We start from the raw sequence: 72,089 nt of genomic DNA, 5'->3' as shown, positions 1-72,089 counted from the left end.
GGTGCACCATCTATTGACTGAGGTAGTACAACAGTTGAAGAAGGGAGGTGACATCGTCCCTACGGTTCTTGCAAAAAAGTTCAAGGGATTTGATGACATGAGCTATGGCCATAAATTTGGACTAGATCATTATCAGGGAAGTCCTGTTATTTTTCAGATTTGGCTCCTCGATAAACTGAAGCTCACCACACCGCTAAGGGGAAGCCCACTTGGAGTTTTTTATTACCGGGATAAGAGAGAAGTTCCGGAATTCAACCTTATCACCAATTGGAAGAAGTACTTGTAGGAAAGGACTATGCAGGATATTGCATGGAGGTGCATAGGGAGGCCAGAAGAAAATTTTCTGATGAAGACCCCTGGCCACAACTATGTCAAACTGATGGGATTGACACACACATCATTTTATTTTCCTATGCGCAATAGCCAACAATACGGACTCGAGGAGACGGACCCAGAAGAGTTAGTGAACTTTCACCTACCTCAAGAATTGTCTCCCCACCTTGTTATTCACCTATACCATCTATGGTAGGAAAGTGGCCCCCCTTTTTATGTAATTCACTCGGTAATGGAATGATGAAGTATTTGGATTTTCGTGTTATCCCGGTTATTATAATTCTGACTTGAGTTATGGAATTGATTGTGCCTAAGCATTGCAAGCAAACCAAAAAACAAAAAAAACAAAAAACAAAAAAAGAGAAGAAAGATTTTCTTTGTGCCAAAAGTAAATTTTTATAGAGATGCTGAAATAAAATAATGAACAAACAAGGGGAGGGAAAAAGAAAAAAGAAAGAAAATATCCATGTGTTTGTGTTTGCAGGAAATACAGGAACAAATCCCTATGGGTCAGAAGCCATCATCTGAACTATAGTCTGAACCATCCTTATGAAGCACCAAGGGGTCCACAGATGCTACTCCAACTTGCTCCAACCTCTGGGTCATGTCCTCAATCAGTGCACCCTACCGGGCAATCTCCCGATCCTTGTTAACTATCACCTCACATATATCAGCCAAAGGAAGTCAAGAGTTAATTAGAAAATGATCAGATACTCACATAATCATAAGGAGTAGGCAGCCTAATCTCATTGACCCGGTCTAAGTTAGCCCAACCCGATTCGAAAGAACCCGCCTAGAAGACCAGATAGCCTAACCCAATTCAAAAGAACCCACCTGGAAGACCAGATAGCCCAGTCTAGTTCAAAAGTACTTGCCTGGAAGACCAGATAGCTCAGCCCGATTTCAAAAGTACCTGCCTAGAAGACTAGACAGCCCAGCCTGGTTTCGAAAGAACCCGCCTGAAAGACTAGATAGCCCAACCTGGTTCGAAAGAACCTACTTGGGAGACCAGATAGCCCAGCCCGGTTTGAAAGAACCCGCCTGGGAGACCAGATAGCCCAACTCGGTTCGAAAGAACCCGCCTGGAAGACCAAATTCCCTAACATGGCACATGTGAAGCCCACCTAAGGAAAATTAAAAATCAAATGTTTTTTTTATTTATTGCAAGATTGGAAGAACAGTGGATTTCTTTCTTGTAACCATCGGTCCCAGATAGTCAAGATTGGGTCGAAAGACCCAACCTGGAGACCATATTTCTCTGAACTGGCACATGCGAAGCCTAGCTAAGGAGGAATCAAGATCAAAGTACTAACTTTTTTTACAGGATTGGAAGAGCAGCAAATTCCTTTCCACAATTGGCAGCGCCAGGTAAGTCCTCAACTTTAAAGTAGGTAGGAGATATTATCTATTGCATTTTTCAACTCCGTCATAACTGAGCAAGATGACTACAGTACATGCTCTGGGTGACAAAATGTAGTCGTTCTTTTCTTTACCCTTCGGCCATTGGAACAGGCCTCGGCCAAAGAGGGGCATTCTGTAGACACCCAATTTTTTCATCCTCCTCTGGCTATGATGAAATATGGACCTTGGATGCAACTTCCAACTTTTGACTGATAGAGATGCTAATGGAAACATTCCCCTACCCAAAACCCTGAAAATCCCTGCAAGGCAGAGAGGAAGATCTAATTTTGACTTTTCATATATGAAAGAATCTGATCAAGATGACCATACAGATGGATAGTTCTCAGAAATATGATTTTGACGATATATGGTATGCCAAAATCAAACAGATTGATCTCTGGCAATCATCCCTAGAATATCACGCGTTCCCGCACATATGCCGCGTGCACGGACAGTCCCACTGGAAACCTAGAAAAATCCCTCACCTGACCCAAACACCCTAAAATTCATCCCCTACCTACCCAGATAACCCCAAAACACTCTCGAGTCTGAAACCCTAGAAATCCCCGTACAGGAGGGAAGGGGTCCAATTTTGGCTTTTCATATATAAAGGAGTCCTGTCAACATGACCATACAAATAAATAGTGCTCGAAAATACGATTCCGATGATATATGGTACGTCAAAATCGAACAGACAAATCTCCACAATCATTCCAGAAAATTCATGTTTTTTTCATATGCATGTCGCGCACACCGACCACCCAGCCAAGCCCAACCTGACCACACACCTGTGAGCGGGCCTGCCGCACACTGTGCATGGCCCTACCGCACACTATACGCGGGCCTACCACAGGCTATGCATGGGCCTACCGTAAGCTGTGCATGGGTCCGTCGCACACTATGCGTGGCCCTGCCGCATAGTGTGCAGGCCCCATCCGCACACCATGCACACTGTGCCTGCACACCATGCACACATGGCCCGCACAATGTTCACATGGCCCACACACCGTGCACATTGCCCACACACCCATGCGTTCGTGCACCCATGACATCACCCACACCCCCAGCAAAACCTTCTCTCTCCTCTTGCATTTTCAAAAATTGCCTTTTTCAATAAAACCTTCTCTCTCCTCTCACTTTTTCAAAAACTGCCTTTTCAGGAAAAACCATCTCTCTCCTCTCGCTTTTCTGAAAACTACCATTTTTGGCAAAACTTTCTCTCTCCTCCTACTTTTCTGAAAACTACCTTTTCCAAACTTTCTCTCTCCTCTCGCTTTTTAAAAAAGTACCTTTTCAAAAAACTTTCTCTCTCCTCCCGCTTTTTTGAAAACTACTTTTTCAATAAAACTCTCTCTCCCCTCATTTTTCTTAAAACTACCTTTTTTGGCAAAACTTTCTCTCTCCTCTCGCTTTTCTAAAAACTACCTTTTCCAAACTTTCTCTCTCCTCTTGCTTTTCCGAAAATCACCCTTTTTTCAAGCTAAAATTTCTCTCCTCCCATTTTTTCTGAAACCCCCTTTTACCCACTGGACAAAAGCCATCCCCACCCATTTTTGCCTTCAACCCCCCTTTTACCCATTGGAAAAAAATCCTATCTCTTCACTTTAGGCAAGAGCCTCCCTTTCGTCCACTGGATAAAGGGATTCCCCCTCTCCTACTTGGTTGAAAAAAACTATAAATACCCCCCTCCCATAGTAAAAACACACCAACAGGCACCTAAATCCCTTTCAGAGTGAAGTTTTCCTCCCCTCCCTCCTCTTGATTTTCTTCTGATCTTTAGAGCGATATTTTGTCAAGATCCGAAAACTCACTCGGATCTTCGAAGTGTTCTTCGGGATCTTGAAGATCTTCAATTCAAATTCTTAGTTAGATCCAGTTTTTAGCCAAAAATAGTATGTTCTTGAGCCACCTCCATTGAGTGTTCTTGAGCGTTCTTGAGTGTTCTTGAGCATTCTTGAGCGTTCTTAAGATAGAAACCCTCCCCTTTTTGAGGTTCTCTGGGTCTACGAAGAGATCTTTGTTAAGATCTGAAACTCTATTGGGATCTTCAAAGTGTTCTTCGGGACTTTGGAGTTCTTCAATCCATTTTTAGGTCAGCCCGTTTCTTTTTCAAAAATAGCCTTTCCTAGCCAAACCTCTGTCCGAGTGTCCTTGGAATATTTTTAGAAATTGCCATTCCTAGCGGAAGCTCTATCGAAGTGCCACCTTAGCCTAGCATTCCCTTAATATATCCCTAGCGGAAGCTCTACAGGAGTGCCACCTCATCCCAAGCCTGAAAATAGCCTTTCCTAGTAGAACCTCTATCCGAGTGTCCCTAGAATCTTTCTAGAAATAGCCATTCCAAGCGGAAGCTCTACCGAAGTGCCACCTCAGCCTAGCCCTCCTTTAGCCTATCTCTAGTGGAAGCTCTGCCGGAGTGCCACCTCATCCCAAGCCCAAGCCCAAAAATAGCCTTCCTTAGCCGAAGCTCTGTCCGAATCCAAAGCCAAAAATAGCTTTCCCTAACTGAAGCTCTATCCAAATCCAAATCCGAAAGTGATCATTCCTAGTCAAAACTCTGTCCAGATACCATCACAATTAGCATCTTTCAAGAAAGAAAGTTGGAGGTCAAGACCATCTTCCCTTGAGCCAGAAGAATTTGAAAAACCATCCGAGCTAGTACCAATCAGGGGCCCACCCCTCTTGACCCGAAATAGGGGTCAAATTCAGGTATAATCTCTCTCCTTATTCAAGCATAATGTAGACATCTAATAAGTCTTGTTTTAGTGTATATAATAGTTTGAATTCAATTAATGTATATATGTGTGATAACTTAGCCATATATGTGGAATAGTAATAATTGTGGAAAATGTTCGTTCTTAAGCATCTAGTAAGAAGCCCAGTTGAACCGGGCAGATTGGGTGCTTAACACCTTCCCAACTCTGTAACCTGACACTTACCCTAAATCTCTGGACCAGACCAAATTTCAGGCCCTTTTCTTAGGAATCATGCTCACCCCCGGGTCCTAAGCCCATAACCCTAGGTGGTGACTCCAAACCCCATTTGCATGATCCTGATCCCCAAATTGGACCTTCATCAAAACCCCTGTCTCAAATAACGAATTTTACACCCTTGTGAAATAGGCCTCCACGTATCTCCAAGCGGCGATATGGCAGTGCAGGGCACTCAAGCGAAGCACACATGACTCAAGCCACCTCCCCCTCACATGAAGGTGAAGGGAGAGAGAGGAGAGAGGATGGGGATCCATCTCTGGCCGCTACCCTTACAGTTGTCAATTTCTTCCACCCTCTCCTACATTGTCAATGTTTTACACTTCACACATCTTTTCCTCCATTTCTAATGTGGATTCAGGTTCATCCAGATAAACTTGCATCGGCTCTCTAGATCCTTCATCACTTTTTGCGTCTGCTTCATCACTTTCTGAATCTAATGTAGAATCATCTCCTTCCATGTAAAGGGAAGGGTAAATGCCACCTATCGGATCAGCCATCAAATCATCAACACCAATGGCATAGACTGAGAAACGTGTATGGTCATATGGTGGATAGTATTCAAACTCATCCTCATTATCAATGTACCCAAGCCCTAGGTAGTCATCCTAGTCTGGACACTCATCATCTTCCTGAGAGTCAGAGTCATCTCCATCATTCTCATCCTCATCCTCATCGTCGTCGTCATCATCCTCTTCTTCACTGATTTCCCCCTCATTTGATTCTTCATTAGATTCTTCTGAACCATCAAATTCTCTGGAATATTTCCATAGGATTGGTCTTGTCATCACTGGCTCAAAGTTGGATCAATCTTGACTCATCATCTTCTAGATCACTCCCTATATGGATTAGGGAAGTGTATTCTTTGATTTGCTCACCTATGGCCAATGTGGCTATTGCTCTAAGAAGATCAACTGTAACTTCTTCAATTATTTTTGGATTGTCTTCCGAAGAAACAACGGGCTGAATTAGAGAAGTGGGATCACTTTCTTGGTCTTCCCCTAATGCATTCACCAACCCCGTTGATGAGGTCATTTTTGGGGAATCTGGTAGTGCAAGCATATCCTTCCAATCATAGCCGTCCGTCTATCCTTCCTTTGGGTTATACACCAAACCTTGAGAATGGGATTGGTATGAGGGTGATAAGGGATTGAAGCGGGATGGTATGAAGACGAAGTGATATGGGAGGTAGGATATGAAGATTGGGGGTGATAGGATGAAGAGGCTCCTCCACTTCGATGGTGCGGGAAAGGTTGATGATATGGCGGAGGCTGATAATATGATGAAGGTGGAAGGTATGGTGGGGGTTGGTAATATGGTGTTATGGACCCTTCTGTTGATGAGGAAGGATGAACGGCGGGTGTCTGATTTTCTGATTCTTCTTCTGATGATTCTCTTCTTTTGGGAGTCCTTATGATCTAGCCCTTTGACTCATGATTTTTCTATAAGCTCAGGCATTCATATGATTCTTCTGAGCTCTAGGGACAATGAGTTGAGTGGGATCACTCTCTGTAGTTTCTTCATCCAGATTGTTCACATGATTAGGGAGTGGATTGGTATTAACATTGACAGGCTGCTTGACCTTAACCTCAATGGTTCCATTGTCTACCAAGTCTTGAATTGCATGTTGTAAACCCAAACATCTTTCAATATTGTGCCCCTTTTGAGTGTGGTAGGCACAATATTCATGATCCATATACCAAGTGGAGGAGGGTTACTGATCACTCTTGGAGCCACTATCCCTAGCAATCCTTGCTTCTTTAACTTCTCATATGCTGCTGTTATAGGCATTCCCAAATCAGAAAACTGCCTTCTCATGTGAGGGGCCTTTTGGGTGGGTGCATCTGCTTGTATTATGAAGGGCTATGAAGAAGTGGCTGGTGAGACTGATTGCTAAACTATACTCACCATATTAGTTTCTGGACCCTTTCCCCATCTGACTCGAGTGTTCTTGCATGCATCTTGGGAGGATCCTTGATACTGGGCCTCTCTCAAAATTCTATTCTCCACACGTGTTCCAATGGCTATTAAGGCATCAAAAGTTTACAAATGCTGATAGTAAAAAACATCATAATATGGCTTTGACAGGTTTTCTATCAACATCTCCACTTGCTCTACTTCTAAAGGCCGATCTGCCATCTTGGCGGCCTTATCCCTGAACCTCATCAAGAAGGCAGTGAATCCTTCTTTAGGCTACTGTCTCAAGCTCCTGACGTTTCACCTATACCTCAATAGTATACGAATACTAGTTAGTGAAAGCTTTCACCACTATAGCCCAATTCAGAGTTTGGGATGACTCCAACTGTGTGAGCCACCTTAGTGCCTGCTCGGATAGGGTTAACATAAAGGCTTGCCCCATCTAGTTATCCGTAAGTTGCCATAACTTGGCGATGCTGAGGAAGACTTTGAGATGAGGTCTCTGGACCCATCAAACCTGTCAGTCTACCACTTGAATTTCTCAGGAATCCTTGCCTCTGAAAAGAAACTCATTTCATCTGGCACTACTGCTTGGCTTTCCGAACTCTTCCCTGCTCGGAACATATTTTCTAACTTTTTCAGTTGCTCCCTGACTTTCATTTCTTTGTCTGTTTCCAGAGGTTCCATCCGAATATGTGCTGCAAATTCCTCTTCTTCTTCTTCAAGCACTACCCAAGGAGGACGAACCCTGGAATAGGCCCCTTGCTGACCATTTGGACGGATAAGTGAAGATCCTCTTTGATCGGTTTGTCTGACATGCTTGGGTTCTCCTAAGTCAACTCGGGAAGAGTTTCCACGATGACCCGTAGCTCCATTCTGTTCCATATCTCCCATAGTCGGTGCCGGCTTAGTTCTAGGAGGATTCTGAAGTGCTTGCAAGATCTGAGCTATTCCTCTCTTAACCTCAGCCATTTCTGTCTGCAAGGTCTCAATGAGATGGACCTTGGCCTGTTCGGGTGATTCAGAGTAGTGTGGATCCATACTAACTGGGTTGTACTCACTTGGTAGTAGACAATCTTGGAGACATGACGGAAGTGATACTGGACTTAGGCGATTCAATCGATTACCTTGATGTGTCCAAAGGGACCGTGGAGAATACTTGAGGTGTGGAATTATGCTTGAATCAAAAGTGGCTTATTTTAGGATTCTTGAATTCCAAACCCCTTGTTTTCACATTCACTGAATTAACAACCAAGGTTCCATCCAAAGTTAGTCCGCTTAATGATAGGGGTGGATAGGGTTTAATCCCCCTGGTCCACCCAATATCATAAGCGGGAAATTCATATAAATGGCTTGTCCAGAATATTTCCTTAAAATATTCCATGCAATAAAGTCATGCTTTCCTTGCACTTTTCCCCTCTAAGTGTCCTTCCTCCTGATTTTTCTCTGGACTTGACGTGACTCTGATGGGATTGCCCCTGAGTCACGTATCTGGACATTCTTCTTAAGGAGGAGGAACACCTTTTATCCGAAACACACTTAGGAAAGCAATTCTTTACGCCGGGAATATAATATAGGAATATTCTTTTTCAAGACCTCAAACAAGTTCTACAATTAGCTTGTGGCGCTCCTAGCTTCTTTATTTATTTCTTACATGATGCGAGCATGCGGTGGATGCAATAGGACTGACAACGCTTCCTTGACAGGATCTTTATATGCAAGGTACGATATACTTGTAGGTACGAGATCAAGGGGGTGACTTCCTTGCCCATTACTCATGACTACACACGAGGTTAAGAAATTGGCCACGGGGTGGTGGAACCGTGAGTGATTGTGTGTAAAAGTGCAATGTACGGTAACCATCATTCAATCTCAGAATGCCATAAAGTGCACAGACCTCCCCGAGGGTGCTGGCACAATTACAGACATCCTCACCGTTTGATGACGCATTCGATCTTAGAATGTCATAAAGTACGCAGACCTCCTCGAGGGTGCTGCACAATTACAACATCCTCATCGTTTGATGATACCTTCCACTCTTGTATAGGAAGCGGCTATCATTTGCTCTTAGAGTACTTAGTATGTCATGCACTGACCTCCTCAAGGGTGCGGGCATGACAGAGAGTACTCTCTCCAAATGATTTCACTTCGAGCATGATGTATGATGCAGTTAGTGAATATAATTACAAGCATGAGGTTAGCCAAACATGTTTTCAAACAAATGTGGTGGAAAATGTTCTTGCATTTAATGGTAGCATCTAGTGTCGGAAACTTGACATTTATTCCCCAGCAGAGTCGCCACTGTGAGGGTAGCGGCTAGAAATGCCTCTGCCCTCTTTGTAAAAAGGGGCTTTGCATTGATTCCATCCTCTTTACTCTCTTACCCTTTTTAATGAGGGAGGGGTGTGTCGTGTGTGCTTTACTTGTGGGCCCCGCACCATCATATCACTACTCGGAGATACATGGAGGCCTATTTCGTAAGAGTATAAAGTTTGTCATTTGAGACGGGGGTTTGATGATGGTCCAATATGGGGATCGGGATCATACAAAAGGGTTTGGAGTCACCACCTAGGATTATGGGCCTAAGACCCGGGAGTGGGCCCAATTCCAGATAAAAGGGCCCGAAAGTTGGTCTGATCCAGAGATTTAGGGTAAGTGTCAGGTTCTAGATTTGGGAAGGTGTCAGGCACCCAATCAACCCGGTTCAACAGGTCTTCCTACTAGATGCTTAAGAACGAACATTTTCCACGATTATTCCTATTTCACATGTATGGCTAAGTTATCACACATATATACATTGACTGCATTTAAATAACTATGTACACTAAAACATGGTTAATATAAGGTCTACCTTATAATGATTTGGTTGAGAAAATATACCTGATCTTAACCCCTATTTTAGGTCAAGAGGGGTGGGCCCCTGACTAGTACCAGCTTGGACTATCTTTCGAGTTCTCCTAGCTCAGGGGAAGATGGTCTTGACCTCCAACTTCCTTTCTTGAGAGATATTGATTGTAATGGTGTGCGGATAGGGTTTTGGCTTGGAATGGTTACTTTCGGGATTGGGATTCGGACAGAGCTTCGACTAGGGAAGGTTGTTTCTGATTTGGGCTCAGACAGAGCTTCGGCTAGGGAAGGCTATTTTTGGGCTTAGGATAAGGTGGCATTCCGATAGACCTTCTGTTGGGGATAGGTTAGGGGAGGGCTAGGCTGAGGTGGCACTTCGGCAAAGCTTCCGCTGGGAATAGCTATTTCTGGAAAGATTCCAGGGGCACTCGGATAGGGCTTTTGCTGGGGATGGCTATTTTTGGAAATAGACGGACGGACCTATAAGTGGATTGAAGAGCTCCAAAGCCCCGAAGAACACTTTAAAGATCCGAACAGAGTTTCGGATCTTGACAAAGAGCTCTCCATAGACCCGAAGAACCTCAAAGTGGGGGTTTCTACTTTGGGTAAAACTTAAGAACACTCAAAGAGAGGGGTTGAAGAACACACTACTTTTGGCAAAAATTGGATTGAACTAAGAACTTGGATTGAAGATCTTCAAAGTCCTGAAGAACACTTTGAAGATCTGAACAAGATTTCGGATCTTGACGAAGATCGCTTGGAAGACCCAAAGAAAATCAAGAGGGGTAGGGGAGGAAAGTTTCACTAGAATGGAATGAGGTAGGATTTTGGTGTGTAAAATCCAAAGGAGGGGGTATTTATAGGTTTTTCTAGCCAATAGGAAAGAGGAAACCTCTTTATCCAACGGACGAAAGGGGAGGTTCTTGCCTAAAGTGGGGGGATAGGTCTTTTATACACTGGGTAAAAGAGGTCCTTGAACAAAAATGGGTGGGGAAGGCTTTTGTTCAATGGGTAAAAGAGAGGTTTTCTGGGAGAGAGAATTACTAGTAAAAAACAAAAAGTTTTTTGTTTTAAGTGGGTGAAGAGGGAAATTCTTCACCCACCGGGTCAGGGGAACACCAATCCCAACTGTTAACCGCAATGAGCAGGATTAGGCCAAAGTGCCCGAGGCATGGTCAATGTAGGAGAGTAGGCAATGTAGGTGATGTCATGGGTGTGCAGTGCATGGCGCGCGGGTAATGGCATGTCGGTGGGTGGCTCATAACACAGCACCATGGCATGCATGGGTAGCGAGCATAGGCATGCATGGGCAGCAGCCAGCGCACGCATGTGTGCTGGTTGGCCTGCTAGCCAGTGCGTGTGTGGCTTGGGTTGCTGGCTAGCACATAGGCAGCAGGGCATGGGCGTAGGCATGTGCCCGCCGGGGCTTAAGCCTACAGGAAGGGGCACATGGTTGGTCGGCAAGGACGTGGGCCTGTGCTTGCAGGGGTGCAGGTCTATGCCCGCCGAGGCGCAGGCCTGTGCCCCCGGGGGTGCAGGTCTACTGGGCGTGGTGCATGGTTGGTGCAGGCTTGGGTAGTGCATGGTTGGTGCAAGCTCGGGTAGTGTATGGTTGGTGCAGGCAGCAGCCATGCACCGCTGCCATGGGCTGCGACCATGGGCAATAGGCATTGGTTGCAGCCATGGGTAGCAAGCACGCATGCGGGCTGGCCTGCTGGCCAACACGTTCGCGATTATGGGGTTTTTCTGGTAACGATTATGGGAGATCCATTGGTCCAATTTTGGCGTGCCATATATCATCGAAATCATATTCTTGAGCAATCCATCCATACAGTCATCTTGACCGGATTCCTTTATATATAAAAGTCAAAATTAGACCCTCTTCTCTCCCACGCGAGGGTTTCTAAGGTTTCATGTCCGGGAGTGTTTTCGGGTTATCTAGGTAGATAAAGGAATGAATTTAGGGTGTTTGGTCTCCCACGCGAGGGTTTCTAGGGTTTCATGTCCGGGAGTGTTTTCGGGTTATCTGGGTAGATGAAGGAATGAATTTAGGGTGTTTGGGGTAGGTAGGGGATTTTTCAAGGTTTCCAATGAGACTGTCCATGTGCACGGCATACGTGAGGGAAAGTGTGGTTTTCCAGGGATGATCATGGGAGATCTGTCGGTCTGATTTTGACGTGTCATATACTGTCAGAATCTTATTTTCGAGCACTATCCATCCATACGGTCATCGTGACCAGATTCCTTCATATATAAAAAGTTAAAATTAGACCCTCTCCTCTCCTATGCAGGGGTTTCTAGGGTTTTGGGTAGGGGAAAGTTTCCATCATCATCTCCATTGATCGGAAGCCAGAAGTCAGGTCCAAAATCCATATTTCATCATAGCGAGAGGAGGGTGACAAAATTGGGTGTCTACAATACTGTAAATATCCATAACTAGGTTATCTGTTACAATTATCTAAGACTTATAATTATCAAGTTTAAAAGTATACCATCCACAAATTTGTATCAAAATAACAAAATACGCCCAACACCCCATAGTGCCACGTATACACAGATATCATAGGCACAATCCAGGTCATGCTCTCCAACTTTCAGCATCCACCAGTCGCTCACTTCGTACTCAGGTTCAGAGGAAAGAGAGTCACAAACCATCGGCCCAATTGTACCTGCATCATCATCTAAAAGAGGGAATATATATGGGGTGAGCTTTCCAACTTGCTTAGTGAGGAGTGGGGTTCATGAACAACCAAGCAAAGCAGTTGCATAAATAATTTATAATGCATGCTAACAAAAATTAAACACATATTCCATGATGCTCGTGATGCAATTCATTTATTTTATTATCCACCTAGCAATACAACTAAGTCTGGTAAATGCTACTACAGCACATTAGACTGTATCCCTCGTCTTGAAACTGCCATCGACTACGTAGTAATACAAGCCCTAGCTGTGATTAGGAGCTTATCGGTCCCAGTATGCGGCCATCAATCACCCAACAAACCCCTGATAACCCCCTCCTGGCAATCACAGCACCGATATGTCCATCGGCCAAGCCGGACAAGTTCTCGCCTCTGGTCACAATTACATCGTACTTCTAGTGTGGCACTCCGAGAAGATTCATCGAACATACCACAAATGGGTTATCCAACACCTTACCCCTATTGGCAAGGGGACATAGCATAGGGAATGATACCTAACCAAAAATATTCAATATGCCTTCATAATGATACAGTTAGTATGGATCACACGATACCGAAAACACATCGGCCACAAAATGTAATCCATCTCCAAGTACAGTCCCATGGTACACGATACCAGTAACACCTCAGCCATAAAGTGTAACTTGTGACCGTTTACCTAATCTAGCATGTATAATAACAGTTGAGTATGGACTACGCAACATTGGTATGTCCATCGGCCAGGCAGTGTATTCATTTCCAAATGCAATCCCGGAGTACACGATACCGGTAACACATCGGTCACAAAGTGTAATCCGTGACTACAACTAACTCTAATGCACATAATCAGTGCATGAATGCAATAAACATATCACAATCACGGTATTAGTACCACCTCGGCCACACCGGATTCCGTTTCATACATACAACAATCACACGGTGATCCCGCCATACATATCCACAAACATTTTATATCATTTCTATAAAAAAGTAATATGTAATAGAACATCATCATCATTTAAGCAATTTAAATAATCATGTATAATCATGCACATGTGAGTAGTTCTATAACAATTAAACATTCCCAAAAAAATAAAATCAATCATCCCTCACCTTGATTAGGCTCGTGCGGATTAGGATTCAAGTATGACCACTGGTCGTTTGATTCAATTTCGACCTTGGGGTACATGCGCATCACTGGCCTAGGCACAAAGGTAACAGAATGTCAATACATGTCGAGAACATTGGGAGTGCCCCACATGGGTCAACCGCAAAGGGTACAGACAAGGTCCCAAAGTGACTGTACTATCATTGAAAACAGGCACTGTCCATCGTAAATATCAATGCTATTTCTGGTGGGTGTAATAGAGAGGTCCTAAGACTTCTCATGTTCACCGAAATTAGTCACCGAAAACAAACCCAGTGTTTCCAGTGGCTTGTTTCCGCTGAACTACCCGTGAGATTTGGGGCTTTCCGACTTTGGACCAATCGCTGGGACTTGTGCCTTAGAGTTAGTAGGGGATGGTCCTAGCATCACTATAAACTATTAAAATACCAATTCCATCGAGCTGTTTGGGAGATACGTTGATCAAACGATCGAAAACCTAGGTGGTTATTTGGTCAATCTTGTTATCGGAGCTCACTGGACTCGATTTGAGTTCGACAATGGCACCGGGGAGATGAAAGACGCAATCCCCGAGCTCTAGAAGGTATATGGGTCAAGATTCTACCTATACCTAGCTTAACCTTGTTCAAAATGTAAAGAGAGATGGTATAAGAGGTTACACTTACCTCCAGCAAGAATTCCGGCAATGATGTGGTAGCCGGGAGCCAAGGTGAGTCCTTCCCTCTTCTTCTTCTTCTTCCTCTTCTTCTTCTTCCTTTCTCTCCTCCTTTCCCTCTCCCACATTTTTTGTACAAGTGGAAAATGAGGAAATGAATCCTCATTCCCACTTATATGGTAAAACAGGCCTTAGGGCCTGTTTGGTTTGGTCCTAGTCTGGTCCAAATGGATTAATCCGACTTCTAGGGCACGTGGACCCGACTTCTTTAGTCCGTAAGGTGCTCATGTCATGAGGAAGGTGTGGGGGAGAAGTTGAAATCATCTGGGGCTGTCCACGATGCGAGTGGTGGGTCCCACAGACATCGGAACCCAACCAGTAGCCTAAATGGCCAGCGAAAATAGGTCTTGACTGTTTCCGGTGGGTTGTTTCTAGTGGTCAAGATAGCAACCTATCTTGAATGCTTGTTGTCCACCAATTGGTCTCGCACTGGTTGTTTCCCTAGGCTGTGTTCATGGTCTTCCGGCAATTTTGGTGCATACTGGGATTCAAGTGTGGGGTGTCGAGTCACTTACCGTCTGGGATTGGAAGGTACAAATCCCCTCCAGTTGGACTGGCAAGCAATACACAAACATGTAGGGTCATCTATTCCCCTTCGGCAATAATCTGGTGGTAGTTCCCACCTCCGGTTTGAGACCTATCACAACAGTTCAAATTAGATCGAGTCAGGGCACGAGTGTAACACTTAATGGGGAAAGAAGTTGAAGAAGATATTAACTTGGATTGCACACAACGGTATAGGTTGCTTTGTCTTGAACTTGTTAAGATAGCATCAGAAGCTTCAAATACAGTCGAGGGATACCAGCTGGTTAAAGATGCTACGTCTGAATTAAAGTTGAAACTTGCAAATATCAATACCAATAGAGGTGATTACACAGGATTTCCATCGCCACTTGACTACTTAGATGATGTCTACAATGGAAACACATGAAAAATAAAGCAAGAAATACAAAAACTGATAGACGGTCAAAGAGTTGGGCAGAAACATAAGGAAAAAGAAAGAAAAGTACAGGGCCAAGTAACACTCAAGTTCAATACTCAACTCCTGCACCAAACACTGAAGAACAGATGGAGAACAAATATAGAAGCTTCACTTCACTTTTGGTAAGTACTTTCGGGTTCTAGTTACTTTCTAATTCAATATGGAATTCTTGTAATTTACTTGCTTTTAACTTTATTTCCTTGCAGAATTCTATTTCTCACGTCTCATCTCAAGCATCTGCATTTCCTCAGGTTCTAGATGAAGACTAGATTTATTTTCTTTTCCCTCGATCTTTATTTCTTAAAAAATGTTACTAACAAATTTGATCACAAGTAAGGAGTCTTTAGCTCAAAATGGTAGAGCACCTGGGGTAATACCCAGGTTATGGTGGTTCGGATCCACCAAGACTCTAAACAAAAATACCAAAAGGGTTTTAACTTATATATCTTGTTCTCGTTCTTGACATTTAGTGATTCTTGGATTTTTTTGTGATTAGATCACTGAGTTTTTAGATCTGCTTTCATTTGCTACATTTACCATTGTGTGTACTTGTTAGTAAATGCCCATTAATGGTTGTGCAAGGGATGTTGAATTAGATCTGCTTTGTTTTGGTCATGTTCCTGCTTGTTGCCAATATTTTTGTCTGAGAATGACAGCTTGAGCTACCTCAATTTTTTGGCTGGTATTTTGTGGACTTGGGAGCATGCAACTCAGTACAATGTGACAGGAAAGTATGAAGAGATTTTATAGTATATATTATCTTGTTTCCATTCAATTTGTGATGCATCCATAATTATTCAGCAGATGCGTTGTAAAGAAATTTACACTTTTATTAGTTTCCTTGATTTATATAAAATGGAGCATCCATTTGGCTGCATTGGATGGTAATACATGTGAAGCAAGTGATCTTGGATACATAGAGTTGGGAATAATTTGGTAGAGAAAATGTTAGGTCTTGATGTATCAAAATTTTTTGTTTCAATGTTTCTGTGCAGGTCACAGAAAAGTGTCCATTATAAAGATACTAGAGCAGATTCTGCTCTAATGCTGTTCATGGCCTCAGACTTCTGCTCCATTGTTGTTCATGTCTTCCATTTGGGTTTCAGATGAGTGTGGAAGGAGAAACAGATGGGTTTCATCTTTAGTCTGTGGCCATCCAAGTCAGGTTGAGTTCTGGAAATTGGAAGAGCCCAATAGGGGTGCTTGATGCTGCATGCAGGGCTACAAATTAAACAGATGTAACAGTTGGGTCATGTGCAATTTAAAAAACAAAGAAGAGATTACAAGAAAAACAAAATAAAAAAAAATAAAAAAAAAAAAGAAAGAAAGAAAGAAAAGAACTCAGTGATCTAATCACAAAAATCCAAGAATCACTAAATGTCAAGGACAATAACAGGATATTGGTATTTTGTTCAGTCTTTGTGGATTCGAACCACCATAACCTGGGCATTACCCCAGGTGCTCTACCATTTTGAGCTAAAGACTCCTTACCTGCAAAAAAACTTGTTAGTAACTGTAATATAAGATCATAAAATAACACCAGGTGCCTCCATATCTGTTTTAAATCCAATACATACACTTGCAACCCAGTTCAAACATCAAAAATAAAACCATGAATTAGTGATTAGCCATTTTTGATTTAAGTAACAGAACAAATCCATAGTCAAGTCTAAAAATTGTACGACCCTCTCTAGAACCAGAGAAAACTTTGCTTTCTCTTTTATTTTCTTTATTCTTTCTTTGCTCCAACAAAGCAGCCAGTCTTGGGTTTGCTAAAACATCAAGAATCTCAGGGATCTAAAACAGTTCACAGCCATTCAAGTAGCAGTGAAAAATATTAATGCCAAATATTGCTAACGGGAGATTCCAAAAAAAAGTGTCAGCCAACCAGAGAGAAAATAATTTTCTAAGATAGAAAATAGAATGCAAGAGATATAAGTAAATCAATTGTAGCCTTACTTGGATTGCAAATTTAAGTGAAGACGCTTTGTGATTATGCTCAAGTTTACTACCAACCTTCTGGGCAGTGAGCCACAGATCACTGGTCTCATTGGCAGTGAGATCAACAAACTACTTGACCTCATGCCTAGGGCAAACAAGCACATGTAACTACTGTCAAGTTGAAATATTAGAATTTCCAGTAGAGCACCATAGATATGACAGTTTGAAAGTTGAAAATCCACAACAAACAGCATCACAATCATAGGCAGGCTTACGTGGGCTGATACCCAATTTGTTTACTACTATATGCTTATAACCACCAATACTCAATTTGAGAAATCTCTATAATGATTTCTCAATAAGGATATCATATGCCCATTACCTACATGTAGTGGATGGATACAATTTTCTATGAGCACTCAAATAAATGTGCCACTTGATTATACAAAGACTCTACATTCATTCTAATTTAAGGCATCTGGCTTGGTGGACACACAGACTTTCCTCAACAAGCCCAATAAGCAGACCCTTTAGAGAAACATTGCAGGGGACTCTCCATTATTTGGTCTATAATGATTTCTCAATAAAGATCTCTAGTGAGTTATGCATTAGTCGTTGGTATTTGTCCTTTGTTAAATGTTGCATTTTATGGTGTAGCTGACTCATTTAGATGACATATTCCTCTGCTACACACACACTCACACACACACACACAAAAAAAAGAAAAAAAGAGGAAAGAAAGGGTTCTTCATACCTTAGGGTTTGCGAATGGTAACAGGGGGTGTAAGAGAGAGATCAGTTGCAAGAACCTCATGAGAGAGACCAGTTGCGTAGGAAGGTGATAGAACCAGGGGTTGCCAGGTTTCGAATCATTCACAAAATCTGAGCTTAACCAAGAGAGAGAGAGAGAGAGAGAGAGATTACTAATGCATGTAATAGAGAGAACAGAGAGATGACAGATTCCTCTAAAAATAAAAAATAAAATAAAATAAACAAGGAAAGAAAGGGTTCTTCATACCTTAGGGTTCGCGAATGGTAACAAGGGGTGTTAGAGAGAAATCACTTGCAGGAGCATGTAAGAGAGAGCTTTGTTAGATCAAACACCAAAGAAATACGAAAATAAATAGACAAAAATCCGCACAACACAGAGATTTAACGAGGTTCACACACCAGGGTGGTGTGCTACGTCTTCGGGCAAAGAAGAAGATGTTTCACTATGCAAAAGAGAGGTTACACCCAAGCAGCGGCGAGAAAACTCGCCTTGAAACTCTAGCTCGAAAAAACCCCCCAAAATACAATGACCTTCTCAACAAGACAACAGTACATTATATACTTCAAGTCGCGGGTCAATCTTCAAAATGGGTCAAGAATTCGAGGCAAACTTAACAAGCTCAGTTGCAGGAGTTAGTGCTCTGAACCAGTATGTGCATTTTAGTTTGGAATCGGCCACAATCTTCGAATACTGTTCACCAAATGAAGAACCGAGAGAGAGCATGTAAGCGAGAGATTAGTGAGAGCATGTAAGAGAGAGATCAGTAAGAGCATGGAAGAGAGAACAAAAAGAGAAGAACAGAGAGAACAGAGAGAACAGAGAGGGAAGAAGAAAAGAGGATACGGAGCGGGCAATTGGAGAAGATAATGGTGTAGAGCACAATTCTAGGGCTTCAGCGATTTTGAATTTCAAAATAACAACCGTACAGGTTTGGGTTGGGTCATCTGTTTTTTGGTTCAGATTGGTTTAATCAAGCATAAACCAGTACAGGGTATCTTACAAACCTCTCTTCATCTTGACTGTACACGTCAACGGCGCCAGGTGTCGCGCTCTGCACCTAGCATTGCACAAGAATTGCAAGATTGGGAATTGCAGAGGATCTCAATCCTATAAGATCCCTTTCTAGTTGGCAAGAATTAAGTGTTACATAAACCAATCACAGTCCCTTGGATTGGTATCTAAGCCCTCAGCCAAGGATTTTCTCACTTAGATGTAGTCCTTCCCGCTGAGTATCGGGTCCCAAGATCAAGGATTTCCTCACTTAGCCATAGTCCTTCGGGTTAAGTACCCAAACCCTCAACTAAGGATTTCCTTATGACACGTTCAACTGTGAGTAGCACAACTCAAACAATCTTGCAACATAGTAGCTTCTCTAAAAACCTAATAACTGCACATTTTTCAGCTCACTGAACCTTCACAAGATCTTTCATACACTTTCTTAAAATGATAATCTTTTTAACTCAAATTCTTCGGATAGTTAAGGTTACCAAGTCCTTTAAACTATATGTTAGAGTTAAGTTTATTCAAATTGATTTTGAATTTAAGCTTAAGAACATTAATGCAAAGTAATTAAACTTCATCATCAATCAAGGACTTCCTAAGTTCAAAGGAAAATTAGTCGTTAAGTTCTCTTAAACACAACTTAAGATGCCTAGAGAAATCTACAGTTGGTCACTAAGACACTCATTAAATGATTTAAACCATTAAGTTTAGATAATTAAATGTTTGTTCACGGATGATCATGTGCCACCACAAACGACTATAATAATAGAGGAATCAGAAACTACTGCTTTTGTTTAAACGAAGGTTCACACGGATGACCGTCATTACTGTCCAAAAGGTTTTACTTAGAAAATTCATTAAACTTTGTTGACCACAATTTTACACGAATAACTGTGGATAGAAGGTCTTCATGTTTTCTAAGTCAAGCCTCCTAGTTTCTTAGTTTTTCGTTTAATTCTCACCTTTTCTTTCTTGGGATTATCCAATTTTGTAGAGATTCTTACATCAAAATTACATTTACATAAAGCATTTAAGCTCCACTATCTTGATCATCACAGAATACTCCATCTTCATATGTTGATTTGTTTTTGAAGCTCTTATGTTTTTATGGATATGGATGACCATAACTCTTCACGGTTGACCATCTACAACAAGTTCTTCATTAGCTATATCATGCTTATTTTAGCATGTGAATAGCATACTGACCCACCTCTGAGATTCTATCAACCGAATTCAAACCACTTGTATTCAGTTCTACAGAATTTCAGAAATTACACATGTATTGGAGTTAAATCTGTAGAACTGGATTATTTCTCCCATTTCAGATACTTAATTAGGGTTCAAATATTCATAATATAGTCAATTAAATCAAATACTAGCTTCAATTGAATTCAGTAATTAATTATTATTATTATTTTTTTTTTTTGAAGAAAATCTAATCAACATATCCCAATCTCATTTTTGGAGCCAACTAAAATTCTGTTTTTACCCTATGGCAGAATTCAAACAATATATAGTCCTATTTCAACCTTAATTTGCATAAATTTCACTCAAAAACTGAAAGCCTTTTGTTCTAGGATTCCAGGGATGAGTTTCATGCAATTGAAGTCCCTAAACCCATTACCAAAATTAGGGTTTTTACTACAGGGTGTTGAATTCATTACCTAGGAACTCAACTTCAGTTCTTGAGTTAATGAATTCCCTAACCCTAATCTGTTACTCCTATTAGGCTAACGAATTCATCAAACCATTACAGCAGCAGGACTTACCTTAGTGCAGAATTATGCAGCAGCTGCCTGAGGTAATGAAACTCCCTTCCTACTTCCTCTTCTTCTTCTTCCTTCTTTCTTCTCCTCTTCTCTTCTCTGGTTCCACCGAATGCAGCAACAAAAGAGAGTGAACAGTGACACCACCACCCCCCATTGCCTATTTATTAGGCTAGTAACTTTAAAATAACCTTTTTTTTCCTTATAAATCTTTAAAATTAAATAACTCATTATAGGCTTAATGGTTTTACATGCAATTTGGTGCATTAAAACCCCCAAACATGCAAAGGGGTGGGGCCCACAAAGAAAAACCCAATTTTCTTGCATTCTGTTACCCGAACCGGCAGGCCGGTTGGCAGTAGGGTATCCTGCCGGTTGCCTTATTTTTGGCCCCTCAATAGCCTAGTCCTCTGCCTTCGTTAGTACACCCAGTATGGGACCATGTCCACGCCTTTAGGCCACTTTTCCCCTTCTGCTTGACCTTCTAGTCTGTTAGTTTCTCCTTAAACTGCTGTATACATGGGGTTCAAAACATACAGTCTAATATTCTGCCTGTTAGTCAGGTCCTATTAATGAGGGTCAGTTGTTTGAAAATTTAGGGTGTTACACCGGGACTGGTTGCAGGGGGTGGGGCATGGTTTATTGGCGAAGGAAGAAGAAGAAGAAGAAGATAACAAAAAAGAAGAGTAAGAAGAAAGTAAGTCTCTTTTTTGTATTTTATACAAATCTCCATAATGGTATATGGGATTTGGATTGGATATATATACTTACATGCTATACTTAGGCAATGGCATAGACCTAATTTATCTAAGTTAACGGTCAATAAATGCTAGTACATTTTATTCTTGGGTAGCCTGCTAGCTTACCCATCCTTTTTCCCATATTTTATTGTTCCATGTCTTATTGCGTGAGTTCTTCTTGTACAGGAGGGTGGTGGAGCTGCACAAAATTCAGTCATGCTCTCTGCATCATGGATTTAGTTCTTGATATCAGTACCGGTATCGGTCTCTGCCGATACCCATCCAATCCGGATCGGTATCGGAGAGGATCGATGCGTATCAATCATTTTTACCCTTTGGTTTTCAGAAAAAGTACTTTTTTTTTTTTTTTTTTACTAAATGATACGGATATTCGATCCGGATTGGTCAGGGGTCGGGGATCAATCTCAGCCGATGCCAATATGGCCACTAGTACGTCCGATACAACACCAATACTTGAAACCATGCTCTGCATCCTTTCAACTCAAAAATAAGAAATCTGAGTGCCAATGTCATTCTTGGATTCTTTCTTTGCAAATATAGTAAGATGGGGTCAGATACAGTAGGGGTCTGAATCGGATTCGCCGGCTTAGTATGAGAGAATGCGAAGAGTTTGGGGTGAAGAACTCCGATGACTCTGCAAAGCTTCCATCATCAAAGCTCCAAGCAGAACCTTGCCTCGCCTCAACTTCAATTTTGGGATTACAGAGTTGAAAATGTAATAAGAGTAAAATGGTCTTTAGAGATTTTGGATGTATTAGTTCAAGATATAATAAGGGTAAAATATTCTTTTACATTTCAAAACTAACACCTCACTAACACGGTTAGCCTTCAAGGGTACAAATGTAAGTATTCAAGGTTTGTAATAGGACTAAAGTCCAGCGGACAGCCATGTAAAAGACTCTACATACTAATAAAAGCAAAGGTGTTTGTATAGTATTGGGATAAGAGGTAAAAACATAGGTACAATCTGGCCATCATTAAAAAAATATATTCATTGAAAAATAAGAAAAGGAAGAGATTCCAAGAATCAATGTAGTCCACATAACATGTACCACCCACAATAGGTAGCTTTTCAGTACTGTTAATTTTTTGACTTGTATTATTTGCATTTGGATATGTTGTGTTCAGTAGTAAGCTGGAAGCTGGGTTAGATCAACAAACATCCTCTTGCTTACGGCACACGGTCCAAGCCGGCATACCAATCAAAACTCTTAAAGCTGATCCCAGCAACCTGCATCCAATAATAAAATACTTTTTAAGGCAACTATAGATTGAAACTGGTCACTATAAACATTTTAACTCAGACTTTTACCAACTATATATGCTCATCAACCACATGAATCCTGTGAAATTGATTTCATTTGTCATACTCTCTTCTTCTTTCTCCCCATCTGGGTATGGGAGCAACCTTGCCTACTATTGGTGTTTCCATATTTTAGAGGTATAATTTGCTTGATATATTCTTTCCCAGGGAAATTTCTTTTTTCTTTGGGAAGTGCTAGTAGCTCAGGCAACCAGTATGCAACATATTCTCCATCAGGATCATAAGTTTGTGCCTGCAAAGGTAGGGATAAAATCAGATTTTGCAGTTATCCAAGAATTTCCATTAGTCTTGGACACCAAACAAAGAACAGCAGTAAATCTAAAGTTGATTATCTAAAGTAATCCGCTGTACTCTAATATCAACACAATGGTTTTCAGTGGGACTTGCAGTCACGTAAAACAGTCCTACATATCATCTACCATTTAGAGAAGACTTATGTGTATTTGTCTGGTCACCTCTTTATCCATGAGTATGAGATTAATTTCACAGAATGATTCTGTCATGATTGAAATCAGGAGCGATTGAACAGTTCAAACAATGCTAAAAAAGTTCCACAGAATTGGTTCTAGTAAGATCTAGCTGTAATATTGAGAGACTAGAAATCCAAATGAGTTGAGTCCTATTGAATAAAATTTTCAATATCTTGGGTACTTACTTGCTTCGGAATACTGAAGTACCGATCCTCTCTTGGGTCATTCCCTACACCTATTAAAATAGAAAGACAATGTTGGCTTATGTAACTATGATATGCAATGGCTAAGAGAATAAAGGCTTAAAAGGAGGGAAAACGGGAATGAAAGAGAGAAATAATTGGCAAAATTATGGTACTTGTAACTGAGCAACTCACACTGTCATACACCTACTGACTCATATAGGGAAAATATAAAGAGGGGATTTTGGCATGCAAAAAAATACCGTTGCTGAAATAAGGTACACATATCTTGAGTTACTATTCTGATGATTCAATCCAGTTCCAGAAATATATAGTACAGTACAAAACAACGTACTATAAAAACTAAAAATTCCACCACTTGTACCACCAGAAACAAACTAACTACAATGGCTGCTGCTACAACTGCCACTGCTACTAACATTACTATAAATTACCCATGACAAAAACAATAGCACTCTTTCTGCAACAGATCCTTACTGCAAGAGAATCTTGACAAGTTCAGTTGCTTCAGAAATTCTTATAACTGATTTGCATGACCAGTAGCTAAGCACACCATTGTCTCTGATGTTGATCGACAGAGGGTTGGATGGCATCTAGGGCCAGTTCATGTGGAAGTGGTTGCAGTTTCAACATTAGGCTCACAGGATAGAAGGTAGACAAAGTAAGTAATGACATAACAATGGCTTCTTTTAGGCGCTCTTTAACATCAAATATGGGTACACTACCCCATGTTTCTCACTGGATTTTGTCCGAGTAATTCAGTTTATTCTTCAAATATGTCTATATTTTAAGAGATCTTGGATTTACTCTTTCGTCGACAATATGGCTTTATCATTCAGTGACTTAATCTTATTCAGCAAGAAAATTATGTAAATATGATAAATGACAAAGTGGTGGCAGTATATTAGTTTTCTTCTTTTTACTTTGTCTTCAAGTTTTAAAAACAAGAAAAATAATAAAGTTATGCAACACATTTGAGCATAGCACCAATTAGAGAAATAAAGAGATCTAGAATGGTAACCTGCACCATAGGTCCAGTTTCCATAATTTGAACAGGGGTCGTAATCTATAAGGCAGGTCTCAAACCATTCTGCCCCCATACGCCAGTCAATGCCCATATCTCGAACAAGAAATGAACATACAATCTGCAAAATTGGGACAGATTATCATCATGTCAAGGACTTTTTCTCAGCAAGTTGTGTGGACTTTTAGGTGAACAGAATAAAAAATTTAATAAACTGGTAAATTATTTAGTTGATCCTTTTGAGAAATGTTGGGCTTCTTGAATCACTTCAGTAATAAAATCACTTTCTATTATTCTGGGGACGTTTTATCCCATTTACAAGAACGTAATCTATGTAGTCCTGTTCTTATTTATTGATTTCATTTTTTCCTGCCCAGTGAAGACAACATCCATGCAGTTTTACCTGGCGTCCCCGATTTGACATAAAACCAGTGGTGGACAATTCTTTCATATTTGCATCTATTAGAGGATACCTACAATATAACAGTTTGAAATTTTTTGAAAAAAATCAGTTCTTTGGGTGATTAACCAATCAATAAACATATTCCGATAGGTATCAATTAGCTAATGAAGAATAATACCCTGTACGACCTTCTCTCCAAGAGTTGAACAGGATCTGATCTTGGCTCCACTTAGAAATCACATTTCTTGGCCCTCCTGAAAATATTTCAGCATAGAGATATGATAGAATGGAGAAGCCTTGACATCATAAAGCTCACAAGACCACAGGCATCAAATCATACTAGATATTTCCACTATTCATGTTGATTAACAACTAAGAAACAAGTCTTTATCAGTTACCTAAATGGAATATTGAATTTCCATATTTGATTGATAGAAATATGAAATAATCTCTCCAAATCAATTCAAACAAAACCCTGAAAGCACAATAAATGAATCAGCAAAACTGAAACGAAGCCAGATAAGTACACAGGGGAGGCATGATAAGGTACAAAATATATGCATCTAACTTTGTATTAGAATGAGGTTCTAATAAATACCAGTATGTTGAATCATTTGCTTGTCGCAATTTTTCATATCTTTTTACCTAAAAAATTAAAATTAAGCCACTTACTTCAAGATTTAGCTTAAGTGCATAACATAATTGATTCCCAAGGAAAAAGGATGAAAGTCTCTAACCTCATCATATATAAATCGCGGAGAGAGATTTCCGAATGCAAGCCATGGAGAAAATTTTGTCGAGTAATCGGGTCCTAACATTCCATTTCTTGTCTCTTTGTAGACCCTTAACAAATCCTAAGGTTATATCGAATAGGATAGCCATATTTCTCAGTTGACATAGATTGATTAAGAATGAGATAAACATGAAGATGAAAACAGCAATATTGTAAAGTTAAATGCACGAACTAATAATTGGGTCTCTACAACAGAGAACATCCTGCATTAAGTAACTAACATATGTGCATATAAGACTTCCAATTTGTTAACACCCTTTTAAAGTCAAGACACAAACAGCTATGTAATTTTCCAAAAGTGAAAATTCTTACAAAATCTTTAAGAAATGAAAGTTGACTTTTAATATGAAACTTCCTTACAATGATAGAATTACTAAGGTTCAAAGGATAAATAATATGAAGTAATTTAACAAAATGGTTCATTTTGAGATCAATAAATGGTGCAAAGAGAATTTTTAGCAGCATTTTAATATCTATATTCTTGGATATACAATTTTTTGGTAAGAAAAAACATGAAATCTAAGTCACTACAAGGACTATTTACTTATTGCATCATGGAACAAATGGTGAGCTTGTGAAAGGATTGAGTTATTGAGGTGTCAGTTCATCATTAGCAGATTCTCACCTCAGAGCTCACTCTATCAGAAAGAAATGAGGAGGGGGGAGGGGGAGTGTTGGTGTATGATGTCTTGTATCCCGTCAGAGTTTAATCTAGGGAGTATTGGTGTAGAACCTCGATAGGCAGGACGGCGGTCCGAATTAGGGTTTTTTCGTTATATATTTGAAGCGAGGGTTTCTTTCTCTGTAATGCTAGCAATACTGAGAGGTGTGAGGGACAAGCGTTGTAACCCTATTCTCCATTGATAGTGAAGCAAGATCTCATCTCACCGGGGTCGTAGGCAATCTTGCCGAACCTCGTAAATCTGTGTGCATTGCTTGTTCTTGTTTTTCCATTATCTTTTGCATCATTTTAGGGTTGCGTTTCTACAAATTGGTATCAAAGCTCTAGGTTTCCGTTTTCTAGGGTTTACTATCATGATGGCAGGGAAGGGATCGATTGTCAAGAATGATATCGAGTGGTTCAATGGGAAGAACAATTTCACTCTCTGACGTCAAAGGATGAAGGATTTTCTGATAAAACAGGATTTGGCGAAAATGTTATCGGGGAAGTCGAAGAAACCTGCAAAAATTACTGATGAAGATTGGGAGGAGATGGAGGAAAAGGCGGTAAGTGCTATTCGATTGAATCTTTCTGATGATGCCCTACAATATACTGTGGGTATTGAATCTGCACCATAGTTATGGGCGAAACTTGAAAGCATATACATGACGAAGTCCTTAACGAACAAGTTGTTCGTGAAAAAGTAATTGTATTCTCTACAGATGGAGGAAGGTACGGATCTATTAGAGCATCTTAATATGTTCAATCAGATCGTAAGTAAACTTGCAAATCTGGAGGTTAAGATCGAGGATGAAGACAAGGCATTATTGTTGTTGCCATCGCTCCCAGAATCATATGATCACCTGGTAATGACTCTCTTGTACGGGAAGGAGACCCTTGAGATAGATGAAGTCGCGACTGCCCTTATGTCCAATGATACAAGGAAGAAGGTCAGTAATACAAAATCTCAAGGAGGTCTTTTTGGAGGTGACAAGGAGCAGGAAAGAGAGAGATCAAATCAGAAGGGATCTGGGAAGAGTCGATCGAAATCAAAAGTGGTAAAGACAAAGGTCTCTTGTTACCATTGCAAGAAGGAAGGTCATCTGAAGAGAGAGTGCTTGAAGAGGAAGGCGGACTTGAAGAAGAAAGGTGTAAATAAGGCATCTGAGGAAGCTAGCGTGGCTGATAGTTTAAATGGAGATGATGAAGATGTACTCTCTATATCATCAGGTAAGAATTAATCTTCTGATTCTTGGATTTTAGATTCTGGATGTTCATATCACATGTGTCCACATAAGGATTGGTTTGATACATATAAACCATATAATGGTGGGTCTATCCTAATGGAGAATGATGTTGTATGCAAGACCATTGGGATAGACACTATCAAAATTAAGATGTTTGATAGGATAGTAAGAACTTTAGCAGATGTGAGACATGTACCAAAATTAAGGAAAAACTTAGTATCTTTAGGGGCACTTGACTCAAATGGCTACAAGTACATAGCAGAAGGTGGAGTTTTCAAGGTTATTAAGGGTGTTATGGTTGTCATGAAGGGACAACTAACAGAAAACCTATATAGACTCATAGGGAGCACTGTTACAGGTGGAGCATCTATGACTACAGATGCAAGGTTTGATACAGATGATACATATCTGTGGCATATGCGGTTAGGGCATATGGGAGAAAGAGGATTGATGGAGCTTCATAAAAGAAAATTGTTGAAGGGAGTGAAAACTTATAAACTGAACTTCTGCAAGTATTGTGTGTTCGGGAAACAGTGCAAGGTTAGTTTCAAAACTGCAAAACATAAGAGTAAAGGGGTGCTTGATTATGTACACAGCGATGTATGGGGTCTTTCAACAACAAAATCTAAAAGTAGGGCAGAATACTTCGTGACCTTTGTTGATGATTACTCAAGGAAAGTCTGGATCTACTTCATGAAGTATAAAAGTGAGGTGTTTACTAAATTTAAGGAATGGAAGGTTGAGGTAGAAAAGAAGACAGGAAAGAAAATTAAGTACTTGAGAACAGATAATGGAGGGGAGTACACGTACAAGCCGTTTCTAGAATTGCGTAAAGCTGAAGGGATTACACGTCACTTCACGGTTCCAAAGACACCACAGCAAAATGGTGTAGCTAAAAGGATGAATAAAACACGTCTAGAAAGAGCTCGGAGCATGAGGCTAAATACAGGGTTGAGTAAGAGATTTTGGGCAGAAGCAGTGAATATGGCATGTTTCTTCATCAACAGGTCTCCATTAAATGCAATAGATTGTAAAATTCCCGAAGATGTATGGACAGGAAAACCAGTAGATTATTCTATTCTAAAAATATTTGGTTGTTCAGCCTATGCGCATATTGAGAGTGAACAACATTCCAAATTAGACTCAAAGTCTAAGAATTGCATCTTTCTTGGTTTTAAGAAAGGCATAAAAGGATTCAAGTTGTGAGATCCAAGTTCACAGAAAGTTGTGGTTAGCAGGGACGTTGTGTTTGATGAGTCTCATATGGTGAAGTCAAAATGCAATTCACAAACAATCGATGAAAATAAAGAAGGTTCTACTGTGCAGGTGGAGTTAGGTGAGTCAAAAACAACAAGAGAAAATGAGTCATCCAGTGACTTACCAGGACAACAGGAAGCAGTAGAAGTTCCCTATATTGTAGCAAAGGGTAAAGGGAAGCATACTCACAAAGCACCTGTGAGATACGAGTTTGAGGACATGGTTGCCTATGCCCTCACTGTAGGTACAGGTGATCCATCTTCCTACCATGATGCTTTGAGTGATGCACAACACGATAAATGGATGGCAGCTATGATGGAGGAAATGGAATCTCTACAGAAGAACAAGACTTGGGAGATTGTGGAAAACCCCAAAGGAAGAAAAAATCATTAGGTGTAAATGGGTCTTTCGTAAGAAAGAGGCAACATCTGAGAAGGAGCATGAAAGGTATAAGGCCAGACTTGTAACCAAGGGCTATGCACAGAAGGAGGGGATAGACTACAATGAAATATTCTCTCCAGTGGTGAAACACACTTCAATCAAGGTACTACTTGCTTCGGTGGCCATGTATGATTTGGAGCTTGAACAGCTTGATGTGAAGACTGAATTTCTTCATGGTGACTTGGAGGAACAGATTTACATAAAACAACCTGAAGGTTTTAAGGTGCAGGGAAAGGAAGATCATGTTTGTCTACTTAAGAGGACACTTTATGGTCTTAAGCAATCTCCTAGGCAATGGTACAAGCGCTTTAATTCCCACATGATGAAGATTAGCTACACAAGAAGTGAGTATGATAGTTGTGTTTATTATAAGTGTCAAGTGATAATTCCATTATTTTGTTAATGCTTTATGTTGATAATATGCTCATAGCTGTAAAGAACAAACATGATATAGTTTCTTTGAAGTCTCTATTGAGTGCTGAATTTGAGATGAAGGATCTTGGTGCTGCTAAGATCCTTGGTATGGAAATCCTTAAATACAGAAATGTAGGTAAACTTTGGGTAACTCAGAAGAGGTATATTGAAAAGGTGCTAGAGTGTTTCAATATAGAAAAGGCTAAGCCGGTTAACACTCCGTTAGCTAGCCACTTCAAGTTATCTGAAAGGGAATGCCCTATAACACATGAGGAGGTGGAGCAGATGTCTCAGGTCCCTTATGCTAGCGCAATTGGGAGTCTCATGTATGCTATGGTTTGTAGCAGGCCGGATTTGTCTCATGCAGTCAGTGTTGTTAGCAGATACACGAGTAATCTAGGGAAGGAGCATCAGAATGTAATTAAGTGGATCTTTAGATATTTGAGCAAGACTAAAGATAAAAGTGTTATGTTGATTTCGACTATGCTGGTGATTTAGACAAGAGGTCTACTATAGGGTATGTATTTACATTGGCTAGTGGACCTATATCATAGAGGGCGATGCTTCAGTCTACAATCGCATTGTCCACAATAGAGCAGAGTACATGGTGGTGGTTGAGGCTGCCAAGGAAGGAGTCTGGTTGGCTGGATTGGTTCGTGAGTTGGGGTTGGAGTAAGGAGGTATAGTGTTACATTGTGACAGTCAAAGGGCCATACATCTTGCAAAGAATCAGGTGTTTCATGCAAGCACAAAGCATATTGATGTGAGATTTCACAAGATCAGGGAGCTTGCGTCAGAGGGCAGTATTCACTTGAGAAAAATTCATACAGATCTCAATCCTACAGATATGTTTACCAAGCCAGTTACTATAGAGAAGGTCGAGTCCTGTTTGGACTTGATTAATATTACTCACTGTTGAAGATGAGGGACGCACCAAATAGGTGCGGGTTTATACCTCTTATGAGGAATGGGGATAAAGACGTCTACAGGTTATCTTTACAGGAGGCTCGACAGAATTCAAGCCAAGGTGGAGATTGTTGGTGTACAATGTCTTGTATTCCGTCAGAGTTTAATCCAGGGAGTACTGGTGCAGCACCTCAACCGGCAGGACGGCGGTCCTGCTAACTGGTTAGAGGGCCATGGGGGTTGCAAGGAGGCAGGAAGCCCTCTGCATAGCAGGGGGTGTAGGAGGGTGCAGCCCCCGCTCGAATTTTTTATTTGAGTGCAATTGTGTACTTCCGGATTAGGGTTTTTTCGCTATATATTTATAGCGAGAGTTTCTTTCTCTGTAATGCAAGTAATATTGAGAGGTGTGAGGGACGAGCGCTGTAACCCTATTCTTTATTGATAGTGAAGCAAGATCTCATCTCACTGGGGACGTAGGCACTCTTGCCAAACCTCATAAATCTGTGTGCATTGTTTGTTTTTGTTTTTCCATTATCTTCTGCATCATTTTAGGGTTGCGTTTCTACAGGGAGGACCCATCTTGTTCATTTCCCAACTCACTTGTTGACGTCACTGGCACTCAAGCCTCACAGTCACAAATCCCAACTTCATTGGTGCTTAGTCACAAAACCCCACTGTATGCAAAAACCAATTCACACCCCTATACTGCCCAACTATCCTCAATCAATCACACAGACATACATTGTGCGACACGCCTAGCCACCACATACAAGCATACAATTTTGTGGCAAGGTTTACTCGATGTGTGCACCCATCCTGCAGGCGATGCACTCCATATACAATATACAATATACAATACACAACATAGATGTACATCTATTATACAAGATGTAATGTGCTTTGGCAGTGTGCCTACTACATGGAGTAATGCCTAATTGGGCTCAGCATTTACTCAACACTCGGTTTGACTACATATAGTCCAGTTCCTACTACACCTGCTTTGGTTTGTGATTACATAGACAAGAATTTCAACTCTAGTTTACCCAGTATACAACACCAAGTTCTCTAACTCTAGCATGGTGCAATTGAAGAGATAATGAGCCTTAAAGAAGAGAATAAAATGTCTCCAAAACTGAATTGATAAGTAAATTGTGGGGTATAAAACTAATAAAAGTTATTTTGTATTTAAACAACTATTTAAAGCTATTTTGAATCTTCCATTATTTTAAATACTTATTTTAAAACCAACAGACTTCCTCCTCAAAACTGATGCATCTTTCAATTCCTCGGATAATTTGAGCTTCAAGTTCTTCAATGATGACCAAACTATTTTGCTTGATTTTCAAGTCTCAAAATGATATCATTTGCACACTAGAGATCCCTTAAAGTCATAGTTATTAAGGCGTTGTTGAGGTGAAGCCTAGGTGCTGAGGCGGTCCAAAATCCGTAAGGCAGTAGTACGCCTTAAGTGTATCACGTAAGGCGGCCGCCTTATGAGATAAGGTGCTATAAGACGAAGCCTTAGTCGCCTTATGACGCCTTATAACCCTTTTATAATTTACTACTTTTTTAAAATTACTTTTAAGTAGTTTCCAAATGTAGATTTTTTATTGGTTGGTGTATGGTCTTGTTAACACTTACGATGCATGGGATCAGCTTCTAACAACTAAAGTTACTCCACAAAAAAACCAAAATAGTGATACACGATTCACAAAGGGTTTGGAATTGGATTTTGAGTAAGGGTTTTGAGAAGAAGAACCAGGAGATCATTTTGCTCTGGCTTTTTCTTTCAGTCTTTCTTCTTTGGCAGTGGTGAGCTTACTCTGGCGAACAGTCGTACCCACTCTACAGGTAAGTTTTTGTTTTTTTTTTGTCTCATCTTATTTCTTGTTCATGCAGCTACGGTGAGTTTTTTTTTTTTTCCCCTTCTCACTTCTTTCTTCTTGCTTCTTGCTTTTTCTTCTTCTTCTTTCTTGTTTCTTCTCGCTTCTTTCTTCTCGCTTTTTTCTTCTTCCATTCTAAAACTTCTTTGTATACGATACCTGATTTTTTTTTTCTTCTTTCTTCTTCATTTTCTTCTATTCTTCACTGAGCGGATGAGCTATCGAGCTCTGTACCCTATTTTTTTTTTCCTATCTCTTTTTTTTTTTTTTCCTTCTTTCTTCTCCCTTATTTCTCTTTCATATTCTGATCTTCATTCTTCTTCTGTTCTGCAACTTCTGCATACGATACCTTTTTTCCTTTTTTTTTTCTTCTTCATTTTCTTCCGTTATTCCTATGGGCTGTGGTTCTGTTTTTAATTAATTAATTCAATATTTCAATATGCTTATAGCCTCTTATATGCAGCTATATATTAGCTTATTACTGCCTAGTTTATTCTGTTAGATTGCCATTAAGTAGGTCATCAGTTGGACAGTTGCTAAATTGCATTTTGTTTTTAATCTGCCCTATTTTGATTTCAATTTTTAATTCTGTTTTCTAGTATTTATTTAATAGGATTCAACATATGAGTAGTAGGATTCAACTAGGAATTGAGTCAAATAGAGTGGTTTTATAAAAAAATTACACATGAACGCTTTAGTCAATAAGGCGATGCCTTATGCCGCCTTATTGCTAAGTCGCTCCGAAAGACCCTCAAACGCCTCCGTCGCCTCACCGCCTTAATAACTATGCTTGAAGTAAGTCTTTCTCTCTCAAGCCTCAACTCCTCCATAGTTGATCTCAACTTACCTTTCCAATTAGCCACAACTTCCATATCCTCATCGTTAGACCCATCATCTTCAGATCCACTGGTGGAGCACTCATCGGAATCCCCTATTGTGTGCCTATGATGTAAGGACCATATCTCTTGATTGTCCAAGCTTGACGCCTGACCATCTCTTTAAAGGCTTTGTAGTCTGTCCCACATTGTCTTTGCTGATGTGCATGCATTAACCTTAACACTCACACTGTTGGCCTGTCATTCCAGAATTGCTTCTCTTGCTTTGAGTCAAACCTGAAGCTCTCCTTGGAATTTTTCTTGCCATTGGCCACTACCATCCATAGGTCATATCCCAAAGAACCAAGGTATGCCTTCATCCTGAATCTTTAGAACACAAAATCAATCCCATCAAAGATTGGTGTTATATTAGAGGACTTGAACATGCCACCTGCTGCCATCATCAACCAATTGGATCACTATAAGCTATTAGGCTATTTCTAAAGCCCGAGCTCTGATACCAATTGTTAGACTAAGATGGTCACTGAGAGGGGGTGCATTAGTGAGCCCAAAAACTTTTCTTCAACTTGTTTGTTGTCCATTTTACTTGTTGATGTCACTGGCACTCAAGACATAAGTCACGAATCCTAACTTCACTAGCACTTAGTCACAGAACCCCCTTACATGCAAACCCTCAACAAAGGTCACACCCATATGTTGCCCAACTATCCTTAATCATCACACATACACACATCATGTGACATGCCTAGCCTCTTAACCAATGACAAGCATGCAATTTTGTGGCAAGGTTCACCCGATGTGCACACCCATCATATAGACGATGCACTCCATATACAATATACAATACACAATACACAATACATAATACACAATACACAATACACAACACATATTACATCCACTACACAAAATGTAACATGGTTTAGCAATGTGCCTATTACATGGACTAATGCCCAACTGGGCTCAGCATTTACTCAACACTCAGTTTGACTTCAATTAGTCCAGTCCTACTACAGTTGCTTCGGTCCATGACTACACAAATAAGGGTTTCAAACCCGATTTACCCAACATATAACTGGGAGGTTGCACCCATGGTAAAGTTTAGGCATCAATAGTTACCAAAGAATCCCAAGGGGTAGCGGAGTTGGCAAGGGACCTTCACCTCAAGAATTATGGTTTTGAGTTGGACTTCTCTTATTTCCTTAGGGCCACTCACACAGGGGTGTTTAGTGGTCTTCACTGCTTTTTGTGAAAGTTAAATGGTTCTCATTCAACCTATCTATGACCCAGTCTATACGATTATGGGGTCAGTATGGGCCTACGGGACTATTCAAGTCGAAGACCTAGATACCTGTCATTAGCAAAAAAAAAAAAATTACCAAGGAACAAATGTCCCCGTGTCTAAATACAACTAGACACGTCAGTACAAAACAAATTGAGATTATAAGAGTGCCCTACAATAAAGCTCATAACATGTAAACCACCCCAAAAATGAGCTATAAATATCACTCAGGAATTTAATCAAACACCTTCCGTGCAGTGATTTATAAGAGTGGGAATTTGACAAAGTGGCTACCTTGGGAAGAGGTAACCTCCGAAGATGCAGCGCAGTCTACTTGATGCGGCTTACAACAATATTATCTCGATACTGCCGATGCTTCAACTGTGGCCGACACTTGTGATTTTTTAAGCAACTTGTGAGAATCGGGAAACGCTTCTCTATCTCCTCTCCATCTTCTTCCCTTTATTTTTTTTTTCTTTTCCTTTCTTCCTTCTCTTTCTTTTCCCATTTTTCATTTCTCTTTCTTTTCCCATTTTTCCTTCTCTTTCTTTCCTTACTTACAAGGAGGCTTCAATGGAGCTTCAATAATATACACATACCCTTAGTGGCCTTCAACACAAGTCAATAAAGCTCAAGAATGGTGGTTGGAGGTGCTTCAATGCATTCCCAATTCCCCTTTTTCCTGTCTTAGATTTCTTTTTGATTTCAAGGACTTCGAGTCACGAAATGCTCCTAAAGACCTTTTAACAACGCTATAGGGGTAATTTGGGAAATACTGTAAAAAGGGAAAAACGGACCTATTGGCTGATAGTGATAGCGTAGTGTCACAACTTGGCAGGTGGCCTACGGGCCGTTTGATTCCCTTTCAAAATGCAGGGTTGATTTTGACTGTTGGATCGGTACCTAGTTGTTCACAGACAGGTTGTGAGATTTGGGGAGGGATGAATGACTGAGATCTTCAAAAAGCAGAATCGTAAAACATTTTAAAAGACATGTGCTTAAAGCCCCATGGACTTGATTCAATACACCGCGACACATGATGTTGTTAGAGTTTGTGAACTAAGGGTAGTTTGGGAACTAGTTATGTCACTTATCGCTTATATTGTAATTCTTCTTTTTTCCTTTTTACCTCTCTAGGGAGGTGTATGTAATTCCACATAATATATTAGTGAAACAATAGATCATGCTCTCATGACACAACATTCTACCTCCATCTCTCTTCTTCTCCTCCTCCTTCCACCGTCTTCACTAACCTTCTCTTCTCCTCTCTTATTCCCTTGTTCTCTTCTAATATCTATATTCTAACTTGGTATCAGAGATCTACAATCTTGGTTTGAGAGTCGTTCTTTAAGCTTCCCACTTCCATTTCCTCTCTTTTGAACCCTAGATTGTAGAAGGGTTCTAAAGAAAAGACTATTATGCGAAAAAAGCTTGAAGAACTCATGAAATGAGTTTAAAGGAAGGTCAAAACAAACCTAAGAAGAAGTTATATGTGAAGACATAGAAGATTAGAGCTGTTTGGAGCTCACATCAACAAAAATCAGGTTCTACAAGTTTTCTGCTAGCTTCTTCTTGGGATTCCTCTCTCTCTCTCTCTCTCTCTCACACACACACACACACACACACACCCGACTACCATTGGAGGTGGTGTATGTAATACCCTCATTTGACTTATACACCTTTACATGTGGACAAGCAGGAGTACAAGACAGAAAGGGACAATGCTAGCTTGGTTGCCAGCACTGAAATGCCAGGAGAGAAGGAGTGATCCCACCTGCTTCTGTGCAGCCTGCCAGCATTGCTGGAGGAACCACCAGGAAGTGTGGGCAGACAAATCTTCAATCTATAAAGGGTTAGGTATGGAAGGAAGTGTGATAGACTATAGGGAACTGAAAATGGACAACCGGTGGGTACCAACCGGCCAGCCGGTTGGATTGGCAGAATACAGATTGTATGGGTTTTGTGTAGTGGGACCCACATCACTACAGCACAAACCCTATTTTATACTCATAGGAAGGGACATGTTAGGGGATTAAAATCCATATTTCAGTTAACCAAATGATGTAGAGGGCTATAAGTTAAGTAATTATAAAGTTGTATGTTATAGGAAGGGATTAAAAGGGTATCAACCAAACAGACCCTTAGGTCTGATTTGGTTAGGGTATAAATAGGCCTAGGGCAACCATATTTACTCTTACGAATCGTGGGATTAATGTAACAGCAAGAAGAAAAGGAAAGAAAGGAGACGGAGAAGAAGAAAAGAGAAGGAAGGAAAGGAAAAAGAAGAAGTAAGGAGTGAACTTCACCTAAGGTTACAGTTGGATCAATATTGCCCCCAGGTTAGTGGAATTACTGTTGTAATAAGGGTAGTTAGGTATTTTACTTTAATTAGATAGTTGGTTAGGATTCTACCCAATCGAATTTCTGTCAAAGGAGTCCCCGTGATTTGTATAATTTCTCAGCAGGAAAAACCCTAAGTTTTGCAGGCTGCTGGGAACCTGATTGGGTAGGAAACCTATCCCAGCAAACCCTGGGAGCTAGGGTTTTAATAATTTCAGTGAAAGAGAGAAATCTGGAATAGAAGTGGGATCAATCAAGTAGAATATGGTCTCACATATTAGGGAAGAATGTTTTATAGCAGATGGAATTGAGAATCGTAGCAGATTTTAATTAAATTCATCGTAAATTCTACAACACACTGAATTGGGTTGAATTCCCATATAAGGAAGTTGTCAATGAGTGCAATCAACCCAAGTCAGTGGTCGAATTTAGAATATATGACCTAACTCAGCCTCACAGCAGACCATGAAGCAGAAGGAAACAGGGCAGAATCGAATTCTGCAGAAAAATAAGTAACCAGTGGGTCACGACCGGCCAGCTAGTTGTACCCCAAGCAACCCACCGGTCAGGGTTCCAGAAGCCGGATAGGCTGTGCAACAGGTCAACAGACCTTTGGACATATTTTGGGGCTTGAATGTATAATAATTAATGGAAAATATAACCCATGACAATGGTTCAATGCTTGGAAATTCATATGATCTCAAGAACTGCAAGTATGGATGGAACCCCCTCCACCCAGATGAGAATCTACTAATGGTTCTCTATAACCAATCCTTTAGTAGAGGAGGTTTTGGGGGAAACAATATATATAGGGGAAAGAACAGACAAGGCCACCATACTTAAAACAAATGGGTAGAGTATGGGATTTTGCTATGTCCTTAATGATTTAAACATCTTATGGAATTGGAAGTCTAAGTGGCAGTGTGGAAACCTACTAGAACCAAAGAAGTGGATTTTCTAGACTTGAACACCAAGGTGAGTGGGTGCCCCGACTTATTTTGTGGAATGTTTATTAGAATACAATCTTGCCTATGAGTCATGCATTTTGGTTGTATGCATAAGATTATTATTATTATGGTGGTAGTGACTTGTGAATAAGGAAACTGGAACAGGTAAGACAGGTAAGTTGGGACACTGAAGGGTGCTTAGTGTGTATTGTGTTATGTGAATGATGGATGTTGACTGTGCATCATATCGAAATTGTGGGTTAGGTTATCACCACCTGAGTGCTACAACCCCTTGTCAATAGGGGATAGGTACTGACTAATCTTGACCTGTGGCTGCCTAATCAGCTAATACACTTCGGTGGTACGACGTACTATACCCAGAAACCGATAGCATCAGGGTACGACATACTGTACACTTGATTGCCCGGGGTTACTAACCTAGGGGTTAGCTGGGGGACCAAGGTTCTTTCCCGAGACTGGCTGACTGCTGCCTACAACGAGCTTGTATTTCTGATGCCCAACGTACAAGGTAGGGAATACCACCTACGTTGCGTAGCACTATACCACTAATTTCAGACTCAGTAATGGACTAGGAAGTAGTATAATGTTAAACGAATCCATGAGTATCATATAAGGTGTGGAGCATGCATTGCATCATTTGTATTGTGTATGCTTACTTGCCCCCACCCCCTTATTGAGTATGACATGTTCAACCCTCTTATTTTCTTCTATAGATGACGAGGCCAGTATTTTTCCAACTTCCTACTATGATCATAAGAGGTGACCTTGGATCACTTGGCCAATTTTTCTGAGGATGAGGCTGACTATGGACCCGACTGTGGATGTGACGGTTGTGCCTATAGAGGCCAGTTCTTCTGAGGAGTGGACAGTTTATTTGACATTTTCCTTTTTGTGTAAATATATATATGTACTTCCGCTTTTGTGTAAATATATACTTCCGCTGAGAAATACTCTGATGTAATTAGCACTAATGTATAAAGTGATTCTGGGATATCATGATTTTGTGTAAATATTCTTTTTGGAAATTGTATATACATCTTTATCTGGATAATTGTAATATAATATATCACTTAGTGACACTGGAAAATAATGTAATATATCTCTCAAATGGACTGTTTATATCATTATAAACTCTGATTTACAGTTGTGTGTTGTCGTATTATGAGCTACTCTAAGTCTAGATCCTGGGGAAAATAGGCTGACTGGATGCGGTGAGGTGTCCAGTGCCGCATACCTTGGCCTAATTGGAGGCAGGGTGTGACAGTGTATGGCTCTTTTGGATCACGCAAGGCATACCTACCACCCATATATGCCCTCAGCTCTAGGAGAAAATAGTTGTGACTTCACAACTCAAATCTTGCTCTCTTTCAAAGTACCACCCGCCCATTTTGTGTTTTTTGTGCATCTGAAGTGAAATTTGTGGTGGAGTCCAACAATCATGGGTTGATGAGATGTATTGTGTGGACTATTTTGAAGTGTTACAGTGTAATGGTTCATTTTAAAATGTGCATATGAGTTGGATTTTTTGGTGTTGTTTGTTTGTTACCCTTGTTGGCATTGTTTCTGAGCATTGGAAAGGAAGATTTGGGCAGAGCTTGTACTCCCCATCTTGTTTGTGGTTTCTTTTATATAATTTCTATTGATAGTGGAATTGGTGAAGTTTCTACTAGTGCATCGAGTAGTGCTCATCCTACTCAGATGACTTTTAAGAATCCAAATACTCAGATTTCTATTGTGAAGTTGGACAACACCAACTATTTAGATTGTAAGGAAAAGTTGGGGTATGTTATAGGTACCCTCCAAGCTCCTGACCAAAATAACTCAACGTATCCAAAATGTGAGATTGAGAACTCCACTGTCATGACTTGGCTAATATTCTTTATGAAACTTAAGATTGGTAGGAGGTTTATGAGAAAAGAGACTACCAAAGGCATTTGGGATAATGTTGCCAAAACTTTTGACCAATTAGGTGACTCGGCGAAGGTCTATCAACTACTCCAGAAGGTCATTACAATGAAGCAAGGAGATAGCACACAACCTATGTAATATATGACTGGACAAATCATATAGAGGTGGATAGACATTTCATTAAAGAAAAGATTGACTCTGGTTACATATTTACCCTTTTGTAAGGATTGGAAATCAGCTGGCAGATGACTTTACAAAGGGCTCATCCATGGTCAATTCAGTACTCTGTTGTCCAAGCTAGGAATGTATGACATATATTCTCGAGCTTGAGGGGGAGTGTTAGAGTTTGTGTACTAAGGGTAGTTTGGGAACTAGTGATGTCACTTGTTCCCTTATATTGTAATTCTTCTTTTTTCCTTTTTACCTCCCTAGGGAGGTGTATGTAATTCCATATAATATATTAATGAAGCAATATATGTGTCAGAAAGATCATCTTCACATAACACGGCATTCTACCTCTATCTCTCTTCTTCTCCTTCTCCTTCTCCTTCTCCTTCTTCTCCTTTCACCTTCTTCCCTAACCTTCTTTTCTCCTTTCTTATTCTCCTGTTCTCTTCTAATATCTATATTCTAACTGATGCTTAGTGCAATCGACTAATGAATGAAGAGCCACTAGAATCTTTTGATAATTTTCTAAACTACGGCAAGGTCCCTCAGCCTTTTTGTTAGTTATTGATTGACCCCTAGGATTTTTGCTATTTATTGATTGACCCCTGGTATTATAAATCAACTAACTGAGAGAAATTCAAATACTCCCTCGGTCATTTCATCTAACACTATGCGGGTGTTATTAGACTTTAGCCAATTTTTGGCTTACAACATATGCCTTGCCTTGTAGCCCTGGCACTCGAACCTTAAGCGCATTGATGCTACCCCTCCTATGCGGTTGATGTGGCCCCTACCATCATGGTTTAAGATCTCTCTCTCGCCCCCATCTTGCTAATCCAAAGAAAGAGAGATTTGGTGAGGGCAAGATCTCACTAAGATCATATATTTTTTCCTCGGTCGACTCAGTGGTTGGTCTCGGTGGCCATATAGTCTTTGTAGCCCTTGACATTTGGTATTTACGTTATTTTAGGCCCTTCTAAACGGAATGGAAATATCAGTTTATTAAATCAAACTTAAAATGGTTCTTTGACTTCATACCTATGTAAGTAGTCTCTGACATGTGCATGCATGGCTGCCACCTCACTATACACATGCCACGTGGCACCCTACCACGCCATCAACTTGCAACACCAAATCACCATTGCTTCCACCTAACCATATGGGTCCCAACTAACCTTGCAATGCACACAATAGTTCACTTGGACATTTCATCGAACAAATTGGTCTTTTGGAGTGATCGTACGGAAATGATTATAACTCTTTTATCCAAGGTTGGATCGAGACTCTTCTAGTTGCGTTAAAAAGAAGACTCGACGCTCTATAACTTTCCAGAACACCCCTTCTGTAGAATCTTCCATTCGGCCTGCCTAATATGCTTCTGAAGCTTTACCTAGCTACAAATTCCCTACCTGACATTTTTTGCTACTTGCTCATTGCACACTGCCCCCTGTGCATCGTCCATAAGGCACTGCCACATCACCAATACTCACTTGCACTGGCCAAGAACACTTGGACTCATCCATTTTGTTCTTTTCTATACATTACCATATCTTCTTCACCTGACCTCAAAAATGGGGTGGTTCCAATTTCATTTGAAGGGCTCGAAGCACTATATCCAATTTATTCCCTCTTTCATCTCTACCACTTGGAAAGCTCATATTGGCTCCAAAATTGACCCTTCTACATTAACTTGTCAAGTCACCATGAGATGTTGCATGTACACTATTCCCAATGTTGCCATATGCTGTCAACTACAATTAAAAAACTGCTAATTGCCATCATCCACTGCCACAAGACTATTGAACCTTCTAAATAATTGATAGGATTTCACGTCTTGAACTCACTACCATTGCCAACTCTACCAGAACACTTGTGAAGCCCTGTCACATCATGACATCATTATAGATGCCCTGCCACACCAATAAGCGTCATATAAACCTCTATACTCACAACTTCCAGCTACACTGTTACTCTGTTAACTCAAACTATATTGTGGTGCACTACAAAAACAACAATCATAACCTTATCTCAACTAAATGGGATTGGCTACATGGAACCAAAATAGGAATAAGAATATAAAGAAGCAACATAAGAAAGGTAAGATGAGGTAAGAAGTAAGTAAACGAAGAAGTTAAAGCATCATAGGAACATCCCCTACAAGGGGTCGGCTACAAGTGATGCAGATTAATAACCAAAATAGGCTTGTTTTATTAGGAATAAGCCTAGGGTTGTTGTATATGTGTTGGGCCTTCAGTCCATATGGTTTGGAGTGTATTAGGCCATTATTATGGGTCTAAACGAGGGGCTCTAAGATTGAGTACGGGATTACTAGTTAGTTTCCTTTTTTCATTAGTTTCCTTTTTAGTCGGGCTTTGATGGGGTTGATTAGTTTCTAATTTCAATAGCTAGTTAGTTTCTAATTTCAGTATTTCTTATTTCCTAGTTTCTATTTTTAATTTTAGTAATTAGAGGACTTGCTTTTATTTAGTTTCATATTTCAGTTTTGGAAACTAAAGTGAGTTTCTATTATTTGTAAACCCCCATCATTATTATAAATAAAGGAGAGCTCTCATTAGTAGAGCCATGATTTTAAGAACAAAAAAACTCTGTTGTTGCTGCTGTAATGTCTATGCTAAGATGCTTCTTGTGTTTGATCAAGAACAATGGGGCTGGTGTTTGATCTGGTCGACGCCTTGTGGTGAGAAGCCCGGGTGGCTCTTGCTAGTGTTTTCTTCTTCTCAAGTTTTATTTTTCAAGCATCTACTACTGTTCAGAATATCAAGTATTTATATCTTACAATCTGCTCAGAATTTCATCAGTTGCTCACAATCGTTCTCTGCTATTAGAGGCAGATTTAGACCCTGGTTTGGGCCATAATTCTGCTTGAGTGTTCCCCTTTATCTGAATGTGGATCGACCTTGATTGGAGCTGTTTCTGACCATCCAATCTGAAGTTATTAAAATTCTCCCAAATTTTGTCTTCTAGTGACCTATTCTGCCCAGATTTGCAATTGATAGACTGAATCTGATTTCCTTGGTTTCCTATGGTGTTTATTCATGATTTATGACCTGTTCTTACTCCATATCAGTACTTGTTATGTCTCTTCATATCTGATTATATTTTGGTCACAGAATCCTTCACTTTTGGAATCGACGGCCTAATTTCCAGAACTGATTTCTTCATTATTTCTGATCTGTTTGTATTTATGTTCTATTCTGGTTGTTCTTTTGGTAAAAAGATCCTGCAGTTGAGACTTGGTTAGACTCCCTACCCTAGTCTCAATTAAGTGGTATGAGAGCACGGCAGAGAACACCCCTCCCACTGATTATGCAAAGTCCTTTGCTTCTATTAGGGAGATGTTATAGGCTACGAGAGCTGAACAGCAAGCTCTTAGTGAAAAAGTGTTGGCTATGGAGACCCAACAACAACCTACACATGGTATTCATGTACCACTTGAAGTGGAAGCCCCTATGAACTCAGTTGCTCAGTTGGCTAACAAGAGATCTAACCCTAATCTGAGAGCACCACAGAGGATTTCTGTAGTGCAACTTACTTTGGAGGAACACCTAAGGGGTTACTTTGAGACTGAATGTCCCACATATCAGAGGTCCTCTGGAGATTCACATAAGGTCAAGCTCGATTTGAAGGAGTTTGATGGTAGACATGACTCCCAATTGTTCTATGATTGAGTAGCTGCTTTGGATGACTACTTTGACTACTGTGACCTATCTGAGGAACGAAAAATTAAACTAGCTCGTGGTAAGCTAGTTGAGGCTGCTCGTGATTGATGGAGGACCTATGAGCATGAACTGGAAGACCGTGGTAGAGAACCTACTACTTGGGAGGAGATGAAGCTTGAACTATCTGACAAATACTTACCACATAACTTTAGAGCTCGCATACAAGATCAGCTGAATTCTATTTAAGGGACTATGACTGTTGCCGAGTATATGAACAGATTTAATGCACTTTATTCTCACACAGGCATAAGGGAAAATGAGAGGCAATTACTATCTCGGTTTCGACTGGGATTGCGAGCTGAAATCAACAGGGGAATTGGTGTTGTTGACGTTACTCAGTGAGGGATTGCTTTGACAAGGCCCTATGAGCAGATGAGCTCATAGCACAGCCTGGTAGAAGGTTTGATTATCAATCTGAAGAGGTCACGAAGAATTTTTCAGCCATTAAACCAAATAGTTCAGCACCCCCAAAGGCCACCTTTCCTCTAAGGGCTAATTATAAAGGAAAGACACCTATGATAGGCAACAACAAGGTACAGTGCCTTCATTGCTAAGAGGTAAGACACTTCGCTAAGTCTTGCCCACATAAGCAGAGGGTTAATGCAATGGCTGAAATTGAAGAACCTAATGGGGAAGATGAGTCAGCTCTTTATCCATACCCTTTGGAAGACGATGATGATGATAGTAGGTATGACTATGGCCAGGAAGATACTAATGATGATGGCACTTATAGCATTCATGTGATTAGTAATGTCTTGGTGGCTGAAACCATGGAAGAAGACTCCACTGAAGGATTCTACATTGAAGAGAGCATAGTAGAAAAGACTAAAGCTTTGGAAGATGAGGTAGTGATTGAAAGAACTTCACAACAAGTCCTTGAGATTCATAATGAGAAGGAAGAGTTTGTTCCAATCCTTGATGAGAAGGTTACCAACATTGACGACCCTATGCATATGACATTCACAGTTGGTATTGATTCAAAGGTTGAGCATATAGAGTTTGTTATGCCATCATGGTTCTTTGAAGAGAAAGCTCCATACCTTAAAGACTACCTTCCAAAAGTCTACAAGCAACCTGAATTCTGTTTGGGAACTGTTACGGCTGCTATTCACATGTTGTTCCCACCTCATCACTGCAAAATTCAAGGACGAATTTTTTCAAGATGGGGAGAGTTGATGTAAATTAATAAACAAAATGGGTTTGTTTTATTAGGAATAAGCCTAGGGTTGGGTTGTATATGAGCTGGGCCTTCAGTCCATGTGGTTTGGAGGGTATTGGGCCATTATTATGGGTCTAAAAAGGGCTTGTAAGATTGAGTACAGGATTACTAGTTAGTTTCTTTTTTCATTAGTTTCCTTTTTAGTTGGGCTTTGATGGGGTTAATTAGTTTCTAATTTCAGTACCTAGTTAGCTTCTAATTTCAGTAGTTCTTATTTTCTAGTTTCTATTTTTAATTTTAGTAACTAGAGGACTGGCTTTTATTTAGTTTCCTATTTCAGTTTTGGAAACTAAAGTGAGTTTCTATTATTTGTAAACCCCCATCATTATTATGAATAAAGGAGAGCTCTCACTAGTAGAGCCATGATTTTAAGGAAAAAAAAACTCTGTTGTTGCTGCTGTAATGTCTCTGCTAAGATGCTTCTTGTGTTTGATCAAGAACAATGTGGCTGGTGTTTGATCTAGTTGACGCCTTGCGGTAAGAAGCCCGAGTGGTTCTTACTAGTGTTTTCTTCTTCTCACATTTTATTTTTCAAGCATCTACTACTGTTCAGAATATTAGGTATTTATATCTTACAATCTACCCAGAATTTCATCAATTGCTCACAATCAGTCTCTGCTATTAGAGGCAGATTTAGACCCTGGTTTGGGCCATAATTCTGCTTGAGTGTTCCCCTTTATCTGAATGTGGATCGACCTTGATTGGAGCTGTTTCTGACCATCCAATCTGAAGTTATTAAAATTCTCCCAAATTTTGTCTTCTAGTGACCTATTCTGCCCAGATTTGCAATTGATAGACTGAATCTGATTTCCTTGGTTTCCTATGGTGTTTATTCATGATTTATGACCTGTTCTTACTCCATATCAGTACTTGTTATGTCTCTTCATATCTGATTATATTTTGGTCACAGAATCCTTCACTTTTGGAATCGACGGCCTAATTTCCAGAACTGATTTCTTCATTATTTCTGATCTGTTTGTATTTATGTTCTATTCTGGTTGTTCTTTTGGTAAAAAGATCCTGCAGTTGAGACTTGGTTAGACTCCCTACCCTAGTCTACATTAACAAGGGTCCTTATCCTCCACAAAACTCTATTCGTGGTCATACTACAATCGTGCCCTACCATGTGCATATCTTTTCTTACCACTTCATCAATAGTCATTTTAGGCCCCTACCTCTTCTGGCTCTATCCCATTGAATTTGGTCATAATTCTGTAGTGGGGAATCCATAGGTCTCTATTGGACATGGCCATACCACCTCAATTGGCTCTTGCGGAGTTTGTTTTGGATAGGGGTGACTTCCAATTCACTTCTAATGTGATCATTCATTACTCTATCTCTCCTGGTCTTGCCACACAACATTCTCAGCATTCTCATTTATGCTACACTTAGTTTATTCAAATTCCTCTTATTGAATGCCGAACACTCCGCTCTATAAGTCATAGCCGGTTATATAATTGTCCGGTAAAATTTTCCCTTAAGTTTGATAGGCATGTGTTTGCCACATAACACTCCTGACGCACTTCTCCATCTCATCCATCCCACTATAATTATGTGGGCAACATCATCCTCTATATCACCTTCTTTGGTAATGATGGATCCCAGGTATTTAAAGCAGTCACTCTAATGTAGTTCCCATTCTCCAAATTTCACAACTCCATCCCCTCCACTAGTTTGACTGTACTATGGTGCACTGTGTTGTCAATAATGACAACACCACATACACTATGTGTACAACACCTATATCATGCAAAACCACCAACAATCCAGCTGGAAAAATATTATTTAAAGTATTCACTTTGGAGAGACAATGTAGTTACTGAGCATTATATTATATCATCACTTTTCAATGTTTTCCTCTTATCTGTCGCGCTTATGATGTTTTAAGCACCGTGAGGAGTAAATTAGACCCAGATTGTTTACTCAACAAAGCCTTTTACAACTACTTTATGTTGGTACCTAACAATTTTTACTCACAAAAAAAGTGGATTATCAAGTGTGTTATTTCTAACAATGAGCATGTTATTTCTCTTAAGAATCCAATCTTGGGCTAGTATAGGTACTATAATATGAGTTAAGTACCGCCAACCACTTTTGGAGCACAGTATAGCTTCCCACCATGACATGTGCATGGGTCTTTAACAAGCCACACTTTTCCCAGCTCACTTCTCAATTCCAATATGGTGCGGTTGCTAACATCTACATGATCTTTAGCTCTTTATACGAGGATACTGAAGGTTTTTCCTTCTTCTTGTCTTAATTTTTAAAATCTTGGTTCAGGCTGCTTGTATTCTCTAACATAATTAAAAGGGGGAAGATAACCAGAAAAGCACAGAGAAGTGTCCTTGCCTTCTTCCAGAAGTACTCATGCACCCTGCCCAATGCTGCACTTTCACCGCCCACAAGCCTCATTCCCTTATCACCCTATATGACAGCAAGAGAAAGAATGAAAGAACAGTGAGTTTGTTACAATTGTGAATCAATAAACATTAAACATGTTAACCTGGCTTTTTCTAGCCAAAAAAAAAAAATCTGCCTAGAAGTTAAATCTGTAAATTCTTCTTTTCTTTTTTCAAAAATATTATTGCTGACCTTTAGCCAAAAAACAAAAAAAAAACCTACCTTTTCCTGGCATAGTCCAAGCTGGTTAAGGGAGGGAACACATCCCCATCCCTCCAAATCATCCAAGCTTCTGCTAGGAAGTGGCCCAAGAGAAACTGGAAGCTTAAAGCAACTCCGTACTGTGCACTTGGATTCAACAGACTGTAGGTTATGTGAAAATGGCTATCATGTTAGTTTCCTTCCACCAGAGTGTGCTTATCTGCATTTATCAGACCAAAAGCGAGTACTTAAAAAACAAGGATAATTCAAGTTTCACCTTACGGAACTGAGTGTAGACATCTGGCAAACTGCCTGGATTAGAAGGGAGGTCATCAATATGGTACATAGTACTCCCCCAAATAAGTTGTAGCCTTGAATTTGCAGGTTTTTTATCAGAGGATCCCCCTTGTGTTTTCACCACCATCCTCAGAGCATTACTAACAAGTTTCTCTACATTGACCTCCTCACTACATGTTTCTTTCTGGGCATAGACCTGGAAACATGGTACCCAATAAACAAAGTCAGTCAACAAATTGATGAAAATAATTGGTCTGACAAGAAAAAAAAAACAATTGCCCTGTGTAAATTTAAAAAGATAAAATTTGGAATAGGAATATATGTAGCTCAACCAAAAGCATAGAATTCCTAACTGTGTGCACTTCAAAAGCTTTTGTGATTGTAGGGAGAATTTCCTCGGGTTTCCCATGTTGTATGATCAAGTTCAAACCCATTTTCATCAGATTCTTTTTCAAGTCGGCCAAACAGTCGATCAGAAAATTTGCTCGCAACGCTGCCATGAGAATTAAAGAATTATCACATGGGCATGTAGTGGTATGAACATAAAAAGAGAGTAGAGAAAAATATTGTGGTAACTTTGTGTATATATGAACTGAAGAAAGATGATCTGACGAACTTCAACTAGACTAGTTCAAATTTGTAAACCAAATAGGATGCTTTATTTTAAAGGGACTTCTCATCAAATGTAAATGCATTTTATCTACAAGAAAGGGAGGCACAGCAGGGTCTAACCCAGATGCAGATTACAGTAATAAATGTTTGCAGACATGGCAAATCAAATCAGAGGATTCAGCCGACTTGACAAGCATCAATGTAAACAAAAAAAAAAAAAAACAATAGGTTGCATTATTTTGTCATCAGCTTATTAACTCAACAACCATCCTACTAGTTCAGTTTTGTGTTCCTTATATAAAAGAAAGATTTACATTTTACTAATTCCAGTAAGGAAGTAACTCAAGTGATGAGAATGGAAGCAAATACCTCCAGTTTTAGGGAATTTGAAGTAATGGGTTGTGCCAAAAAGCCGAGGATCAATGCAGTAGACAGGCAACACAGCCTCAGATGAAATCCAAGCCTGATACAGGGCCTTATTGTCCGAAACCCTCAAATCATTTCTGAACCAAACAATGGCAACCCCAACACCATTTCTTCGGATCTTTGACGAAGAGTATCTGTGGAACGTTTCATCCGCCACTCGATCAATTTCATCGGAATGTAGTCCTGGAACCTGAAAGGTCTTTGGTGTGGAAACCAAATTGGGTCCTGATTTTAGACTAAAATTCATGATTTGGAAGCGACCAGGGAGGTGAATATGGGTACAAAACAACAAGGGTTTTGAGGTGAGATTTGGTGGGATAGGCAGGTTTCTCATCAACAACATTTTGAGGCTCAAAACCAGTCTGAGTCCACTGGAGAAGAATGGAATGAAGATGATGTGGAAACCTCCTGGCCAATAGAATAATAGGAATCGTACAAGTAATGGAATTGTTCCACGTTTCTGCATGACGTGTCTATTTCCTCGCCATTATAAAAGATTATCCGGGTTGTTAGAATTGAGACCACAAGATTCACTTTTGATTTTTGAAGCATGACTTAATGCAATCAGCAAGATTTTGAAGCATACCGTCTAGACAGTTATTTTGGTTTGGGGCGACCTAGATGGTCACGGATAATATACCCAAGGCCTCCTTTAGATGGGCCAGTTTGCATGAATGAAGCATCACATTTTACTTTGAAGAAATCGGAAGTTATTTTGTTAATGCACTACTTTAGTAGCACGTAGCGTATGAAGTGGGTTTTTTATTTTGTATGGAGTCATGGGATAAGGGAGTAGTTATCTAGTGACTAGTGTGAGTGTGAGTGTGAGGCATGGGAAGGGAAGTCGTATGGTAAGAGGAGTGTGGTGTAACGGTTGTCATCAGCCTTATATATTTGCAGTAAGGGAAATGAATCATCTTTCTATCCTAAAATTTCTCTCATGAGAAGTAGGTCAGGCTTCCTTGACATATAAAGCTGTTATTTCCCCTACAATTTCTCTCATTTAAAGCGTGTTTCAAAATAGGTAAGAAGGGCTCTTCTTCAACAAATCCACGTGCATACTAAGACACCACATTCCCCCCCTCCCCACACAGAGTGGTCAGGTGATCATGAAGTGAAGTTTCCTTGAAACATGACGGGATCTTGTGTATCCATGCTGGTTTTGTAGGAGGCATTAGTTTGACAAAATATGTTTTTAAAAAATAATTAATGGCCTTGGCATACTTGGAATGAACCAAGACCTACCCAAAGATTATAGACTGATCCCAGTTCAAACAAGGAACCCAACCAGATTCGACCCAAGATGCCAACCCGAGTAAGTTTTTATACACCATTTACAATTTAGTCGACGCCATATGCAATCTGGCCAAAGTCGGCCATAGTCCACTATGTGTCAAAAAAATACCACTTTATACCAATTTTGCGATAAGATCGGGATTTATGAATCTTTACAAGAGATCTTGATCATATCACTTACTTGATGATTAATGCTTAAACTTGACTTAATTTAAGACCTTAGAACATTCTAGAAGACTCTAGAAACTTTAGAGAAAGAAATCTTTGTCATGGCTATGGAAGAATATTTTCTTCCATACATAGCCATATTGACCTCTTCCATTAAGGAAGGAGCTTCCACTCAAATGGAAACTTGTGGACACCACTTTGGACGAAATTAGGGCCTCAAAGCCTATAAATACATGACCTTCTCATGTTTTCAAAGGAACATACATTATTGAGAAGAAACATTACATATTGCGAAACAACATCGAAAAGCCTCTTTTCGTTCTACGCACAAGTTCTGACTTGAGCTTGTCGTAACCTAAGCCTAGGTTGCTCCAACCCACCTGCATCCTTTAAGAAAGTTGTAGGTAATCAAGTCTATTTTTGTTTAGTTTTAGTTTCATTCAATTACAAGTGTTTTGGAGATATACTATTATACTAAGCACAGATCACTGCTACCCTTAGTAAGGGTAATTTGGTAACATAAAATTTTAATGCATGTTTGGACTTAGGGTAATTTGGTAACATAATTATGCACGAATTTCTTATATATATATATATATATATATATTTTTTTTTTAATTATCATCATATCAATTTATCATGTTCAATGATTCTTCCATTTTCAAGTTTGTGCTTTCCCTATTCAATGTTCATATTCCATTTCTTCAAAGTCATGTCTAGGCACGAGAGCATCTTGGTAATTTGTTTTGTACATAGGTTTTATATATTTTTCTTGGTGATGTTTTTCAATTAGCTTAATCATGTTTGCATCCTCTTTTCATGGTTTTGGCCATTGATTTTATCATGTAGGGTTTTACCTCTTCTCGTTTTGGTATTTTCCTTTTTCTAGGTCTTGTTAAGGTATAGGGATATTTTCATCATTTCTTTTCTATATGATTTTTGAGCATTTTATCTTCATATTTATCGATGAAATACATATGTATATCATGTTCAATTAATCTCTCATGATCTCATGACCCCAATCCCCACATTTTGTATATTTTCTATGCTTGCATGTTATCACATGTACGTTAGAGATATTTAATTTGTCACTTACTTTTTTTTTCTATAGTGTAATATCTCTGTATACTATGTTCAACCATCATCTTTTGTCTCTATGATTCCAACCTTTGTGCCTACATGTCTTTAATACTTATCCATATTTTTCTATCATGCCCTTGCATACTGAGTGGACGTTCTATAATGCTTGACATATTTGTACTACTCTGTCATAATTCATTATGATTCGATATCATGATTAGATGAGTTCCAATGCATTTACACCTCCGTTCCCATATTTTGATATTTTGGATATTTAGATCTCATGTTATGATGCATGCCATGCCATGGTAGCAATATTGTAGTTTCTACCATGTGCATATGATAGGCTAGGGTTTCATTATGATCATTTATAGGATATTAGCATGTCTAATTCACATTCTGAATACTAATAATGCAGCACAACTAGACAAAGGTATGTTGATTTCACCCTCTTTTTTTATTTATTTTGTATTGCATATCGTCTCCAACATATTGAATACTAGACTTTAGGATTTTACTATGCTTACTCCATGTTATATCAACATGTTTGTTTTATATTCAACATAATAACCATGTAGAGCAACTGGATATGAGTATGTGGATTTATTCTCTCTTTGTTTATTTCATTTGACAATATTTTCCTTTCAATGTGTGTGATAGTGTTGTATGCATGATCAAACCTAGCCAGTCCAATCAATAATAATATGTGTTACCTAGGGTTGAAATCCAGTTTTTACCGGGTCGGCCGAGGTGCCTAAACTGCTCATCATACCGTAACTTGACATGAACCCTAACTCGTGGTTAGACAATTCGGATGGAGTCATTTCAATTTCAATTAGCGATAGGTCATAGACCCCAATCCAGGTGGCGACTCCCATTCAATAGAGACCGTCGGACCCATACAACTCTTTCTACAAGAAGAGATCTGTGAAACCTTGCTGGTCCTCAAAACTGAGTTGATGAGGGTGGCACTTAGTAAAAGGAGGATCCTGAGGTGGTTGGGTGTCACACCCACCTCCACTTAGGTGTCAAACATGTGACTAAGACGCTTACCATCATCTTACAATACTGCCAGGATCACTGAAGCAGTGCCTTAACCAAAAAAAATCCACAATCAAAATCAAATCTAAAATCAGTGCAACAGGTCTACAAGGTTGTCCCACCACATCCCAACTAGACAGTCTCAAACTCCTCCTTTGGGACTATCTCCGGACAATGCATAGAAGGAGAAGGAAGCAAGGGACCAGGTAACCCTCTGAACTAGGCCATTCTCCTGTCACTCTCTTCCCCAAATACCATGTAGAGCCCTCAAGACCTCAAACAAGATGTGAGGGCAGGTAAGTATCCTAGCCTCATCCCAATACTTGGCCACGAGAAAGTCAATAGTCTGAAAATGAGTACAAGAGACCTACAAAAACAAGGGTTAGCAAAGAAGCAATGCAAATGAAGAGAAGCAATACGGACATACCTTTGAGAGATGGTTCAACACGTCTCTCCTCCTTGTAGCAAGAAGAAAGGATACGTTAGCGGTCTTGCCCCTACCCCATTTTTGAGTAATCGAAAACCTATCATGCTCACTATGTACTAGGGGAGGGCAAAGGAAGTGAAGGTGCTGGTGTGCCCAAGGCTAGAAAAAAAAAAAAAAAGACTCACCCATTTTCGCCAAGCTGAGTTGCACAAGTGCTTCTTCGTTGCCTTCAGGGTGGACCCAGTGTATCATGCCCCCACCTCATCCTTAGAGGGAGTGATGGCCAACTACTTCAAGACACATTCCCCAAGCGTGCTTGTACCCCATGTTTTAAAACCCAAAAAGAAAGAAGAAAAGGAGAAAAAGACACTTGGCACGAAACCAAGTCAGAGAAGAATCACCCAAGTGATAAAAAATTCGGGAAGAGGGTCCACCCCTTTTATATTTGAGACCACTTTTGGTCATGGGCCATCAAAACTCTCACGGGCCGGCCAAAAATCATGGCAAAAAAATAAAAATAAATTATATATATATATATATATTATGTGCATATAAGTGTGCATATACATAATATACATCTGTGCATATTTATACCTTACATTAATATGCATAAAATAAATGTATATATGTGGTACACAAATATGTATATGTATATATACGAGAATAATGTGTATAAATATATACTGCATGGCCAAGGTATAGATCAAATGATCAAGATACCTCTGTACGTCCCAGTTTTCAAAAATTCATGATTGGCCTAGGTATAGGTCAAATGACCAAAATACTCTTGGATGGCCCAATTCCCAAAAAATTCATGATTTGCTAGGGTATAGGTCAAATAACCAATATACCCTTGGATGCCGAATTCCCAAAATATTCATGATTGGCCTAGGATATAGGTCAAATGATCAAGATACCCCTCGATGGACTAGTTTTCAAAAAATACATGATTGGCCAGGTATAGGTCAAATGACCAAAATACCCTTGGATAGCCCAATTCCCAAAAATTTCGTGATTGCCCTAGGGTATAGGTCAAATGACCAAGATTACCCCTAGATGGCCCAGTTATAAAAAAAATATGATTGGCCCAGGGTATAGGTCAAATGACTAAGATACCCCTGGATGGCCCAGTTTTCAAAAAATTCATGATTTTCCCAATGTAGGTCAAATGACCAAAATACCCCTAAATGGCCCAAATTTTTAAAGATTTAGGATTGTACCAAGGTATAAGTATGAAATGACCAAAATACCATTAGCTTGGTCTATAGTTTCCCAGAGTGGCCAAATGATCAAAATACCCTTACTTAGGTCAAGAGATGCCTAGGATGGCTAGTTTGACTGAAATACCAATTGCTTAGTCTATAGTTGTCCAGAGAGGCCAAATGACCAGTACGCCCTTGTTTAGGTCAAGAGATACCTAAGGTAGTTAGTTTGACTAAAACACCCATCACTTAGGTCATGAGCAACCTTACAAGACCACATTGGTCAAATCAATCAATAACTTTTGCCTGCTAACACTTTATAGGAACTGACACTGGGACTGTAGAGCCTTGCTCTTTAAAACCCGATTTATTGACCGGTTGATTCGGTTTGGTCTTGCAGGGTCCAAATCGGAATGGGTTGATGCCAGTGCCCTATGGTACAGGACAGCAAGGGTGACATCAAATGCCGGGTGGCCAGATAAGATTGAACTTGTACCCAAAGTGATTCGTATGCCTAAATCGTACCCTTGCACATATCACAAGGCCATGTACAAATGGGAAAGGTACGCTATCATATTTGAATGATAAGAACTTAGTCCACAATACAAGATGAGGGTAAGATACGGGTAGGATTACACTTTTCGTAAGAATACAACAAGGTTAGCTTTGTTTTAGCTAACTGGTCGGTTTCACTGGTAGGTGCGAGACCCACTAGTGTAACCCACCTGTTGGGGTAATGTGGGCCCCAGTAAGCCCAGCTTGGGTGAGCATGTGTATTTTGGACTCCTCATCGAAATGAGGTCTTGTATGCCCGATGATGTTGATTACTTCCCCCGGAAACTTGATTTAATGTGTTTGGTCTATAAATGGGCAAAACCAAACGGACCTTAGAAGATATTTATTGGCCATGGTATAAATGACACTTATACCTTTCTCTCTCTCCCATTTATGATTTTCAGTAGAGGTTGGTGAGAGGAGTAAAGAGGAGGGAGAAAAGACGAAGAAGGAGAAGAAGAGTAAGAAGAAGGCTTTCCCTTTGGATTCCGGAGCCACGTTTTACCTTTCCATCGTCAAAATAGTCATCGGTGTCTGGGGATCTATGTTTTGAAGTAAATAACGCCCTAACCCGATGGATTGTGATGATACCCTCATGTGTATGGTCAAATCAAAGTAACAATAGAACCCTTGTGTGATTTTCTTAAAGGATTAAAGAAGGGAAACAAAGATATGAGAGTTATTAAAGTGGCATTTGAGTTTGGGAAGAGGATCCCAAGATTTTGGGTTTTCCAAGCTAAGGTATGATTTCTTTCCCCAAATCTTGATGATAACTTAGATCCATGGAACAATCAAGTAGATGAGGCTTAGAATGTGTGGGAAATGAAGTGAGAACCACCCTATTGATTTTTCAAGAGGTGGAATGAAGAAAGGAAGGAAAATAGCAAAACCCACGGACTACCAACGGGTGGTAACACCTACCAGTGTGACCCCCTAGTCTTGCCTGGGCTTCTAGCCCAACCGGAGGGTAGGACTAGCGGGTGCCACACCCACCAGTGTGACCCATCGGTCTTCTCTGGGTCAACCGACAAGTAAGACCGATAGGTGCCTGACCAGCTGTGTGACCTACTAGTCTCGCCAGTGCCTCTGGACCTACCGACGGGTAGAAATGGTGGGTACCAAACCTACCATTATGACCCGTCGATCTCCTCTAGGCCTACCGACGGTTGCCAGACCTACCAGTATGACCCACCGGTCTGGACAGTTTACACAGGTAAGTTCTCCTGCCCACCTGTATGACCTACCTATAGCCCAAATGAGCTCTGATTGAACTCAAAATCACCGACAACCTTCTTCACGCTATTATACGCACCACGATCATATCTTACATCATTTATAATTCTGAAGTGCGCGTATTCTAAATTCCTTATTTGTGCTAGGTTTTGAGACACTTGTCTTCACTCCGGATCTTACCCATACCGCGTGTGTAGATTCTTCTACAAGAATAGGTAAGTGGGGAGAGGACTTTGATCTTTTTTTGGGAGTGTTTTTGGCATCTTATGCATTCATAAATTATATTAACATCTCAATTGCCATTCCCATGCATATGCTTGATGCATTTAGAACTGAATATGTTGTATCTTAAATTTTTAAATCTTGTTACTTGCTTGGAATCATGAGAATGGATTTATCATATGTTGGAACATGGTGATGATTTGCCGGACATGTGTGGGATTTCTAGAATAGATTCCATAGTCGGCTTCGAAACAAATGCATTAGTACACCGTGAAATGGGATACGAAAGTACTATATAGTTATACTATCTCATATAGGAGCATGTAGTTAGGATTTCACATTCCCTCGTGCTACGACCCTTCCCAATAGGGGTCTATGTGTTGGGTTATCATTGGGGGAAAGTGTTAGTCGCGGACTGCCGTGGTGGTTAGAAGTACACCTGGCTAATCATTAGGATAGTTAGAAATCTTGGTGATAGTCGTACTGCTTTTACTTTTCTACTGTGGTTTGGCCACGATTTATATTTCTGTTGTGGTTTGACCGATTTACCTTTTCGAGTGCTCATAGTTGACCTTTTTCGACAACCCTATAGGCGTATCATGGGATGGAGAATGCATCTTGAACACGGGGCATACGTGCATTGTGGTTGTGAGTAGCACGTAACCTATGTCCTAGTAATGATTGTTTAGTTGAAGTAGGTTTAACATGAATCTTATGCATATAGTATCATTTGATTTGTAATTGTTTGTGTATGTCTTTCTTTCCATTTATTGTGCTAGTGAGCTCACCCCTCGTGTACACACCTTTTTAGATGATTGTGCAGGCTATTCAGGAGAGGAACCCATGCCGGGTCCCACCGACGAAACACCAGTAGGGGATTAGTGGGTTTCCAAAGGATTCGATCACGGTGAAGGTTGCCCATATGAAGGTTATGTTGTAGGGCAACAGTACCTGATTCCATTTGCTGTACTCTTTTGATTCTTTTGATATATTTCTATTTTTGTGCTCTCTATAGTTAAATTGGTATGTCTTGTGTAAATATCATGTCTGCGGGCCCACATGTAATTATACTATGTATAACAATTTGGGTATCAAGAGTATATAGGGATCATAAGTATTTATATACAACAAGACTTTTGCTAAATTACATTATTATATTCCATTGATTACTTATGCTTGCTATGCTGTGGTTACTGTATCAGATGATCCTAATGGTTTGGGGTTACCCAGAGGGAACTCGATCACCGGTCCTGTTCTATATGAACGGGGTGTGATAGGGACCCATTGAACGTCTCCCCTCAAAAACCACTAGCTCAGGTAAGATCTCAACCTCCTAGTCAATTCCATTTAGATAGTATCATGCTAATTTCTTGATTTATCGGGGTTAATCGCTTGAGTATGTTAATTGCTTTGCGACTTTCAATCTCTTTCATTTACTAATGGATCTCTCAAGTTTTTATCAATTATTCACCCATATTTTTGTAATGCACCTTCGTCGTCCTTGAGCTAGATAACGGTAGTGCATGCTCTTAGTGACAAAATGTGATAGTTCTTTTCTTTGCCCTTCGGTTGCGGCACATGCCTTGGCCAAATAGGGGCAATCTATACACACCCAATTTTGTCACCCGCCCCTGGTAATGATGATTTATAGGATGAGGTGAGGCCTATGCTTCCCATCGAAGGAGAATCTGATCCGTCAAAGTGACTTAAGCCCGACAACAAACTGAAACCGTAACATCAAACTATAAAAACCTAATCTAGCCTAAAACCCTAATTGGACTTAAAATCCTAATCCGGCTTAGGACCTCTACATGCCCGATCTCATGGCATCTGAAACTAGCACCTCTTATATTGAAAAATCGAATCTAAGTACTTTCCAAACGGTATAGGAACATCACAGATAAGGACTGTCAGGTATGCAATTAGATAAGGGTCCTTCTTCAGAAATCCCAAAAGGTTTTTAGCAAAAAATGGTCTCAACCATTGTATCAATGGATAGTGCTTAGAGAAACGATTCCGATGATATATCACATGTGAAAATCGGACCACTTGATCTCCCAAAATCACAATCAAAAGACAGGAAACCCATATAGGGTTGACCCAGGTCAAAGATCCCTGACGAGCTCATTAGTTTTTTGACGGGCTCGTAAAGAAAAACTGATGGCCTTGTCATCTTTCCCGCACTTTTTGTGGCTGCTTTTGGCCACGGGCTTACCAAAAAACTAGTGAGGACATAAGAATTCTGGCGGGCCCACCAATGTTCCAACCATTTTGGTTATGAGTCCACCAATTGAGAATAATCTTGGGTAGCGGGCTCACAAAAAAGATGTCTTTTTTGACAGGCCCATCAAATTTCACCTTTTTGTGTCTAAACACCTATAAATAGCCCCTTTTCCATTCCCAAGGCACGAGAGTGACTTGATGGTGATCCCTACCCACCTACCCTCTCCCTTTTCTACCCATCCTTATCATGATAGTGCAAAAGTGCTGAAATATTCTCTTGTCTCCTCAGTAGCCCTCTTCTTCTTCTTTTAGCCTAACCCCTTGTCCAAGCCTTGGTCCAACATTTCACCAAAACCTAGGGCCAATAGAACACCATATAGTCAGATACTTTACTCGAGGCTGAAGTTCTTCCCAATAGGTCCATCTCCTTGCTTTGCGAGCCAAAGTTTTGCTGAAATTCCCAACTTTTCCAAAGGATGCATGAAGGTTTGAAGTGTCACAAGAGGTCTAGATTCTCCAAAGAAGGAAGGCAAGCTGCCGCATTCACTTTCACCTAAGCCAGGAAACCCTCACCAAAGATCACACGTACAACAAAAGGGGCCACCCCTCTTGACCCGAAATAGGGTTCGAGCACAAATATAATCTATTGACATATTAGGCATATAGATTCTCACATTTACATACAATCTTGTACATTATAGTTTGTAATAATTAGCCATATATGCGGTAGAGGATATATTGGGGATTCACTTCCTAAGCATCTAGTAGGAAGACCGGTTCGACCAAATGGATTGGATGCCTAACATCTTCCCAGCTCCATAACCTAACACTTACCCTTATCTTTGGATGAGACCAATTTTTGGGCCCTTCCCTCACAAGTCTGGCCCACCCATTAGGTCCTAGGCCCTAATCCCTAAGTGGCAACTCCAAGTTTATATGATTTTCAATCCCCAGAAATTTGTCATTCTACATTAATATGAAACCATTCTTGATATTCATATTATAAAATAGACGAAGGGAAAATAAACCATCTATGAAATAGGCCCCCATATGTCTTCGAGCGGGGTACGCATTACAAGGCTTGTGGATGCATGAGAGAGTTGAACCTTGGTCATTACCCTTATATGTCCCTACTTAATGGCAAACAGACTGGAAAATGTCTTCTGTTGCAAGATGCTGCTCTAGAACCTGAGATGAAGGCCTTCCGAGTTAATTGTAGTTGTGTATGGACCTGGTTTTCTAGGCTAAAAACCAAATCAAGGCAGCCCCTTTCAAAGAGGTTGGGATTGCCCGCCATAGCGCAATGTTTGAGTTTCCTTAGAGGGACATCATAGAGTAATAATGGCATAGGTGGTTTACTGGGTCGATCCTCCCATCATATATGATGAAGGCCGACATTTTAAACTTTTTTGGAAGAGGAGTGTTCATTTAGCACCTTAGACAAAGAATTATGGGTTGGACCACTGGCATTCCAGTGGTCGACTACTTCAAGCTACTGATCTTCTCATCTAGCTCGCGGGATGCGGAAGTCTAGATTGCTTTCTCTATTGGGGTGCATAGCTTCAGTTCCTTCCCTTCATCTCTTGGGAGTGTCTGAGAGATCTCGATGTCTTGGTCTATCTTTTTTCCTTTGCGTAGATGGTCCTCTTCTCTTGGGCTCTGAGCAGAGGGTTAGGGGCGAGCTATGCCTCGGTAGGCTCATCCTTCTGGGGGACTCGGCCTCCTTGGTGGGTTGGCTGCCCTTGGTTGGTTGACTTTCCTTATGGGGCTTCGTCCCAGTGGCATAGATCCTATGGCCGACTCTCGAGGGGCTGACAATTCTACTGCTAAGGCTTCTCCTCTTGTGCCACCGGGGGGTCGCATGTGCCTGCTGGGAGTCTTTTGTTGTTCAACAAGTGGTGGGTTTCGTTGTCGGTGCACATTGGTAGAACCCATATGACTATCTTCATCTTTGTGTCAATTGGTGAGTGGTGGGTCGTGCCAGTGCATATTTGTAGAACCCATACGACTATCCACATCTCTATGTCAATCAACGAGTGGTGGGTTGTGTCGGTGCATATTACAGAACCCATACAACCAATCACGTCTCAAGCATGCCTTGGTCTTAGTGGTAGCACTCCACTCGCCTAAGCCACGGGAGATGGAGCATCAAGAAGTGCTAAATTGATCTGCCCAACCAGATTTCTGAACAACTAGTTTATCTCCAGCACTTGAAGTTGTAATGCTTGTAACTACAAATTTATGGCAAGCACGATAGGATCTAGCTGCTCTAGCATTGGAGGAGGAGGAAGGATGTTCACCAGCTATGGGGTGCTTGTGTCCTTTTGTGCTCCCTACTAATTGGTTCTTGCCTAGTCAACCTCTAGGGTGACCTCTTGTCCACTCACAGGAAGGAATGGTTGTGGTTCAGAGCCACCCAAACATAGGCTCTTCCTCACCATGAGTATCAGTTAATGACTTTGCTAATAACGTTTCCCACAGATGACACCAATCTATTGTGGCAATAAATCATCATAGGCTTCTCATACACCCTACATAGGAGAACAAATAGATAAAAAATATAAGAGAGTGTCCATCGGGCTGCTCCAGCGGGGGACTCTCTGATGCCTAAGTTAGATCTATTTGCAAACAGTAATTCCAAGAAAAATGGAGAAGTTTTCAATTCTTGTGAAGGGGCATTTACTTGGGTATTTATATTTGGAGCGTGGCGGTCATGGGGAATCCTAACTTAGTAAGCATCCTAGAGCTAATAGGAGTCCAAGCATACTAAGATATTGAGTTATATTTAGAAAGTGGATAATATCCTTATCAGCGAGGGGGATCACCTTCCTTTTAGGTAGGGGTGTCAATTCTGAGCCAGCACCAGTAGGCCCGACCAAGCCTGACACGTTTACAGCCCGACTTGGACCGGCTCAATTAAAAAATGTGTCGGGCTTAAACGGACGTTCACGGTGCAAGTAGCTAGCCTGTCGGATGCCCAATCGAACCGACACATTTATATGCTCAGCTTGAACCAACTCATTGGAGCCCGACCCCCTTTTATACTACATAAAATTTCTTATTGCCACTACTAGTAAGAAACAAATTAAGCTTTCTTACCCTTTGCTTTGTAATAGGATTTGATTTAATTAAGTTTTATTTTGTAAGTTGTAAATGTCATAATCTTTTCTTTTTCTTTGTAAGAACAACCATAATCTCTTATCATTTCTCTTTTTTATTAAAGATTTGCCTCACATATTTCTGGGCATTCAACCAACTTAATAAAAAAATTTAGGGTAGGTACATTTAAAACCCGTTTAGACTTAAATAGTTCCGTAGCCCGGTTAAGACACGTTTAAAGAGGTTTGATTAAAGCTTGACATCCACCGGCCCGATTATAAACTGTACCATCCCCCCAAAGCTAGGTCCGTTTACTTAAATGAGTATTCACGGTGCAAGGCTTCCAAGTGGTCAAGCCCGATTAAACCCGGTCGAGACTGACCCAGCCCGACCGGTTGATACACCTACTTCTAGGGATGATTAGTAGTCCTTTTGGTGATTTTTTAGTCTAGAAAAGACCTATTCCTTGCCTTGGCAGTTACACATTTGATTGAGAGAGAATCCCCTTGTGGTGATTGAGTTTCCTTCTTTATCTAAGATTCTCTGAGCGCCCATGAGTGGCTCGATTGCTCGTTTGCTGACTCACGGATGTGAACTTGGCGGTAGCCAGTCCTTTAGTTGGTCTTGATTTATTTTCCTTGATCTCTAAAGCCAATTTAGCAGTTTGGTTATGGCTTGCCTCACTTGGCCTGAGTTCCACATGTCGTGTTGATATTGGTGAGTACAAAATGAGCATAACACAATGACTTCTTCATATTCAAATTTCCCAAACGATAAGTCATCCTTGTTAGACCATAGGTATGCAATAGGCTCTTCATCTCCCTCTCCATGAATCTCAATCACATCATCTAAAATATTGTAAGGGGTAAGCTTTTGGAGAAACTTAGTAAATGGCAGAAATCATAATTTACACAAGTTTGAAAACAAAAGAAATAAAGTTTTCTTTTTAGATGAAATGTGAAATATTATGAAAATAAAAGTAAATCTAACAAGTCAATCAAATAATAATAGATATCAGAAATCATAATCAATGAAATTTAACACCACCATCCTGTACTGTACTACGGCTCACACCGTACTATGATCTTGATCGATGTGTTAACCCATTCACATAATTCATAATCACAATAATAGTTCCAACATATGGGAATGGCATGTGCTCCCGTACCATACTACGGCTCACACGTACTGTGACCTTGATCCACATCCATCTCATATGAAAGATATTACAATCACACCATTGGTTCTTGTAAGGCGTAAAACACACTATCGTCCCGTACTGTACTACGGCTCACACTGTACTGTGACTTTGATCGATAGTGAGATTTTCGTACAAACAAAATATACTCAATGATAGCATACATCATCCAAAAATCCACATAGGGACATAATGTAACAATCACAAATCCAAAAAGAAAATAAAATAAATATAAATCAGAATTTTTAATATGCTTTCATTTATTAAGCATGAAATGCCAAACCCAATAAAGAGATAGAAATTTCAAGAGAAATAAATTTACAATGTAAAAAAAAAAAAAAGTCATTTAATATATAAACATACAAATTAATTTCCTATATCAATGTTAATAATTATATAGAAAGGAAAACCATGTGTAGAGAGTGAATTAAACCACTTACAACTTTCACAGAAGGACAAAAAAAAAAAGTGTTGCCCATGCCCCCTTGATTATACAATTTGTCCCCCTTTGATTTGAGTCTTATAAGGAAGGGAAAAATGATAATCAATTTACCCCATTGATTTGATAATTTGTCTCCCTTGATTTGAATATCACAAGAAAAGGAAAAAAGACATCACTAAATTAGTATAATTAAAAGGATATTAATTTAGGTGTCAAATCATAATTGCATAAATTTGAATAATTAGCATAATAGGTAGGATGATTTAATAATCAACCATAAATATATAAACCAAATAAGGAGATAATGTGAGGTGGGGAGATAAAATACCATATTTAATATTGTTTATAATAGGCAAGTAATTGTAAGACAAATTATGAGTTTCTATAAGTGACCGACAGCCCAAAAAGACAGTTATGCCTCACCATATAGTTACCATAAAAGGTATGACTCCAAAAAAAAGGAATTTTGCAATTCAAGAACATTTGAAAACATACCAAAAATAGAGCAGTGATAAGGCTAAGGAATTTTGGACTTTGGTCAACAAATTTATATTTTGACCACCACATCATCCATTACAAACATTGACTTTGACTGCCCCCGTCATCAGCTAACTCATCACTTCAGGTCAAGATTGGACTAAGTCAAAGAAAAATTAGGGGTATTACACATACAGAGAGAGAGAGAGAGAGAGAGAGAGAGAGACGAGAAACACTGATCTGCCATCTTTATTTTCCAAACTTTGCCGTCTACTAGATCGATCTCGCACTCCTCCCCCGCCGTCATCAACTTTGTTGTCGCAAGAGAGATTGCCACCACCCACGCAGTCCTTCCATGAACTTCACCATCCACGGTGTTACCTTTTTGTGTTGGCAGAAGAAAAGAAGATTGGATTGAAAAAAGAAGAAGAAGATATATAGTCTCAACTCTCTCAACTCAACACAGGCTCAATTAATTAAAGAAGCCGGTTAACAATTTAGTAGGCATTTTCTATATATCGATCCAAGATTTATGTCTTCGAATGACAGTTTTCCGTTTCAAAACATAAATTTTAGGGAAAAAGAATGCTACCAATGGTGTTGTGTATGGGATGTGGAATCAGTTTGTGAAAAGACACCTATGCCCCGGTTCTACTTCCCCATTTGTTTGGACGTACACCACACTATCGAGTAGTGTTCTTTCTCCTAAATTTTTAATGACACGGAGGATATGATAAAGAGACTTTATCAATTATGAAAAAAAAAAGAAAAAAGGGAAAAGAACCCTCCCAGTCTTGTGCTGGTAATGCTTAGATTGTGTAGGGTGTGAAAAGACCGCCCTTGATTTGCACCGAATATGCTCCCACGCACCCTACCATTGGTCCATTCTACTCCAAACCGTCAGGGTTCTCGCCCAAGAAAAAAGTACCATTTTATTTTAAGGGAGAAGGAGATCGACATAGGGAGGTGCTAGCATTTGCCATGCTGCCTGGTAGCGTTTTTTCTCCTTCATTTTACTTAGGGATGCAAGTTTTTCCCAATGAGTTTGAACCTAAGCTCACCGAAAGCCTGCTAGGAGCCTGGTAGCGCTTGTACCAGGTTTTTCTGCTTGAATGTTGGGTTAGAGCTGGGATTTCTATGTCTAGGGTTGGGTTGGGCCTTTTATTGAGCATTGACCCTACCCTCCATATCATATCATACTATCTTACTATTGTATTCATGTACAATCTAGCTTTTTCTGGTAAATTTTCAAGTGACGATAATACTCTTTATAATATAATTTATCCTTGCTCCCCCTCTCTCAGATCTCTCCCTCCCAGTCCGTCTCTCTCACACATGTTACCCCTCTCTCTCACATGACTCTCCCTTGGACTCAAATCCTCTCCAGTTGTTGGGCATCCCATTTGGCATCCGACGGTTGGAAGGTCCTTGGGGTGTGTGCCATGTGTTGGGGTGCATGCTCTGGTCTTCGCAACTATCAGATGCTTAGCTGGGCGTCCAAGAGGTTGGAGAGGATCTGAATCCCCACAATACCTCTCTCTCTCTCTCTCTCTCTCTCTCTCTCACACACACACACACACACACATTCTCCCCACTTTGGACTCTTTCACACATCTCTTCTGCCCCCATCCCTCTCTCATCTGGCTTCTTGCAATACCCATCTGCTACTGCTTGTGGCCATTACATCATGAAAATCTTGTGAAACATGCCAAATAAGAAATGGCTACTTTAAACGTTGTGGTTTTCTAACTAAATATTAGTATACACATATTTGTAAAGTGTTTTTTTTTAGATCCAGAAGAGAGATTTATGTTACCCTGCTAATGTTACTTAGCAAACCCTTTTTCAATTATAAAAAAAGAAAAGAAAAAAAGAATGATCTCAGGTCTCTCTCTCTCTCACGCGCACACACACACACAGAACACAAAGGTCTAAAAACAATTCTCATAGAAATGTCTTTCTTACCCTTAAGATCATCTTATCTTTCTAAGTAGCAACAAGCTGACAATGTGTTTAGATTTCAAGGAGTCTGATTTTGAGTAACTTCAGACTAACTTGAACTACATCACAACTGTAAACATCAAAAGTAGTAATTTTGTTTTAATCGAGCAAAGAAATTTAAAATGTTGAATATACAGTAAAATCCCTTTCTTCAATCAGGATAAACAGAAAGTGATTATTCGTGGCTGGGGTATATGAGTAAATCACATAAATTTGAAACTAAATAATAAATGAATAAAACCATAACATGCCATGAATTAAAGGGAAATGCTTTAGGATCTGTTGAACAAAGCAAAGTTAACTTAATGAGATATAAAAGAGGGAACAAATAGAATATAAAGGCAGAGCAAAAGCGATGGGGGAATCTGAAGATAGTAGAGAGTGAGAGGATGGGAAAATGAAAGGCATAGGCCTTGGCTACAACCATAAAGATAAAAGATAAGGCCGTGCCAGCAAGAAATCCATCTAGAACTATTACTAAACCACATGTTGGGATAATCTCACATTGGAAAACCCTGAAACATTGGATGCCTTATATACTAGTTGAGCCTCTCCACCTGATAACTTAAACTTTTAGGATGGACACTTCAACACCACCTTCATGCTTAAAAAGACCAGACCACTGAAAGACTCCTAATTAAACATGGCCAGAAATTTCCAGCCAAATCAAATCCAACTAGCCCATTGCTGAATTGGAAAAGGGGTGCTTAAGTCCACATGAAGGCAGATTACAAGATCAAAAGGCAACTGAAGTTGAGCTCCCTGATAATATGGACCATTTCATCTTTTTTTTTTTTTTGGTTGGGGAGGGGGAGAGGAGGAAGAGAAAATCAGAAACTAAAATTGTAACGTGGAACATTTCATATTGTGTAAAGAAAAAGAAAATTAAAAACTGATACTCTCATGCAGGCTCCATTTGGAAGGCCATTGCAGCAGTAAAAGAATGTGAAATATGCCCCAGTTTCTAGTGAATGAAATTTCTAACTTGTAAAACAATGTTGAAAAATTACAGTTAAGATAGGATCACCTGATCCTCCTCTTCTTAAATAGCCTGCCCCCTCTTCCCAAATTACCTGTCTTCCTTACTTGAAACTGCCTTGAGTTTTGTGATCTCCCAGACCCACTCCTCACATGGACTGACAGTTCATTTGTCTTCCACTGCACACCGTGATGTCGACTACGATTCATATACCGATATTTGGACCTACGCCTTACAGGGTATAGAGACATCTTTACCCGATCTTTTCTTCTCTCTCTTACCGATCTCTTTCTACTGATACTCAAGCTCTTGTAATTGTTTGAAGACTCATTACCATCAATTGAGCTGTATCCTTCTTCCACATCTGGGAAGTGGCGGTGGCGGCGGCGGCGGTATACCCGCTTGGTGTTCTTTAATTTGTGCCACAGAAAACAACTGATATCTTTTAATGCAAACCAGTATGTCTCACATGCAGCCCAACACATTTTAAAGAGGCTTCTTCCAATGCATTGAATTATCCCCACTTTGAAAAGAAGGTACATGAACATCAAAGCTGAATGACAAATTTTAATAAGAAAGGAAAGATTAGAATTGTTCTACTTAAAATCTCTAGAAAGTACACGCGGTACAAAAGGAATAAATAAGTTTATGAAAATTTATCGACTCTAGAAGAGTGTCCTAATCATGTACTGTAAACCGGTAATGTCTGTAAGTGTACATGATAGTTTCAACTTTATTATTGTAAGTAAACTTTCATATATCAACTTCATTATTAATAAGAATCCAATGTTCTTGAAGATGAATAGCAAGAATAACAAGTCCAATGGGCCACGGTTCATACAATGAATAGATCTGGGATGGGTACAGTTCTTCCATTTAATACTCTAATTTACTTCAAATGCATATGACTAGGACAAGAAAACAGTAAATCAAGAAAGTGAATGTAAAGCTGTATGGAATGGTAAAATCCTACTTCGCATTCCAACTTGATCCAAAGCTAAGAAAAAGCTCACACGAATCAGAAAAGAAAAGCTTGCACAAACATAAATAAGCTCCATAATGTAGAAGAGGACAGAAGGTAATCAGTGTAAAGCTAAATGTAACAAACCAAAGCAAAACAGAACAAAAAAGAAGCTTACTTATATAGATGAGACCCAATATCATCAAAAGTTTCACCAGATTGGATACGCATAAATGTTGGATAAAACAGGTTAAGTCCCATGTTCCAGCACAGATGCCCCTACAAAGTGAACAGACTCAAAAGGTCATTCTCTACTCTTGCTCTGTAAGAGAAATCAGAAGAAAGGGATGAATTGATGCACCCATGGGCAATAAATGATGACAAAACAAAATAAAATAAAATAAACAGATGAAGCACAATAGTATGCATAAAAAACCGTCGACTGCCATGAATCTGAACCACAGCCATCGACATACACTCATCCATATAAAATGGCAAACGGTGCATCAATATTCATTCTTCAATTGGTAGGCCTGAACACCTCTTTCAGGGGCATAACCCAAATCAACAAGACAGGATGAAGGATCGTAACCTTCCAATCTAGAGCTAAATCTTAGACAGCCTAAATCAGAAGAAATTGAAATTAGGGGAACAATCCTACATTAGTGGTGGAGGGGTCGTTGCTTGGAGCAATGGCAAAGGGCTCTTTCCGCCTACGCAGTGGTGCGGGTTCGAGTCTTGGGAATCAGCCTCTCCATAAAGGGGGTAAGGCTGTCTACCTTTATACCCTCCCAGAACCCTGCTTAATTGCGGGAAGCCTTTGTGCATTGGGTAACAGCCTTTTTTTTTTTCTTTTTAATCCTACATTAGTAGTGGCCTATGAACTTGTCTCATCGTGATACTGTGCACGCCGGCCTAAGATGAGGTATCCTAATTGCCAAAACCAGATTTATAGTACAGCAGCAGATAAGGTTCATTGAGGCATATTGATCTTTTTGATCAATATGAAAGGATAAAATTTGTTTTGGATATATTTGACATGGAAAGAAGACAACATGTCAACTTCCAGGACAAGTGGGAATTTGGACAATCAATCATCCCATAATTCAATCAGTGTAAAAAGAGAAATAAGACTAACTAGATATCAATCACTCCCATAAGGGAAAAAATAAATATGTACACAGGAGTAGTAGTATAAATTTGGTCATCAGATATGATCTTACTCGCATGATCCCCCAAATATAGTCTTAAATGGAGCAACAAAAGCACTTCCAAGAAATCCACCAATGCCATTTGCAGCCCTACTGATAGCAGTTCCCATTGGAAAAAAAAATCCCAGATCACCACTCCAGATACACTCTCACCATTTTAATCCTGCTCACACCAAGAGAAGCAAATTAGATACAAAAGATACATCTTCATGAAAAAATATATATCGAAAAATGAGAAAAATAAATATCACAACAAATTTGCATCATTAATTTTTTAGAAACATAATTAAGATCATGGTCAAAATAACAAGTCAAAACAATATTAACTTCTACAATGTTTTTCAACTCACTTCAATTTCTTGTTAATGAAAAAAACATTGTAAATGTGTTAGGCTATGGCTAATTTGCTCTAAATTTTCTAGAGTCATCTGTGTGGGTTGGATTTGTAATCCTGATCACCAGACAGACCCATTGTCAAACAGGTGTAGAGCACACCCCAAAACAAAAACTAGGAAGTAAGAATTGCAGCTCTTCTAATTATATTCGACCCTTTTCTCTTTTATGGTCAGTCACTATTTGAAATTTGGATTAAAAGACAACAACATAGAAAGATTGGTAGAGATGAAAACAGAACGCCTCAAAACCTCATACCAGAAAAAACCCACCCCAGCCCAGATTAATATGATCAATCAAAGAAACAGAATTCAGTTTTCTGAGTTGAATTCGAGATGACAGAAGCAGAAATTCTGGTTATGAGTGCGGGCGGCGATGTAACTTTCAGGTCAGAGGAGCAAAACTTTCAAAGAGAGAGAGAGAGCCTAGGTCTGTAATGGTGGTAGTTGGTTCCTTATGGAGTCATCTCATCTAATCTTAGATGACTGATGACTGATGACTGATGACAACTTCCTCCTTTGTTTGTCGTCCTCGAAATTCGACTTCGTTGGAAGCACATCTGTTGATTGTGGCTTTGAGTGAAGAGCAGCGGTTATTAACAAACGAAACGGTTCGAATTTTCAAAGTGCAAACAACAACCCACGGATTTTAATTAGAGCTGTGACGGTCGATTGATTTCATGTCTCAACAGTCAACAACGATCGGAATTCTTTTTTTTTTTTTTCACCGCCCGAAAAAAAAAAAAAAATCTTTATTTCAATGTCTCTTAATCAGTGTTGAAGATTGTTCCACACTGATGAGTAAAATTGAGGATGACACCTCATCATGCCACATGTATGATCTGATGATTACAGTCGCAAATATGGGAAATTCTACGGGGAAGTTGTATCTCAGTTTGGTGGTGAATTTCAATTGTATAACTCACTATTTATCCCTGGTCTTTCTCAATCGTCTTTCTGCTTAAACCAACTTTTACAATCTCAATACATTTTTTTTTTTCAAACTTCATACTGACCTTGGGGCATCAACTTTGTTTGAAATTAATTTAACTCATAACTACATAAAGACGTTATAAAGAAATAAAAAAATAATGTCCAATATGGTTGTTGGGAGTGAACAATTTTTACAACTTTATATTGACCTTTGGGGCATCAACTTGGTTTGATATTTAACTAATAACTAAATAAAGACAAAAAAAAAAAACCAAACAAACATAATTACTCACTTTTATGTTTTCCTTTACAAAACTTTTGTCATATGTTTTAGTTAATAAAAATATATAAAATTAGGTTTGGGTTTACAAAACTACTCAAAACAATACCCATCTTCACCATTTATATTTTCTTAATGTTTTCACCCATCTCCTTCCCTATCTCCAGCAGCTCCGAAGCTAGAAACAACAACCACTCATATAGTTGGGGAAAAAGGAAATTTAAGTCCACCCTTGGCCTACTTGGGATCAAGTGCCTAGAGCTCAACAAGCTTATTAAGGAGCCATTGCCCTGTTGGCCTCCAGTTTTTCCTCAAACAGAGAGTCCTCTCTAATTTTGGCTTTATTCAATAGAAGGACCTGGGTAGATGCGAAGAAAGATCTGGTTACCTTGAAAATTTCTCTCTTTCGTTTTTTGAGTTAGGTTCGATCAAATGGAGCCACTGACGGTATTAATGTTGGATTAATGGGCTTAATTAATTATTCAGGTTGATTAAATGGGTGAGAGTCAAGTTGCATGAACTGGTTTGGTCCACTCTCAAGTTTAGGGATATGCTGGCCCAACTTACTGTGGTTTAAGGTTTTAGGTGCAGGACAATATTATAAATACTGGGTTTTGGGTCCCTACAACCATTATTCACTCTTTCGCACTTTACCGCTAAAGTGAGAGAACCAAAGAGGTCTAAGGGGCTATAGAAGATCCATAGCCAAGAGAGGGAAATTGTGAAGAACGACGTTGATCGTCCTCATCATACTAAGTGAAAGGTACAATTCATCAATAATTTATGTTTTGATTCAATCATATATGATTTAATTTGATTTCGTGTTTTAGTTGTCTGTATGGGAACCAATTAGGGTCCATTGTGAAACCCTAAACATCCTAACAAGTGATTTCAGAGCAACCCATGCAGGGCTAGAATCGATTTGTCGGGATTTATCAAATTTGCGGATTTTGATTCACTATTTATAACACCACTATGTTGATGGAAATCTTCCATCATTATTTATTTATTTATCGAATGCTACATAACATGTGCAAGAAATTGTGCAGTTTAGAAAACAGAATTTTCAATTAGAAGGCAAATCCCAATTGGATTCAGCTCCATTAAAAAAAAGGAATTGTAGAAGGTCGAACTAGTTGAGAGAAGAGACCTCCTCTTCTGGTTATTATTCTTTGTTGTTCCTGAGTTTCAAGGCCTTCACATGCCAAGCCTTGGATGGAGTCATAACTCACTTTTCTGAGTCACCAGGAAATTCTTGTCTTGCATTCATTTATGGGAAACTAGAAACTCGGCTTCAGATTGACTCTCCTGGACATAACTGCTCTTTGAGTCTTGCAGACTGGTTATAGGTGCCATTTTCAGAATGTGAAACCTACTCTAGGGAGAGGATTGGAGATTCTTTAAATGCTCCAGTACATAGCAACATTAACTTTTTTGCAAGTGATGGTAACCAAATTCATGATTGTACTTCATATCTCATGATGGTGGACAAGTTGGGTTTGAACTTCTCAGAGTTTAGTTCTAATAGCATAATAGAATTTGGAAGAGCAGATCGATTCCTTAAGAAACATCTTTGTGTTGTAATCCGACAGTCACTGAGAGGGGTGAATCAGTGAGTCCAATTATGATCCCCAAAACCTATCTGTTATCTGAGCAAGCAAACCCTGATACACCTGTCCCTGTACCTATCCCTATTTGCACACAATCGTATGTATACTTAGCATTTCATAGGCACTTCCAAGTGTGCACACCCAGTCCGCATTCCGCATTCTTCAATACAAAATACAAACAACAAGCACCCACAACATAAGATTTTTACGAGGTTCGACAATTTGTCTACATCCCTGGAGCAGTGCCTGTAAAGGCTTCGTACCTATTCAATACATTACTATTGACTGTACACATAGTCGGGAGCACCCACACCCAATTTTCTCAAGCTGAAGCTATGAGGGTAATGGCCGGAATCTCTTCTTCCCTTTGTGGGGGGAAAAAGAGTTGCATTCATTTGGCCT

General features: G+C 39.9%; 2 protein-coding genes and 1 long non-coding RNA gene across 6 annotated transcripts; all 3 read right to left on the bottom strand.

Annotated features, from left to right (window-relative positions):
* Positions 1-11,899: 11,899 nt before the first annotated feature.
* LOC122068423 lies at positions 11,900-18,135 on the bottom strand. Of its 2 annotated transcripts, none has more exons than XR_006137114.1 (6): positions 17,952-18,135; positions 17,688-17,815; positions 14,729-14,922; positions 14,526-14,647; positions 13,283-13,366; positions 11,900-12,169 (listed from the first exon to the last, which is right to left on the bottom strand). It is a non-coding gene; the product is annotated as an uncharacterized LOC122068423 (long non-coding RNA). The 2 variants fall into 2 exon arrangements; XR_006137113.1 differs by having other exon boundaries at positions 14,729-14,834.
* Positions 18,136-22,139: 4,004 nt separating this feature from the next.
* LOC122068428 (cryptochrome DASH, chloroplastic/mitochondrial-like) lies at positions 22,140-49,188 on the bottom strand. Of its 2 annotated transcripts, XM_042632284.1 has the most exons (14): positions 48,601-49,188; positions 47,973-48,112; positions 47,600-47,815; positions 47,344-47,484; positions 47,071-47,145; positions 25,396-25,512; positions 25,257-25,303; positions 25,057-25,133; positions 24,837-24,912; positions 24,659-24,728; positions 24,253-24,376; positions 23,214-23,263; positions 22,547-22,790; positions 22,140-22,465 (listed from the first exon to the last, which is right to left on the bottom strand). In XM_042632284.1, exons 1-13 carry the CDS (start codon positions 49,121-49,123, stop codon positions 22,599-22,601), a joined length of 1,848 nt encoding a protein of 615 aa, XP_042488218.1. In that variant the 5' UTR covers positions 49,124-49,188; the 3' UTR covers positions 22,140-22,465; positions 22,547-22,598. The 2 variants fall into 2 exon arrangements, with proteins under 2 accessions (XP_042488218.1, XP_042488219.1); XM_042632285.1 differs by lacking the exon at positions 22,547-22,790.
* Positions 49,189-66,141: 16,953 nt separating this feature from the next.
* LOC122068425 lies at positions 66,142-69,732 on the bottom strand. Of its 2 annotated transcripts, none has more exons than XM_042632280.1 (4): positions 69,138-69,732; positions 68,485-68,635; positions 67,440-67,540; positions 66,142-66,853 (listed from the first exon to the last, which is right to left on the bottom strand). In XM_042632280.1, exons 2-4 carry the CDS (start codon positions 68,580-68,582, stop codon positions 66,345-66,347), a joined length of 708 nt encoding a protein of 235 aa, XP_042488214.1. In that variant the 5' UTR covers positions 68,583-68,635; positions 69,138-69,732; the 3' UTR covers positions 66,142-66,344. The 2 variants fall into 2 exon arrangements, with proteins under 2 accessions (XP_042488214.1, XP_042488212.1); XM_042632278.1 differs by having other exon boundaries at positions 69,124-69,731.
* Positions 69,733-72,089: the final 2,357 nt, after the last annotated feature.

This window comes from Macadamia integrifolia, unplaced genomic scaffold, assembly GCF_013358625.1.
Source record: "Macadamia integrifolia cultivar HAES 741 unplaced genomic scaffold, SCU_Mint_v3 scaffold39, whole genome shotgun sequence".
NCBI classification, from domain to species: Eukaryota; Viridiplantae; Streptophyta; class Magnoliopsida; order Proteales; family Proteaceae; genus Macadamia; species Macadamia integrifolia.
The sequence above is the reverse complement of the archived record's forward strand: the minus strand, read 5'-3'. Positions and strand labels throughout refer to the sequence as shown.

Coding starts and splice junctions, on each gene's coding strand:
- LOC122068428 (XM_042632284.1), bottom strand. CDS start 49,123: ATGCAGAAACGTGGAACAATTCCATTACTTGTACGATTCCTATTATTC. Junction 24,729..24,836: donor TGGAGAGAAGGTCGTACAGG/GTATTATTCTTC, acceptor GTTATATTGTAG/GTATCCTCTAATAGATGCAA. Junction 22,791..23,213: donor ACTTCAGTATTCCGAAGCAA/GTAAGTACCCAA, acceptor CTACCTTTGCAG/GCACAAACTTATGATCCTGA.
- LOC122068425 (XM_042632280.1), bottom strand. CDS start 68,582: ATGGGAACTGCTATCAGTAGGGCTGCAAATGGCATTGGTGGATTTCTT. Junction 67,541..68,484: donor ATATTTGGGGGATCATGCGA/GTAAGATCATAT, acceptor TTCACTTTGTAG/GGGCATCTGTGCTGGAACAT. Junction 66,854..67,439: donor ATTGGGTCTCATCTATATAA/GTAAGCTTCTTT, acceptor TTTGTCATTCAG/CTTTGATGTTCATGTACCTT.